Below are 72,089 nucleotides of genomic sequence, written 5' to 3'. Positions count from 1 at the left end.
CAATTCATGCTTGAGTCAAAAGTCAAAGCTAGTGATCTAATTTTGGTCCTTTTTGGGTATGAAGGACAATAACCATATGTTATATCTAATTCAGCAGGTCTTCGCTGATCACTCTCTCTGTGCAGAGGAGATGAAAGAAGTAAGGGAAAACTATGGATAGCCTCACTCTTAGGTACAATAAACACTTGTGAATTCAGAGACTGAAAGAAAAAACCTTCCCTCACCTGGAAAAAAATAAACAAACATCTCCTATACACATTCGTGCAATCGTTGGCTTCCACTGAAAACAATTTCATTTCAAAAGGAGAGATCAAATGAAGTTGACTATCCCCTTGGAAATGAAACATGGTGAATGAATTTCAGTTATATTAGTCCAAAAAGCCATTAAACAAATGAGTGCAGGCAAGGCACCTGGTAAAGACGGGATCCCAACTGAGGTGTACAAGGCCTTAAATGGAAAGGCGCTCCAGGCATTCCACATAGTACTGACCAGCATATGGGAAGAGGAAAACATGCCCCCAGAACTCAGAGATGCCTCTATCGTAGCCCTATACAAGAACAAAGGCTCACGAGCAGCCTGTGACAACTACAGAGGCATCTCACTACTCTCCACTGCTGGAAAGATCCTCGCCCATGTTATACTCAACAGACTCCTGTCAACTGTTTCAGAGAAGAACCTGCCTGAATTACAATGTGGCTTCTGACCAGATTGTAGCACCATCGACATGGTCTTCACGGTGAGGCAAATGCAGGAAAAATGCCTTGAGAAGAACCTGAGCCTCTACATTGTCTTCATAGACCTGACAGAGGCGTTTGACACAGTGAACAGGGATGCATTGTGGGTGATCCTCAGCAAGCTCAGTTGCCCAGCAAAATTCGTCAAACTGATCCAGCTGTCATGTTGACATGACAGGGGAAGTCCTATCTGGTGGAGAGACTTCCAATCGCTTCAACATCTCCAATGGCGTGAAACAAGGCTGTGTCCTCGCTCCGGTACTATTCAACCTATCCTTCACCCAAGTATTACGACATGCTGTGATGGATCTAGACCTGGGCGTCTACATCAAATACTGACTGGATGGCTCACTATTTGACCTTCGCCGCCTGACTGCAAAAACAAAGACAACAGAGAGACTCATCCTGGAAGCTCTCTTCACAGATGACTGTGCTCTCATGGCCCACCAAGAAAATCATCTTCAAACCATTGTGGACAGGTTCTCCACCACAACAAAACTTTTTGGCCTGACTATCAGCCTCAGCAAAACAGAGGTGCTGTTCCAACCTGCACCAGGGAGGCCAACGAACCAGCCATGCATTACAATCGACAGCACGCAGCTTTCTAACGTCAACACCTTCAAGTACCTGGGCAGCACCATCGCCAACGACGGGTCCCTAGACCATGAGATTAATGTCAGGATCCAAAAGGCCAGCCAGGCACTCCAGTGGCTACGCTCCAAAGTCCTCCAACACAGCGGTGTAAGCACTGCGACAAAGCTCAAAGTGTATAACGCAGTGGTCCTCAGCTCGCTCCTGTACGGTTGTGAAACATGGACACTGTACCGGAAGCACATGAAACAGCTGGAGCAATTCCACCAACGCTCCCTCCAGTCAATCATGAGGATCCGATGGCAGGACCGAATCACCAACCAGGAAGTCCTCGACAGAGCCAACTCCAGCAGCATCGAAGTCATGGTCCTCAAAACCCAGCTACGATGGTTTGGACACGTCATCCGCATGGACCCACAGCGAATACCAAGACAGGTATTCTATGGTGAACTGTCAGCTGGACTCAGGAAACAAGGCCGACCAAAGAAAAGATTCAAGGATCAGCTAAAGTCCAACTTGAAGTGGGATGGCATTACACCAAAGCAACTAGAACTCGCTGCCTCTGACAGAAGAAGCTGGCGAACCCACATTAACCACGCCGCCACCACTTTGAAGATGAGCAATGTCGACATCTTGCCGCTGCGCGAGAACGCCGACACCAGGCCACAACCGCACCTCCCGTAACAACTGACATCCCAGGCCCCGTGTGCCACAAACTGTGCTCCTCAGCCTTTGGACTCCAAAGCCACATGAGGGTACATCAATAGATGATAATGCACAAAGACAATAGTCATTCTCGGTCACCGAGAGACTACTATATATATATATATATATATATATTAGTCACTCAGGTACCTTTGATTGAGAGCAGGTTTTGATAGGGGAGAGAAAAGAAATGGGAGGCAAAGAAGAGGGTGTGGGTCCTAAAGGGGAGACTGTATATAATCCCAAATAAGCTTACTTAAAACAAAGATGGAGGGAGTGGGACTCTCAGAACTGTCCTTTCAGACAAGATTCTGCTTAGTTAGTTCTTATTGATGACTACCATCCCTAGCAATCTGACTGCCTTGAATCTTAAGGCAATTCCATGGATCGTGCTTACCACTTACAGATCTTCTCAGACTAATTGGGTCCTTGCTTTACTTCCCTGCTCTCCTAAGAAGAAAAAACCCAGAATATTTATCCTAAGGAAATTCCTTGTTAATTGACCCTACAAGAGACACTGTTGGGGAGAGTGATCTCAGGTATTGAAAAAATTTCCAAGTTCACAGTGAATAGCTGTGAAGAGAAGAGTTCCCACACTTATAGAAGCCTCTCCGATATGAAAGGCAGCCAGAGACAGCTTATCAGTATCAGAGAAGTCACTGATCCTGCTCCTTGTTAGGACCAATTAGCAATTTCCAATAGACCCAGCTGCTTCTGAGACTCCAGTCTGGACTCCTCCTCTCTCTCTCTCTCTTTCAGACATAAATCATACCTAAACCCTTGGGCTTTGGTCAGTCTCTCCATGTTGACATCAGGCTTTGCTAGCTTTGATAACATGGCAGAAATGACTCTCTTCAGCAACACTTGGATCTAATTACTTCCTATAGGGTAGTTATTATCACCCAGAAGCTAAATATTCTCTTGGAGTTCACCCTGACGAGTCATGAGTGGGAAGTTCCAAGAAGAGAAGAAAATGACACCAAAATAAAAGGCTGAAATCATCAACGAGAAACTTATCTGACCCTAATAATTTTGCAATGAGGGACCCTGGACCACAGAAGGTTTCCCCTCTTCCAAGAGCAAATTTTGGATAGAGGAGAACTCATCATTTAGCTTATGATACTTAGATAATAGAAATAAAGCTGCCAGGAAACTCAGAGGCCAGTTAGTTTAACCCACATCCATTTTAAGTTGAGGAAACTGAGGCATTCAAGAAAGAGTAAGTAACTTGATCTAGGTCACACATAAAATTAATGGTGAGACAGGATTTGAATCCAGGACCACTGACAACTATACTTATAATTTTTCTTCTGTACCACACTATACTAATTAAAGAAACTTTTATTTAGCATCTGGAAAATACTATTCTAGGTACTAGGGACACTTTTTTTTTTTTAAGATAAAATTGCTTATCTCAAAGAGCTTACATTTAACTGGATGAGTGTGATGGGTAAAGAAAGATAGTGTAATAGATATGCAAGTAAGTATAGAACCATAGAAGGGGCCTAAGAGATCAGCTAGTCGAACTCCTTCATTTTACAGATTTGGAAACTGAGGTCCAAAGAAGGGTATAATTAGGTCAAAGTCTATACAGACATTAGGAAGTTAAACTGAGAGATAAGCCCAAGTATTTAGACACCAAGCTCTATTCTCTTTTAATTAAACCACATATGATACAGAGTAGAATGACATTGGGGCATCTAGGTGGTACAGTGGATAGACTACCAGGCCTGAAGTCAAGAAGACATCTTCCTGAGTTCAAATCTAGCCTCAGACTCTTACTAGCTATGTGACCCTAGGCAAGTCCCTTTACCCTGTTTACCTCAATTTCCTTACCTGTAAAATGAGCAGGAGAAGGAAATGGCAAACCATTTTAGTCTCTCTGCCAAGAAAAGTCCAAATGAGGTCACAGAGAATCAGAGATAACTGAAATGACTAAACAACAACAGACAAATAAAACAAGGATAATGGAGAGTTGAATGACCAAGGAAATAATGGAGTGTTCCAAACATGGAGTTCTAGGAATGGAGACCAATTTAAGCCAAAGAGTACTTCATGGAGGCATTGGTATCTGACATGGGTCTTGGAGGAAGAATAAGATTTCAAAAGGTAAAGATGAGGCTTCTGAATATGAAGGATGGCAATGAAAAATGGGAGAAGACAGAATGAGATGAGCTACAGTTTTGGATAGAAAATAGGCTGCTTCAAAGAAGTCTAACATTGGTACAACAGGGCATTTAGACATTTGTCCTAATATATCCAGGTGGGGGAGGAGGACATGCTTTTTTCAACCATTTCTGTCCTTCTGTCTTCTACTTGGAGGAAGAGGGGAAAGGGAGAAGAGAGAGATTCCAGCTCTTTGGTAGATCAATTCTGGCATAAGGAGCTTTTGCAAGTATGGAGTCTGCTGGAGAGATGCTTCTCTTCCAGATCAGAAATGACACTTGTGTTGATTGTTAGAATAGTTCCAGGATGGAGGTGAGAAGCAGATCCTCTAAACTAGGCTGCTTTCAGATAGGAGATTCACTCCTCTAGATCATTTTCAGCACTGGGAAACTGCACAAATATTGGACAGTTCCAGGGCAGTCAATGGCCTGGGGTTCTCATCTTCCCCATTCCCTTAAATGAATTTACTTTGGGTACCTAATTCCTAGTTATGGCTTTGGATGAAAGGGAGCAGGGGCAAAAGAGGGTTTGGAAAGCTAGATTATAACTAGTTGTTGGCGAGGAGGAGAAGATATTGGCTTAACTGCCAAACTTGGGAGTTTCTATTTTATCCAATGGGCTATGGGAATCTCTGGAGCTTTTTGGTCATTTTTTTTAAGTCTACCTTAAACTTGGTTCCCAAGCTAGGCTTCCCAACATTCAGAGTCAGCACATTTGCGACTGAAGAAGCACTATGTTTCACCTTTAAATTCCTTTAAACTTAAAAGCCCGAGCCAGCCATTTCCCTTGAATCATTTGGACAGATGCACTAATAATGATGATTAAAGTGAGACTTTGATGTCAGTGCCACATTCACACTTCAAAAATATGTATTCAGGGCTGCACAAAAAGGGGGTAATTACCATTTTAGAAAAATATGTTAATTTGATGCAGTACATTTCGGTGCTGACAGCTCTCAGCTCTTGCACCAAATGGTTGTAAAATGGATATTACGGGAAAAATATACTTTTTTTTTTGTCCCTGCTTGGAAAAAAAAAAAAGTAGAAGTCAAGCAAAAAGCAAAGAGCTGAAATGGAACACGGACACACTATTCAGGGAAGTGGGGCCAGGAATGTTGACGATTTTTGTCATCTCGCCACTCAGGGCTGATAAGTTACTGATAACATTGCTGGCAATGAGAGAGATGTGGCAACTCAGACGCTGGGAGCATTAAAAGTCCAAACTGAATTGAGAGATAGGCCAGTGTGTGATTAGGATGGTTCTGCATTTGGTGAATAAACCCATTCAACCATACAGCTGCCTGTCAGAGAATCCCACCAGCCTGTCAGTCTATTTTCCCCACCTAAAATACAGCCCTCCTCAGTTTGGAACCATAGCTAAAGTATGGATATCTTGAAACCAGATTTTTCAGGCCCCCTCTAGGCCTCAGTTTCCCCAGTTGTAAAATGCCTGGATAGCCTTTAAAGTCTCTTCCATAGATTCATGAGCCTCTAAGTTGGTCTCTCTGCCTTTCAGGATTCTCATCTATAAAATGAGGGGATTCAACTAGACTTCTTCCAGTTCAAAATTTTACCAAAGAGAAGGAGAAACCAAACAAGTACAGCTAGGGTCCCCTCTCCCCTCCCCTATTAATCATCTAGCCCTTTGATGTATCTCTGAGAGCTATCTTGATACAGAGAATGAGGATGAATCCAGGAGTCCTGAACCCGATGAGTGCAAGAAGAATGGAATTTTGTCAAGTTCATGGAACAGCCTCTCCCAGGACCATCGTGGACCAGGACCACTTCCTTCTTGAATGCAAGGCTGTGGAGACAACCCTGCTTATGTCCCCTTTTACCTGACCTTGACCATCTCATTTTGGAGGTGGTAGATGCTTTTTAAATACCTTTAGTGACAGGCAACTCACTACCTTACAATGAGGTCCTTTGGTGGATAACTGGAAAATAATGCTAGATTATGTGAAAGAGACTGATATGAATTATCTGGAGAGGTAGATGAAGCCATATTGTAGAGGTCCTTAAACTCCATGCTGGGTAGGGTAAACTTTATCTTGGAGGCAATGGGAAGTTAACGAAGCTTTCTAAGAAAGAGACTTTGTTATACAATTCAAAACCATTTCTTTGGAGGATCATTTTGGCTCTCATATTAACAAAGGATTGGGGAAGTAAGAGGCAATGAAATTAAGTAGTTATCTATCATGAGTTAGAAGAAAACTTGGAGATCATGAAGTTTCCCATCTTCATTTTTACAGATGAATAAAATGAGGATTAGAGATGGGGAAGTTAGCAGAGTCAGGATTTGAACTCAGGTTTTTCTTTTTTCAATTCTAAATTCTCCCCCTCATGCCATATGAACTTTTAGACCTTTGAAGTACTGCCCATGTTTTGCCTTCTATAACTCTAACACATAGCTACCACTTATTCCTCTTCCCCAGGCTGTCAGTAATCTGTTCCTTTAATCTTGTCACAAACACTCATCTTACCTCCTCCAGTCTGTCAATCACACTACTTATTCAGCTTTGGTTCCTCTCTATTTTCTTGGCAACTCTCTGGAGACATAGAAACAAAAAACAAACTGTCTCCTGGTTTTTTCCATTTTCTTTTTTCTGGATTTACTCACCATCACACCCTGAACCCTACAGAAGAAGTCCATCTCTCTGCATTTACTAAACCTTCACTAATCATGTAGATTAAGATCCCAGAATCCAAGAACTTTCTTTGTGTTAATTCTAGGAGATAGCCATTGATAACTCTGCATCCTTGCGAAGAATTATGGTACAACATTCCATTCTCACAACACACCTGTGAGTTTGGTGTTATTATCCCCATTTTATAGATCTGTAATCTCAGACTTAGAAAGGCTAAATGATTTACCTAATGTCACACAGCCAGTATGTATCTGAGGCAGAATCTGAACCCAAGTCTCTCTAATTCTGGGGCTTTATCCAATATGCAATGAAGAATTATTCATCCCGATTTTACAAATAAGAATATTGAAGATCAGAGAAACCAACTTGTGCCTGGTCATATGACTTCTAAGTAACTAAACAAGGCTCAAATCAAGGCTATTTGAATTCAAATTCTAGGTTCTTCCCATTATACAATGCCCTTTCTTCTTAGTCTAAGTCCTTACTTGATCAATGCTTTCTCTGTCATCAATCCAAGGATGCCATTTTCCAAAAGACCAACCTTTGACTTAATGCTGCTGCTAAGTGGTATAGTGGATAGTGCTCTGACCTAGAGTCAGGTAGGCTCATCTTTATAAAGTTCAAACCTAGCCTCAAATGCTTACTTAGCTGTGTGCCTTGGGCAAGTCATCTGACCTATTTGCCTCAGTTTCCTCATCTGTAAAATAAACTGGAGAAATAAATGGCATACCACATCAGTATCTTTGCAAAGACAACCCTAAAAGAAGTCACTAGGAGTCAGGCACAACTCAAGACAACAAAAACTGCTTTTGACACACAGAGGCATCTATCACACCTAGTTCAAATTGTTATCAACATTATTTTGTCAACCTTTGGTTAAATTGTGGTGTTTAAGAGCTTCCTTATCTCAGCTGTATCCTTATTCTTCTTTTTCTTTATTTCAGGTGATCTCTTATTCTCTAAGGGAGGAAACATGGAATGATGGAGAGAAAAGTAAATTTGGAGCTGGAAGACCTGAGTTTGAATTGTCCATTACATATTACCTATATGACTTTGAGAAAGTTATTGAATCTCCTTGGGCTTTTGTTTCCTCATCTGTAATGTTATGGGGATTAGAATAGCTCTCATTATCTTTAAAGTCCCTTTAGAGGGATGTCCCTCAGTTGGGGAATGGTTGAATGAATTGTGGTATATGACAATGATGGAATACTATTGTGCTACAAAGAATGGCAAACAATGATTTCAGAAAGAGCTGGAAAGACCTCCATGAACTGATGCAGAGTGAAATAAGCAGAACCAGAAAAATATTGTACACAATAACAGCAATATTGTGGAATGATCAAATGTGATAGACTTTGCTACTAATGGCAATATAATGATCCAGGACAATTCTAAGGGACTTATGAAAAAGAGTGCTATCCACCTCCAGAAAAAGAACTGTTGGAGTAGAAATGCAGATGAAAACATGTGATTCACCACTGGTTTATTTGGGTACATGTTTTAGGGTTTTGGTTTTATGGATTATTCACTTATGAAAATGAACAATATGGAAACAAAATAAAGTCCCTGTAGAGATCCTCTCAAATCCTAAACTAGGTGAGTAGTTAGGTGACACAGTGGATAGAACACCATGAATGGAATTGGGAAGACTCATCTTCCTGAATTCAAATCTGACTTCACTTACTTGTGTGACCCTGGACAAGCAACTCAATCCTGTTTGCCTCAGTTTCCACATCTGTAAAATGAGCTGGAGAAGGAAATCACATATGACTAGTATCTTTGCCAAGAAAACACCAATATTGTGTCATGAAGACTCAGACACATGTGAAATGACTGAACAACATCAAAATGCCAAACCCTATGATGAAGTAATAGATCAGGGCATTGGATGAAGTAAAATTAAGAGATTAGAAGAGATGGGCTTTGAGGTTGATTCTAGCTCTGTATCTAAGAGGCTTCTCACTATAAACTTCTGATCTTTTGATCTTTGTCTTTACTTTGGGACTTTTCTCTTATTCCCTTAGAGAAAAAGGAACCAAGAACCAGTTCATCTTTATCTCTTTTCAAGACTCATCTTGAAAGCAAACTCTATAAAATAGAAATGTGCAGTTTCCTATACAATCTCCTTCTGTTTTATATATATATGTGTGTGTGTGTGTGTGTATGGATATATACATACACACATACACTGTATATATACACACATGAAAAATATACACAGAGATATATGCATATGTGAATACACATATATGGAAATGCTAATTTTCTTTAGTATTTGTTAAGCTCAGAATAGTTTAAGAAATGAAAATAGACTCATTTCTTATGGAAAGTCTATCCTGATTTCCCCTCATCTTCCTAGTTGCTTTCTCCTTCCTGAAATGATATCATATTTACTTTTTTAAAAAAACTCTTACCTTCTGTCTTAGAATCAATACCAAGAATCCATTCCAAGGCAGAAGAGCAACAAGGGCTGGGCAATCAGAGTTAAGTGACTTGCCCAAGATAACACAGCTAAGAAGTCTCTGAGGTGAGGTCAAATTTGAATCCAGGTCCTCCCAAACTCCAGCTTGGCAATCTATACACTGTGCTACCTAGCTATCCCTAGGGTATTTATTTTTAAGAGAGATCACTGGAACAGCCACGCTCCCCCCCCCACCCAAAAGCCAGAAATTGTTTCTACAGGTTTTTTGTTTGTTTCTCCAATAGCTTACATTTAGGCAACAAAAACATGCTTATGGGATTGAATGACACTAAATTGGAAAATTATCAACCCCTAAACTGGCAGTGGGGAATTGAATGGGCTGTTTAAGAATTTTGTATTTGTTTTTATTCATGGTATCCAGTGAGTCCCTCTTCTGTGGTGTGTGAAATAATGGTTGTTCTGGATTGCCAGGATATAACAGTACAGGCAATTGCATCCAGTATAGTATGGATGTTGGAGTTTGGACTGAGAACTCCTGGGTTCAAATTCGATCTCTGCTACTTGCTCCCTAGATTACTCTAGGTAAGTGACTTTACTTGTCTTGGGCCTCAGCTTTCTATTTTCTGCTCCATAAAATGAAGGGGTTAAATTCGATGACCTCTGTGGGTTTTAAAATTCATATTCAATAACTATTCTATTTTTTAAAATTTTATTAATAATAACTAAAGTAAAAGAACTATCTAAACTCAGCCTTGTTGTGAGGAAAGAGAGCAAGGGCATGACTTACACCAAACTATATACAAAGGTGGCCAAACAAATGTGGAGGAGAGAGGAGAGGAATTCTGGGAAATACTGAAGGACTTCTGGGGGATGAAGTCTAAGGGTTCAAGATTCTAATTAATACACCTTTAAAGTCCTTGGGGGGGGGGGTAAGTATCATGGTGGTTAGAGTGCCGGACTTGTATTGTGAAGGATCTGGGTTCAAATCCCAACTCAGATGCTTTCTAGCTGTGTGACCTCAGACAAGTCACTTAATCCTGATTGCTTAGCCCTATGGCACTCCTCTGTTGTGGAATGGATATTAAAATAGAAAGGAAGAATCTTCAATAAACAAATGAATGAATGAATGAATGAAATAGTTCTAAGACTTTGACTTATTTAAACATGTTCATAGGACATGTAAACCAAAGCCAGAAGCTGGAGGTTGGGGCATTCCTTCACCTTGGGAGGAAGCACCAGAGAGTATACACTCCCTATTGCCCACTGGGTAGATAGGAAAAAGCAAGCCAGATGGCAGAAGCACAGCATGTGTTTATATCCCATAACTACAACATGGATAAAGGGGCCAGTCAACCTTCTGTGGTCAGGATCCATAGCTATACTTTATTCTAGGGGGCACACTTTGCCCCAGGCGTATCCTATTTGTGTCAATAAATCCATTAATAAATAAACATTTATGAAGTACCTCCTATGTGCCAGGCACTGTACTAAGCACTCTTGGATCAAGCCAGTCTGTACAGGCAAAGGACTTGAATGGAAATCCTGTCGGTGCCACTCATTGTCTGTGTTGCCTTGAATAATGCCAGAGTTCCATTTTTCAACATCTGTAAGCCTCTCTGGGTGACTATTGCTCTTCAGTCATCTGCTGCACAGAATTTATCCTGAGGACAAAGGTTTTTTTAAACCCCACACCTACTGTCTTAGAATCCATACTGTGTATTGGTTCCAAGGCAGACGGGCAGTAAGTAAGGGCTAGGCAATGGGGGTTAAATGACTTGTCCAGAGTCACACACCTAGGAAATATCTGAGGCTGGATTTGAACCCAGGACCTTCTGCCTCTAGGCTTGGCTCTCAATCTATTGAGCCACCCCCATCCCTCAAGAAAACCCCAAAACCTGAATTATTTTTTCTTTGGGAAGTAACACATTTTATCTAAGTAATGACAAGCTTATTAACCAAGAAGGAGCAAAGTGTAATGAATACATGACTTGGGCTCTGCTTTTGCCATGATTTGCTTACGTAAGGGAGAGAGACCGGATTGCCCTCCTCTGCCAGCTCAGTTGATGTAGTCACAGAATGTAATCACACATGATGAGTCTTTAATGGGTAAACAAGATGTATCTATGCCCTGATCCCTTTATTAAGCCTGGACCCCTCTCTGATTAAGTCAAGAAGGGAGCAAATCGATTGAATGAGAAAACAAATTAGCCACACTTCTGGGGGCTTTAAATAGCTAAGCCCCAGGGAGTTTGAGATAGGCAAACAGTTTTGGAGTGATATTTCTGAAGGAGGGAGAGTGAAATTTATCTTTTTTTTTTCTGCTCTGACCCACACATAAGTCATGGCATCTTGCAGCAGCTTTTCTAGAATTACTGGAGACGCAATTTGAGTTTAGTATAGCTTGCAAGAGAGGAGATCTCTAATGAAGAGTTCATAGCAAGGGGATGTAGGAGAGAGAAGAGCTTTATATCTTTCCTTCCCTTCCCCCCTTCCTCACCATTGCCCATGTAACTTTTAATTATGGCTATCTAACAAGCAGAGAGATATTGCATCTAGCAGGGAGCAGAAATGTACATTCTAGGTAGACACAGACATAGAAAAAAAGTCACATGATGGATAAAGCAGTTCATGAAGGAAACCTTAGCTATCAAATGCTAAGCTATGGAGAGGAACATAGTCTGAGACCCTGTCATGAAGACTATACATACATATATGTATATATGGAGGAAGAAATTCCAGACTTTGTAATACCAAGAGATGTTTTTGCCACAGGCATACCCATATGTGTGAAATTACTATTGCACTTCAGATTTTTGCTCTCTGTGTGTTTTTGTGGGAGAGCAGTCCTAAACTTAATGGGATTAATGTTTATAGTAACTGTTTTCACTATGTCTCTTAATAAATGCCTTTGCAAAAAGCTATATGTATCTACTGGCTGATTGTTATTGCTAAGCATACCACTTGGGGCTCGTGACTGTTAGTAACCACCAGAAGTGTTACTACTAAAGTAGCATGCTCCTGAGGGAACAACCCGTGGTTGTAAAGTGAGATTTTCCCAGAAGAAGGGCTTTATGAGGATGCCAGAAATCTAAGTTGAATGGGGAGCAATTTCTCAGTAGTACACCACTGTATCTTTACCTTGAGGCCACTGGGGAATCGAATGGGGTATTTAAGAATTTTGTATTTCTGTTTATTCTCGGGCTCCTGTGAGTTCCTTTTCTATGGTGTGTGAAATAATGGCTGTCCTAAATTGTTACTTATAATGTACATTGAGCACTTAAGCAAGGATAGGGACCCTGGTCTGAGCTTTGAAGAAAACTTAATGTGAACCTTTACCTTCCATCTTAGAATCAATTCTGTGTTTCAAGACAGAAGAAAAAAAAATAAAGTATACATTCTTTGCTTAAAAAAAAAAAGACAGAAGAGCAGTAAGGACAATGAGGGTTAAGTGACTTGTCCAGGGTCATGGAGCTAAGAAGTATCTGAGGCCAGGTTTGAACCCAGAAACTCTTTTCACTAGATCTGGCTCTCAATCCACTGTGCCACCCCCACACTCTACTAAAGGGATTTTTCTTCAAAGTCACATATCATAATGGAGACAAAACTACATATAGGATCAGATCATTCTATGTAAGAAAAAGGTCCTGAAGTCAAATTCTTTCTTTGCCACTCACAGCCTCTGTGACTTTGAAAAAGTAAAAGTTACTTAATCTGGCTAGACCTCGGTTTCTTTCCTCACTCATAAAATAACAGGCTTAGATGACCTTTCCAGCCCCAAATCGATGATCCTTTGAGAGGACCTTAAGGGCTCTAGGATTGAGTAATACATATTTGTAAATGTAATAATCTACATACTATATTATAAAACCCTTGTAAATTTTTTTTTAATTTTAATTTTTTTTTTAATTCTTCTAGTAGGGCAGCCGTGACACAATGGATTGAGCACTGAACCTGGAGTCAAGAAGACTTGAGTTCAAATTTGACCTCAGACACTTAATAGCTGTGTAATAGGACAAGTCACTTGGCCCTGTTTGCCTCAGTTTCTTCATCTGTAAAATGATCTGAATAAGGAAGCAAGTGGTAAACCAGTACAGTATCTTTGCCAGGAAAACTCCAAATGGGGTCATGAAGTCAGACATAACTGAAAAGTTGACTAACAGCATCAAAAGTAGAATGTAAGTTCCTTTGAGGATAGAGATTTTTCACTTTTCTCTTTATATCCCTAAGCATAGTGCCAAAAGACATGTAGTAAGTGTCTAAGAAAAGTTTGTTGATTGACTGATTATTGCCCTAGTGCCATCCTTTACTATTTGGGTGACCCTGAACAAATAGTCTTAACTCTCTGGGTCACAGTATCTACTTATTTATAGGACAGATAATAATCTTATCTGTAGCTTATTGAGTTCAACACAGAACTTTCCTCATAACAATGTGAAAAATATCATCCCCATTTTATAGATGAGAAAATTGATGTTTAGAAAGATTGAGTTGCCTTAAATTACACAATTATTAAATACCAGAGTCAAGATTTTTAACAGAGGTGTCCTGCCTGCAAATTCAGAACCACATCCTTTTCTCTTTCAATGGCTTATCCCTTAGGGACTTGAAAATAGGGGCTATTTTTGTAGACTTTTAATTTCTAGATCCTTGCACATAGTTGGTCCTGAAAATGTTTGTGTAATTGATAAAGATTAAATCAGAAAAATTTTGTAACTGTATTTTCTACTTGGTACTCTCCCATGACTCAATGGCTATCTTCATAAAAAAAAAAGACAATGTATACACAGAAAGTGCATTATAATTAAAAATTCTGAAAAGATTCAAATTATTATTAGGAAAAATGTTCACTAGCACTCAAGTTTTAAGAGTTGATCTGAAGACCTGAAGCCTATCTTGGTACCCAGAAAGCTATGCCCTTACACTTTCTTTACAATAGAAAAGAAATGTAACCTACCTGTGTCATACAGCAGAAAGGGTCTGTTACAGTTATAATTATCTGGAGAGACTGATTTTGGGGTAAGAATATAATTTTTCCTGATTATATCAGATTTATTGGCTTGGCCAGCATCATAACTAATGAAGTGCTATAGGTCTCCATGGCTCTCTCATGACCAGAGTTGACCTGAGCTGGGTTAGAAGGCTTAATAAATAGGTTTTTAGGAGCTCATTATTCAGCCTTTCCATTGATCATCTGGAGACATCTTTAACTGATGATAACTAATTAAGAGGTGGTCCATCAACTTATCCTTCCCTTCCTACCCCCACAGGTAGACAGGTCCTAGGAAGAGGATCCTTCTCTCCTTCAACTAGTAACCAAATTCTGTTAAAAAAGAAGGCATTCCTTGGGATTCCCAAGGACAAAGAATATACAAAAATACAGTAGACTAGATCTCTAATCCAGATCCCGGACACAGTCAGTCTCCTTAATGTAGTGGAATTAACTAATGTAGCATATGAAAAATAAATTCTCAAAGGTGTGAGGTGGAGTCTCTTCTAGGTTTTCATTCCCTGATGAGTCAAAACCTCTTTGAGCCTTGATTTCTTCATCTCTAAAATGAGGGAGTTGGCCTAGATGACAAACAAGCTTTAAAGGTCCTTTCCAGTATCAGTTTATGATATCAATGAAAAAGAGGTTTTTGGACTTCATCCAAAGATGTGAATTCACTGGATTTAGAGGTGAAAGGGAACTTAGTGACAATTAAGTAAAACTTTCTCATTTTATAGATGAGAAAAAAAAATTAGCATTTCTATAACACTGTAAGATTTACAAAAAGCTTTAATAGGTTACCTCATTCAGTCCTCATAATAACTCTGGGAGGTAAATGTTATTGTCCTCCCCAATTTACAGCTGAGGTAACTGAGACAGACAGAGGATGAAGTCCAAAAACCCCTTTCCATTGATATCACAAATTGATAGCTGGAAAGGATTTGCCCAGGAATATAGAGCTAATAAGTATCTGAGGCTAGATTTGAATTCAGGTCTTCCTGACTCCAGGGCCAATACAATGTCCACTGTGCCATCTTTCTACTTTCATGTAGCCACAGAAAAGTTAGAGTCATCTAGTCCAGCCCTTTCCTTTCATATAGGAGGAAAGAACTTGTCTAAGCTCTTAAATGCTTATTAATGAGCAGAAACAGTATTTGAACACAGATCCTCTTATTTAATCTTTCAAGGATATCATTCTGGGTAAGTGCTGACTTATTCTGACTTTGAGTAGCCTCTCTGGACTTCATTTCTTAACCTTTCTGAGGGTGTGGGGGAAAGGGATGTGTCTTTAAGTGCTCTTCTAGATGAATATGCCATTGATATGAGGTTCCCTCCTAAACACTCCAAACTCCAGAAGTGTTCTAGATCAAAACAGACCTAGGAAAATCCTTTCTGAGAGAATATTCCCCTCAGACTTTCCCCTAGAGCTTCCCCTAGATATATGCCTCCCAGTACCACTGAGATAAGCATTGGGTGGTACCTAATCTAATCATCCTTTGAATTCCACAGATCATCCCTTTGTGTTTTAGGGTGTTCAGGGAGGGGTAGTATCTCTGGTATGGAGGGCTTGTCTCTCCAGCCTCTGACCCCCACCTGACACCCAGCTCTCACTTGTGGCTCCCAGTAGCTACTAGCATGTGGCAGTGGCCACACCTCGGGCAACGGCTTCGACAGGCCGGCTAAACCTTGTGAGGGTAGCCATCGGGTCGTCGACCCCTGGTGAACCAGGGCTTTGCTCACCCAGCATGTGAAGACTGCTTTGGTGGAACAGGCAGAAGAAACCAACAAGAAGGTTCAACGGCTGAGATGGCGATGCAGCAAAGCACTGTGGAGTGCTTAGGGCGTGTTGGAGCACAAAGGACAACACGGCCATCCAATGCAGCTGAGGAAGTCTCCAGGTGTAACGACTTTTCGTGCCACTGGACCCAGGCTTCCAATGCCGAGAGAGTGGGACTGTCTCCATGCACTGACTTTTCCACTTAAATCTCCTTCACGCACAAGTGTCTTTGTGCACGCTCATCTATACACCATAGATGAAACCACACAAAGACAATCTTCATCCTCGGTTACCGAGAGATTACTACTACTACTATGTCATTATCCTTCTCAGGGGGGAGGATTATGTTATTATTACGAACTTTGATTTGAATTTGAGCCTAATTTAGGACGAGACTCCCAGAATTCAGAAGGCAAACTTTTTAGAGAAGGTGAAGATGCCTACAGAGACCACACACTGCACCAAAAAATCCAGAGTGGACTTGGGGATATGGTGATTTGAATTGTGGGAAGTTGAACACATTTGTTTTGAATATACACTCTTATGCCAAAGAGGACTGCCATCAAATTGGTTTTTGTCAATGTAGCAGTCATTGTTTTTTGTTCATTTCCTTTTCCATTTCCCTTTTATCCCCATAATCATTGTAATTTCCCTTTAGAAACTGCAACATTTTATATACCTTTAGTTAAAAATCTTTTAAGTTGTTTAGATGTACTGACCCATTGGAGCAACTAGTCTCCCAAAGGATCCATTCTATTTACACAGGGGGAATGTGTAAATAGAATTTTGTACTCTTGGATTTCATCTCCCAGAATTCATTTCCTTTTGTCCCCACATTACGTGCTTACATTGTATAGATAAAGTTGTGTGTAACTCTGCTCTCTCTCTCTCCCTCTCTCTCTCTCTCTCTCTAATGCATGGCTGAGATACTCCTCTTTACTAAGGCTATCACTTTCCTCTACTTAAAGTTATTATTATTAAATCTTATGAAAATATAATACCTGGAGTATTGGGTATTAATTTTTAATCTTAATTCCTTATACCCCCAACCCTATGAATTGCCTCTTTCCTAATTCACCCCTTCTCCCCCTTTCTTATCCTGTAGCCTCTGTTATCAAAGAGATATAAAAACCCCAGATCCTATCCCCTTAGGGAGTCAGTGTTCCCCTGCACACTATCTTCTGGCCATTCAACATTGCTTCCAAATTAATACATTTCTCTTTTTATTTTAAGATAAGTTTTGGAGTCTTATAATCTTGCAAAGAGCAGTTTGTCCTGAACCTAAGGTTTCACCTCAAAGCTCTCCTACAACATGGAAGAACATGATTCTGTCAAGGGGTACCCCATCTTGCCAGAGTAGAGTGAGATCAACTTTCACAATGGGACAGTGCAAGGAGATGCCCATTATCTCTGACTGGGCCATTGATCCCATCCTACTGCTTTTACAACCCTGAGCTTCTGAAAAAGATGTCTCAATTAGTCACCTGCTTTCAAAAAAGTCTTTTAGGTGATTCTGAAATCTTCTAGTCCTTTTATCTTTTTCAAAATCCCTAGTTGCTGTGAAAGTGTATGTTGGGTTTAAGAAATATATCTCAGTGATTGGACTGACAAGTTGGCATCAGCCTTGTCATAACATGTGCTCTGGGGGCTCTGATGGTGCTCTCTAGTCATAGAGGTTGGTACAACAATGAAAACGATCCTTTGTCAGCTTCATTTGTTGGGGGAATCCAATTGAGCTCACCCCCTATCCTTTGATGCAGAAGAGGCTGGTGAGGTCCCAGCAGGGGCAACTCTAGTCTCCTAGTGAGACTGTCAGAACAAATGGGTTTCTTTCCTATGTTGAATAAATATTACACCAGGAGATCAGAGAGAAGATGGAGAATGTCACTCTGGTAAAGGTCTCATTTAAAATCATATGAAAGGGGAAGTGGGGAAAAAACTGATAAAATGAATACTCAGATACAGACATACTGGAAGTTTTCCATTCCTGAAAGTTTCTCAGGGCAAGTTTGATTTGGGATATGACCAATCTGTGAAGGAGGAGAGAAGAGGAGGTATTCCAGCTACCAGGACTCAGTCTTCCCCACTATAAAATGGGATGGAGAAGTGAGTTGATGAAGATAAAACAAATAAACTCTTACATTCTAAAATCAGGCTGAAAGGGCCTTGATGAACAATTAGTCCAACCCACTTAATTTCAAGTAAGAAGACTAAGACCCACATCATCAAATCTGCATTTGTTTTGTATATTATATATATATATTTGCCTCCCCTATTAGACTATAAGCTCTTTGAGGGAAGGGGCTGTTTTTGCCTTTCTTAGTATAACAAGATCACAGATTTAGAGAAGAGAATGATGGTATACAAGTTAATATTTAACAAATAAAAAAAATACACCCTACATACTTTTAAGTGTAATCTGCATTATTAACATTTTTTCTATTGTTTTCCTAAATCTAGACATGAAAACAAACAGTGAATCAAGCTCTGATTTCCAAGGTGGAAATGTGAAAATGTAAAAATTCTAAGGTATAAAAATTTAACAACCAGCTCTCCAAAGCCTATGTGATCTATCTCTAGTATACTTTTGGCCAAAAAGGATCTTAGCAGCCATCTGTTGGAACACTCTTATTTTACCAATGTATAAGCTCCCTAGCATCTAGAACAGTGTCTGGTGCATAAGAGAAAAGTTTTGCTTTCCCTACAAGAAGAAATTGGCCTTTTCTGTCTACCCATAACTGAAATATCAGGGCCCACCAGCAGTTAGAGATTCTATTTGATAGAGTAGAGGGCTCATCTGGAGGAGAAATTTCTGGCAAAGGTTTGAAGTCAGGAAATGTCTCCAAAGTGATACTTGGTACCAATGGAAATAGCATTTTTATAAGACTGAGCCTGGTGGAGATGGATGGGAGGAGCTACCATCAATTAAGGAGGAGAGGTGAAGTTCTTTAAGTAGTGAAACAATTACCAAATGGGATTCCCATACTACAACCACGTGCATATAAAAGGGAAGAACCCATGGGACATTGGATATGGAATTATGAAGTCATGGGTTCAAATCCTGTTTTCAATATTTATTAGCTGAATGATTGGGTAGGCAAATCATCATTTAAGTCTTATTTTCCTTATCTGTAAAATGAGGAGAGGAGTTATGTGTGTTAGTCACCAAAAGAAAATTCTATGATTCTATAAACCAGCCTCAGAAATTCTCAAGTATTCAAACTATACACATTTAGATTCAACTGAGATAAGGCCAGTCTAAGTGAGTAAAAAGTTGGAATTGTGCAAAATTTTAAATGTAATTTTATTACTTAAGATGCGTAAAACCCTGGGAAGGGGGCTAACAAAGTGTCTCCCAGTAGCACTCTTTGAATTATAATTTATATAGTTTTGCTCTGTAATGCTCATATACATTATTCATATCTGTAAAGAAATGCTTCTGAAATACTTAGAAATGTTTTGTTTTCTTGGAGAGACTCAATATTCCCTTTGAAATCTTACACTCAGTTTGCTTAATATATTCTCTTAAAAACATATCCAGATATTTATTATAGAAGAGAGCTTCATCTCTGCTCCTTCTCATTCCAACTGTTACCAATGTTGAACTATTGTGATCACAATAAAATCTCATCAATAGGGAATGATTGAGAAGGCCAGTTGGAATTAGTTGGACTTAAAGTTACTTAATACAGTTTTTATTATTTTGAAATGTACACAGTAACCCAAACCTGGTTAATAAAGCTCATTCATCCATTTATTCATTCAAAATGACTTGGCAGGTCCTCAGATCTAATTTCATGAATAGATAGGAATGATTCATAATTAGCATATCAATTGTTTGAATGTAAATGGATGATTCTAAAGTACTTGTGTGGGCTTGCAAAACTGAGTTCTCAGAAGTATTCTAAACATTCCTCCCTCTGCTCCAGCTCAGAACATTAATCTGTTTAACAAATTGTTTCTTACAGCAATACTACAAAAGTAAATTTCTGCCTGGCTTTGGTTCATCTATCTCACAGTCAATCAACCAGCAAGACTTTATTAAGCACTTACTGTGTACCAGGCACTGTGCTAGGCACAGGGGCTACAAAGAAAATCTAAAAACAGTGTCTGCCCTCAAGGAAATTATACTCTATAAGTATATATCTAAAAAGTATAAGGGATAAGGGCTAGATTTAAGATTTTATTGGAATAGAATGCCTGGGAAAAGAATTTGTCCTATCCATATAGATCTATATCTTTTCTACAACTTACAGTCTTCAAGAGTTGCCTAGGGCAGAAGAGTCACATCAGCCAGCTGCCCCAACCTAGGAAAATGTAATTGGGAAATATTTAACAAAAATGAATACAAATGTAATTGTTGTTGTTATTGTTCAGTCAGGTTTGACTCTTCTTGACTCCATTTTGGGATTTTCTTGGCAAGGATACAGGAATGGTCTGCCATTTCCTTTTCCAGCTCATTAGACAGATGAGGAACTGAGGAAAACAGGGTTAAGTGACTTGCCCAGAGTCATACAGGAAGGAAGAGTCTGAAGTCAGATTTGGACACAGGAATATGATGCTTCCTGACTTCAGACCCAGCTCTATACCTCCTGAATCTCGAATGTACAAAATAATCTAAATATATGTAAAATATGGGTGTAAATACAAGATTCTGGGAGGTAGGAAAGTACTAGCAGCTATGGGTAAATCAAAAAAGATCTTTCTTAGTAGGTGGCCCTGAACTGGGCTTTGAAAATAACTAAGGATTCTTAGAAGCAAATATGAGGAGGGAGAGCATTCTAGGCAAGGTGAAAATGGGAGGCAATGGGTGAGTAGTGGGAGAAAAATGGAAGGCACAAAAGAGATGGAAATAATAGTCTTGGAGATGGTGAGAGAAAAGAGAATCAAGAGCACATATGACAGGGCTTGTATTGCAGCTTCTTATTGCTTCTGGCTTCTAGAATTTCATGACTTCTTGCACAGATACACAAAAGGGCTCAGAATATGACCCTAGAATGATGCCATTATTGTGACTTATTGTCATAATTGTCCTTGCAATTTCTGTGCCTTTAGGCATTTCAAGAAAAAAATTCACTTTTTATGTTTAGTTCCAAATTCTCTCCCTCCTTCCACTCCCTCCCCACCCAATGAGAAGGCAAGAAATACAATACCCATTATACCTATGAAATCATGCAAGACATTTCCCCATTAGCCACATGCCTTAAGATATCTAATAGCCTTTTCCCAGGGTATAAATATATATATATAATACAAGGGAAACCTTCTCAGTGACCATCTTCCTACTTTTAGACTCCTCTGCCATGAAGAGGTTTTCCTTGGTTCTCCTGATCCCCTTGTCAATTATGTGGTAGAAGGGATAGTTTAAAAACTTGAACCCTGCAGTCTGGGCTAGCTCTGCTTACATTCACTGCCTATAAAAAGCTTGAAGGAAGGGAGAGAGGTTGGAGACCTTATTTTCTTGGTAGAATCTACTGCTTTCCAGCTGGGTGACATCAATTGTACAGGCTTTCTGACTAGGGTAACCTCTGAAGACAGGAAGGCCATTTTATTGTTGCAGCTACAAGCAAAAAGGGGCAGGGTGAGTTCCAGACTAATTTTGAGATGGAGAGGAGGGAAATGGAGTAAGTTTATATTGTAGTACAGCAAAGTAGGAGATGAGGCCACTTCCTGATAGTAAGGCTATAGCTAATGTGGGAAATTTGATAGGACAGAAATTAGTGAATAGACAAACATAGATGGAGTGCTTATTAAATTTTTATATTGATCAAGCCGGGAACCATATTAAGTACTTGAAATATGAATAAGATTAAAAAGAAAAATGACAGTTCTTAATTCCAATTCCAAGGAGCTTACATTCTAAAGGGGAGCACAAAATATAAGTAGGAGGTAGGAAGTAGTTGAGGTGGTAGAGGAAAGATAGAAATGCTGAGTGAGTCAGTAACAGAAATGGGAGAGAACTGAGCATAGGTGATAGCCAGAGCACTTAAAAAAATTTTTTTTAATTTTATTTGATCATTTCCAAGCATTATTCATTAAAGACATAGATCATTTTCTTTTCCTCCCCCCCACCCCCCATAGCCGACACGTAAATCCACTGGGCATTACATGTTTTCTTGATTTGAATCCGTTGCTTTGTTGATAGTATTTGCATTAGAGTGTTCATTTAGAGTCTCTCCTCTGTCATGTCCCCTCAACCGCTGTATTCAGGCAGTTGCTTTTCTTCGGTGTTTCTACTCCCACAGTTTATCCTCTGCTTATGAATAGTGTTTTTTTCTCCTAGATCCCTGCAAATTGTTCAGGGACATTACACCGCCACTAATGGAGAAGTCCATTATGTTTGATTGTACCACAGTGTATCAGTCTCTGTGTACAATGTTCTCCTGGTTCTGCTCCTCTTGCTCTGCATCACTTCCTGGAGGTTGTTCCAGTCTCCATGGAACTCCTCCACTTTATTATTCCTTTTAGCACATTAGTATTCCATCACCAACATATACCACAATTTGCTCAGCCATTCCCCAATTGATGGGCATCCCCTCGTTTTCCAGTTTTTGGCCACCACAAAGAGCGCAGCTATGAATATTAGAGTACTTTTAAAAATGGTGGACTACATTCTAGAGGGCAATTTGGAATCATGCTTAAAGGGCTTTAAAAGAATGTATACCCTTTGATCTAGCAATACCACTACTTGGTGTATAATCCAAAGAGATAAAAAAAAAACTGGGCAAGGATCTGTTTATACAAAAATATTTATGGCTGTATTTTTTTATGGCAGCACAAAATTGGAAAATGAGGGGATGCCCTTCAATTAGGGAATGACTGAACAACTTGTGGTATTTGATGATGATGGAATATTATTGTACCCAAAGGAATAATGAACTGGAGGAATTCCATGTGAACTGGAATGACCTCCAGGAATTGAAACAGAGTGAAAGGAGCAGAACCAGGAGAACATTGTACACAGACTGATACACTGTGATACAGTCAAATGTAATGGACTTCTCTCCTAGCAGCAATGCGGTGATCCAGGACAATTCTGTGGGACTTATGAGAAAGAGCACTATCTACATCCAGAGAAAGAACTGTGGGAGTAGAAATTCATAAGAAAACATGTGACTTCATCTCCCAGAAGAGAAAATGCCAATAGACAAGTAACTTGTTCACAGAATGGCCAGGATTTCAGTGTCACTAAATCAAAGAGTTCTTACTTGGGAGTAATGTATAAAACTGGAAAGGTGGGCACCAGAGTGGAGGCATCTTCAGGATAAATATGAAAGGTTGAAAAATTCAGAGCCAAGAATTAAGCTAGAAGAGAAATTAACACAGATGGCCTAAATAAAAAGGATTTCTGATAGTGAGGATCCAGGTCCAATTAAATCACATGAATTTATTGTAGATAAAAGTAGCTGGGCTTCATGTGTTGCTCAAGTATTTGCACATTTATGTATATATAGTCAAAAATTGAAGATCTAGAGATTCTCCCTAAATAAGGAGAGAATAATAATTCTATAACAACTATAAATTCTTTCAGGAAATGCCTGGTAGAGTCATTCTATTTCACTTTGTCTTCTTTTTCTCTTAGACATGGGGAATTTTCATTTAAGATTTCTTGAAATATAGTGTCTAAGGTTTTAAAAAAATACTTTGTTTTTTGTTTTCAGGGAATGTATTAATGCTTAAATGACCATATATCAGCTATCTTACATTTCTTTCCATTCTTTCTGTTTTTTGATTTGGTTCTATTTCTGCCTCATGGAGTCATTGATTTCTGTAGTTTCTATGAATCCATATGTCAGGTAAGTTTACCACTTGCTTTTTAAAAGTATTTATTCTCCTTCTATTTCTGCATGTAGATGTGTGTGTACATATCTATATAGATATGTACACACACATACATATACACACATGTATAAATATAGAAATTAGTATTGGTGGGAGAGGCAAAATAGAAATGCTGGAAAAATCAATAGAAGAGATGGGAGAGAACTGAGCATTTTTGATCAAAAGAACAGAGGTATGTAGGAACTTTGAAAAACAAACACAATAGTCATAATAAATCTAGACAAGTTCATTAATTCAAGTAAGTCGAAGAGATACCTAATGATGTAGTACTACCATACTAATAAGGGAAGGAGAAACAAGTGTTCTTTCTGAATCCTATTATTTTCTAAAGCTATTGAATGAATTAAATAAGAAAAATTAAGGATCTGGGTGTGAAATAGATTAGTTCTATTCTGAGTGTTTTAAGAGGAGAAAAAGAAGGGAGGATAAAATAAATATATTAGTATACATTGAATTTGGCACCTTGGGTCAAAGACTTATTTGTGTCACTTTAATTATTTGTCCTCAAGCCTCTGTTTAATAATCCTGTATTATATGCCTGCCACATCTGACAGTCTTTGCTTGAACATCCCCAGTCCACCACTTCCTGATACAATCGATTTTGTTTTCAGATATGGTAATTGTCAGGAAGATGTCCTTTGATTCAAATTTAAAATTTGAGTCAGTGCATCTTCCACCAAATGAGCCTCATTTAGCTTTCTGGGGCCAAGCAGAATAGCTTTAGTCCTTCTTCCATGATAGCACTTTCAAACATTTGGAGATAGCTGCCATGATGATAGACCCTACTCCACCCCAAAGTCTACTCTACTCAAGATTCCTTTTGCTCATTTCTTTAACCAATCCTCACATGACATGACCTTGAGGATCTTCATCGTCCTGTTTGCTCTTCTCTGGAATTTTTTATTATATTCATTTGAATGCATAAAAATGGGAATGAAATCCTGCCTTTGGATTGGAAAGATGTATTGAGTTCTCTGTCCTGTAGGGCTGGAACATTCTTTCTCTAAATAACTGTGTTCTATGATGGAGCAGAATCATTTTTGTGGAACATTTATAGTCTGGAGTTGTAGGCAGGGACCCTTCCAAGGGCTTTTTAGCCAGAATCTCACACACTTCAGACCTACCATTTTATAGTCCTTAATCCCTAGTGCTAGGGTAATAAGAAATGGAAGGAGGGAGGAGAGCATTTCCCATGTGCTTCTCTCAAAGGAACACTTGAGGAAGGGAGAAAATCTGGCAGTTTTACTAAGATCAGAAGGATATTTTAGGTTTGGGGTCACATGCTGTCAGAGCAGCAGGAAGCCCAGACAAGGACTTAAGCATTTGAAGGGATTTCATGCCAGAATATCAGCTTTAGAAATTGGAGAGAGGATAAGGGTAGAGAGGAGCCCTAATTATTGGAAGTTCAAAGTTTGTAAACCTCTTTGCCAAGAAATATCACCCACAGATGTGAAAAAGAGGTACAAATGCTTCCCCCTGGTGATGCTTCGAGCTTCTGGGGAGTAATCGATAAGTAATTATAATGAGTCAGGAAATTGAATATACTGTGAGATTGATCAAGGGAAGCAGAATAATAAGAAAGGGCAATAAATCTTTTAACCCTTTCTAAGTTTTTCAAGGTGGCATCAGAGCAAGGAAGAGGAAGGATTTCCTATCACTCCTGGAATAATTTTACAAAGAGATTTGGGTTTAAAGCAATGTGGGACATAGGGGCAGAGATGGGGTAGAGCGGGTCTTTCTTGTGATGCTTATCTATACAATATCTTTAAGGTTTCTAGATCATTTAATCCCTACTTTTTCCTTTTGCAAAGCTAGTCATCATTGCCAAGGCTTCTTTGACCCCTGGTGGTAGATTCAGAGTAGTACAAAAATGCAATACTTGCCCCTTATCTTATAGTTGGGGACACTGAGGCCCAGAAAAGTAAAGTGACTTGTTCAAGTTCACACAAGTATGAAGAGGTAGTACAAGGTTTCACCCAGTCCCTTGGCTGAGGTGCAACTGTGTGTTCTTTCTAATGTACCACACTGCCTCCTTATAGATTAGAATTAGATATTCCAGCTCTAAATTTAGTCCTTCTGATAATCCCTAACCCCATCATTGCCTCTATCTCTCCTTTCTATTTTTCTATCTTTCTGATTCTCTCTATTTCTGTCTCTTTGTCTCTATTTCTCTCTCTCTCTCCCCTCTCTCTATCTCATTCTCTCACTCTCTTTCCATGGTTTTTCTTTCTGTTTCTTCTGTCTTGGACTCTCTCTCTAACTTATATATTTCCTTTATCTGTTTTTTTTATCAGCTACAAATATAGTTGTACCATGTATATAGATCACACATACATACATATATACATACACACATACATACACATACACATATACATACACATATGTATGATGTAAAAATATGTGACAGAAGAGACTTCCGTGGTTCAACCTGGTTCAACCTCCTAACTTTTCAGATGGGGAAACTGAAGCTGAAAGAATTGCAATGACTTTCCTTGAGTTATACAATTAAGAATGTCAGAAGTGGGGTTTGAACCCATGTTTTCTATCCTACAAATTTATCTCTCTGTCTCTAGATTTCTCAAAGCCTGTAACTCTAGTATTATGCATCAGTTAATAAGACCAAAATCTCTTGGCCTCTGAGATCAGATAAAACTGGATGAATTCAGAATGATTATGACATTAGACAATAGATTTGTGAATGCATTTGTTTAAGCATGCACAAAATAAACACACGCATAGCCATAAATAATAGGATTATTAAGGAAATATAGTACCCTGGGGGAGGGGGGAGCTGCATTTTTGGTTCGGAAGACCCATGTTCAAACCCTATGTATGACATTTATTACTTTCAGGACCTTGGACAAGTCACCTCACCTCTATGAAAGTTGGTTACATCTTCAGTAAGTGAAGTGATTGCCTTAGAGGACCTCTAAGCTCTCTTCAAGCTTTGTCTATGATACTAATGGCAATTAGGAAAGGGTAGAGGCAAACTACTTCATTGGATCCTGGGTGTAACAGTCGGAAAACCTGCCTTTGAACCCTCCTTTTCCTTGGTATCCGAGTTAGCTTGGGCAAGTCACAACTTTTCTGTGCCTCAGTACCCTTATCTTGAAAATGAATGGGTTGGATGGGATGACTAGCTCTAAATCTGTGACTATATTCATGAACTAGAATTCATTTGATCTCCTCCCCATAGACTAACCTCTCTAGAGGGAACAATTTGAATAGCGATGGGCTATTAGGAAGTTATGTAAAAATTACAAAATTATGGGCTGGAAGGTATCAGGATAGTAGTAGCCTCTCAAGGGAGTGAATAAGAAGAGTTTATGGGTTAGAGTTAGACAGTCTTAGAATAGCTTCCTGCTAGAGCTCCTCTCATCCTATGATCCAGCAGAAAGCACAGGCTTTCCCTAGGACTAGAGGCAGAAAGCCTGAGGCTGTTCCTTCACTCCATGAAGAGGTTCAACTAAAAAAACAGAAAGTCATCTTGCTTCCTCAAAGGAAAGTGGGGTATTGGAGGGGTCATCCTAGTGCTACAGACAGTGATAAAAGCTCAGCCTGCAAATAATTTCCATCCCTCTTATTTATTAAAAATCCCATGTCGATTAAGGAGACATCTGGAAAGGGAAATAGATTTCACATTGCTATTGGCCTTTATATTCTATGCTGCTGCAACCTGCCTTGCCTAGGTTACTTAAGGGTTAGGGAAGCCACCTGGGGCTCCCTCAAAGCCTCAGTTGGGACACAGACACACTCTTCTTTATGATACCCTGTGAGTAGACTAGGCTATTATTGCTCAGGCTGTGGATTCAGAGAGTAAATGGATTGAGAGTTCCAAGGAATGTTAGAATTTATCTAGACCAAGAGTCCTTAACTGGAGGTCCACGAACTCCAGAGGTATGTGAATAGATTTCAGGTTGTCCAAGAATAGGATTTAGAATGTATTAGGGCTTTATTTTCACTAACATCTAATGCTAGGATCAGATTTGCTTTATAGAGGCAAAGAGTGGTCCAATCCTAACCTCTCATTTTACAGACAAGGAAACTGAGTGGACAGGGCATTGAGTCTAGATTCAAGAAGACCTGAGTATGCTTCTTTACTAGCTGTGTGATCCTGACTAAGTTCTTCAACCTTTGTCTGCCTCAGTTTCCTCATCTCTAAAGTGGGGATGATAATGGCATCTCCCTCATATGAGGATAAAACAAGTTAATTAATAGTTTACATATCTTTTGAAAAATTAATTAATTAATTAAGACTTTTTTTCATGGTTACATGATTCATGTTCTTTCCCTCCCCTCTTTCACCCCCCCACCTGACAAGCAAGTCCACTAGGTTGTACATGTAGCATTGTTCAAAATCTATTTCCATATAAAATGAGTTAATATGACAAAATGCTTTGCAAGCCTTAAATTACTACCTAAACACTAGTTATTAATTATCTTAAAACATCATTCTGAGGCAAGTAGGTAATAGAGTAGATAGAAAGTCAGGCCTGGAGTCTGGAGGACCTTAGTTCAAATCTGACATCAGGTGCTTCCTAGTGGTGCAACCAGGACAAATACTTAAATCTATTTTCCTAACCCTTGCCCTTCTGTCTAAGACAGAAATTAAGGGTTAAAAACAAAGACAACAAGACTAGATAATAGCTATGACAACAACAACAACAACAACAACATTCTGAGAAGAGATTCATATTAAAAAAACAAGAAACAAAACAAAAGTTAAGAATTCTTAATCTAAACCAACCCTTTCATTTCACATGTGAGTGAGCTGAAGCCTAGAAAAGGGAAAAGACTTGTACAAGGTCACATTTCTAATGAACTGGGATCTGTTCTGTTTTACTGGTAGAATTATGCCAATATTCTGAAGTTGCAAGCTTTGAGACATTTTGTTTAGAGAAGTGAATCTTTTGCCAAGCAGCTCCTGCATCAGTGGGGAAGACTGGAACCATTAGGCAAAGGTCAGGCTTATTTTGCTTGTAGCTGAATAGAGGGTAGATCTTTTTAGAATTAACCATGAAGGAAAAAAGATAATTATTGAACTTCAGAAGAGCAGGCAAAATTGATTTTGAAATTATGGTGTTGTCATAAAGAAAGGTCAGTGACTTTGGATTCAAAAGGGGTGAGGCAGAGCCCTAGAACAGAGACTCGCTATGTGATCTTGGGGGAATCCAAGGCACTTCTCTATGTCTTAGTTTCTTCCCATCTGTAGAATTGCTGGGGGCTGTCAAACCCAACACTGTCTTACATAGTCACACATGGAGATCAACCCATGAATGATGAAATGTTCAACGATGAAATCAATGATGAAAAGCGACCCTCTGGAAAGATGGGGACACCCACTCAGTCCCCTTCTATGTGACTTCTCCCACTAACTTCCTTTACTAATGGAATTGGTTTGATTATTGTTCTCTCCCTAGTTTTAGGAAAAATAGTATAAGGATAAAATACTTATAGGATTAATACATATATTCCATGTTTAATCCCCCCAGAATACCACCCCAAAGATCCACCCCAAAGATCAAATCCACAGAATTTAAACCTAAAGAATTTTATGTACCCACTATCCCCCCTTTCTCTCTCTTAGTAGAATCACACTTACATTCCCAACACCCATTGCAAGCCAGGCATGTCAGGAACATTAATCACCTCTCAAGCCCAGCCCTATAGGACACACTTCACTGATTTGTTATGTTTACAATAGCCAGAGCAAGATCACTAAGTGCTTGAGTGAAACATAGAGAAATGAAAGTTGGAAATTAGAAAACACCAAAATCTGGCCTGTATTAAATTACCCTTTAACCCTGCACCTAGCAGCAAAAGTTTTTGTTACTTATCTCCTAAGTAATTCCGATTGATTATGAAAGCTGATTAAAAGCAACAATGATTCTCCTAGCTGGTCATCCCACAGGTCAGTGGGAACTGACCCCTAGTTACCCTACCTGTGTCATTTATCTCTAGCAAGCTTTGTTTTGTTTGTAGCAACTTGGTATGCAAGATGATCATAGAATGTTAATTAAATGATTTATTAGAAGTTAATGTGTGATACATCCAATTACCTGAAAGAAATCATGTATGTTGAAAATGACTGTGTGCCAGAGAAATATGTAACCACTAGGTATAAAAATAAAGATCTGTACCAAGGTCTGTACCAAGTGGAGCAGCTTCTTGTCATGCTGGGCAACAGGTCTGAACCACCCAAGCTGTCATCCACTCCTTATTCACCTTCACAGTTCTACCTAACCAGAAGGGAACCTGAGTTCGCAGACTGCTAGGCAGCTCTGGAAATAGATTGAAGATGAGGTAATCTCTAAAGCTCTTTCAAACTCTAATAATTATAGGAATAATGGCAGATCTCTTTGTGGTATCAAAGAACTGGAAATTGAAGGGATGCCCATCATCTGGGGAATGGCTAAACAAGTCATGGTATATGATTGTGATGGAACACTATCATGCCCTAAGAAGTGATGACCAAATTAATTTTGGAAAAAAGCAACAATATGGAAAGAAATGCATGAAATTATGAAGAGTGAAATGAGCAGAATCAAGAGACAATTATATATGGCAACAGAAATACTGTTTAAAGAATAACGTGTACATGTTCACCTCCAGAGAAAGAATTGATAGAAATAAAGAAGAAATAGTTTTACATATGCAGATATTCCTTCATATTGTGACTTTCCCCATCACAGGTCTGCAGAAGAAATTAAGTGGGAATTTTGGGGGAGTTTTTAGGAAGTTGCAGATGACATGATAAGGCCAGCAAATGACACAGAAAAGGTTAAAAACTCAGAAAAAATGCATAAAATATATGTATAGTATTATATAATTTCAACCCATTTTATTCTTTAATACCTTAAATATACATACTTTCTTTTTATTAATTAAAATAAGTAAAAAAGTTGACATTTGTGAAAAGAACACAAAAGCTAGCATATGACACACACAAATTCTAAAGAGAGATATCTTTAAAAAGTTTAGTAACTCATAAATGTGTATAAGGAAGCATAAATGTCTCCTAAAAAAAGGGGAAAATATCAGAATTCTCTGGAACTAAAGGAGGACCAGAAAAATTTAGTTGTATTTTCTGGATTGTTTGGGTGTTCCTAAATCCTGCAATGTGGTAGGGATACCTGTACACATATCTTTTCATCAAATTATACTTTCTCAAATGGGGGAAGAGAGAGAGGAAGAAAGTTAACAGGGTATTTTAAGGTAATAAATAAATGTTTTTAAAAAGAACCAAAGGACTCAGAGATGGAAGGATGGAAGGCTTCTCAATGGAGATAATCTCCTCATTTTATAAAGAAGAAAACTCAGATGTATAATAACAAAATTAAGGGACATGTCTCAAGTCACATAGGTAAAAAAGTGCTGGAGTCAGGAATGCAACCCAATTCTTTTGACACCCTGATCTAGGCCCTTTTCACTGCACTACACTACTACCTAAGATCATTAGGTCATAAGGCCAGAAGGAAGCTCAGAAGCTTTTTGGCCAAGCCACTACATCTCATTTTACAGACAAGGTAATCAAGGATCAGAGATTCTAAGAAACTTGTTCAAGACCTGTTTCTTTGATTTCAGATACTAATACTCATTCCATCATATTACAATGGTTTGATGCTTCTTGGAAAGATCATGGGGTCATAGATTAATATTTGCCTCAGAGACCCCAGGGTTAGGCAGATAGCAGAATTTAAACATATTTCCATCATACGGGGATCAATCAATAATAAAAAGTGCTTATTATATGTATGGCACTATGCTGAACTTTGGGGATTAAATAAATAGATAAACAAATAAATAAAACTAGCTTTGCCCTCAAAGAACTTACATTTTACTGGGATCATTTAGGGATAAATATGGAATTAGGGATCTTCTGGATGATTCCCTTCAGCCTTAGAGCTAAGAAGACATTGCTGGCATAAAGTCATTCTTCAATTGTGTCAGATTCTTTGTCACCCATTTGTTTGTGTGGATGTGTGGGTCTGGGGTGTTTGGCAAAGATACTAGAGTGGTTCACTATTTCCTTCTCCAGCTAATTTGACAGATGAATAAACTGATTTAAAAAGGGATAAGTGACCTGTCTAGGATCACAGAGTTAGAAAGTGTCTAAGGTCATATTTGAATTCAGGTCTTCCTAAACGCAGGCTCACTGTTCTATCATTGATGCTACCTGGCTGCCATGTGAAGACATCACAGTGCCATGAAAAGAGTTCTAGAATGGCAATCAGAGGACCTTGATTCAAATTGTGAAAGATAAACTGTCAGTGGAATACTGGGTAAGTTATCTAACCTTTCCGAGTCTTGGTTTCTGCACCTGTAAAAGAAGGGGAGTTCTATTACTTATTAGTTGGCTTCTGAAATCCTTTTCTTTTCTAAATTTACCATAATATTAATTAACAAGCACTTGCCTATTGGGCACTACACTAGGTTATGGGGAGAGAAAACCATGTGAGTGAATCTCTATCCTTAAGTAGTTTACCGTCTATTCAGGAAAGACAACATGGATATTTATAAGTAGTTATAAAAATGGATATGAAATAATTTGGTGGAGATTTAAGAGGTAGAGAGAAGGAAAGAATGTCCATCTAACTGTGTAGGATAGAAGATAGATAGATAGATAGATAGATAGATAGATAGATAGATAGATGGATGGATAGATAGATAGAAGATAGATTAGATAGATAGATGGATGGATAGGTAGATAGGTAGACAGACAGATAGACAGACAGACAGACAGACAGACAGATAGATAGATAGATAGATAGATAGATAGATAGATAGATAGATGGATGGATGGATAGATAGATAGAAGATAGATTAGATAGATAGATGGATGGATAGGTAGATAGATAGACAGACAGATAGACAGACAGACAGACAGACAGACAGACAGATAGATAGATAGATAGATAGATAGATAGAAGATATATTAGATAGATAGATAGATAGATAGATAGATAGATAGATAGATAGATAGATAGATAGATAGATGGATAGGCAGATAGACAGACAGACAGACAGACAGATAGATAGATAGATAGATAGATAGATAGATAGATAGATAGATAGATAGATGAATAGATATGTGAATATGTAGGTAGATAGATTGATGGATGGATAGACAGCAAGATGGATAGACTTATAGACAAAGCATGGATTAAATATCAATTATTAAGTGTTACTATGTGTCAGGCACTATACTAAGTGCTGGGGAACACAAATAATTAAAAAATACAATTTCTATTTACATTCTAATAGGTAAAGTCAACACCAAAAAATTGGGGGGAGGATGGAATTAGAAGGTAGAAGTGGGGAGGTAAGGTGAAAAAATCCAGAGTCAGGTATAGATCCAAGAGAGAAGTAAGTATGTAGGGTCTGAGCTCTTCAAGGAATAGTGAATTCAGGTGGGAATTCACTAACCAGATAAGGTGCCATAGAAGCAGAAGCATCTTCAGTGTGAGAAGGTTGTTTTCAGAGATGGAAGAGACAAGAGAGTAAGGAGAAGAGCTAGGAGAGAAATAAGTACAGATGGCCTGAGTTCTTCATTAAATTGCTGTTGTTCAGTTGATACACTCTAGTCTGACTTCTCATAATTCCATTTGGAGTTTCCTTGGCAAAGCTACTGGAATGATTTGTCATTTCCTTCTCCAGCTTATTTTACAGATGAGGAAACTGAAGCAAATGGATGAAGTGACTTGCCCAGGGTCACATGTCTTGGTGGATTTGGGCTCAGGTCTTCCTGACTCTAGGCTCAGCATTCTATCCAGTGTACTTCATAAAAGCATCTATGATTCCATAATTGCTACTTAGCAATGTCTGAATCAGAATCCATGTCTCCAAACTCCAAGTTCAGAGGTTTCATATAAGGTATTAAAATGAGCCTTGGAGTCTGTCAGATTCTGGGACCCAGGTATGATGATGATGATGATGATGATGATGATGATGATGATGATGATGATGATGTGTCTGTGTGTGCATGTGTGTATGTACACTCTAGTGGAGAGAATCATGGAGCTGAATTCAAGGAGACCTGGGTTCAAATATTACCTTAGATGTTGTTTAATCCTGAATAAGTCACTTAACTGAGTTCCAAGTTTGGGTCTTAGATCTCCCAGCTGTAAAAAGATAGTCCACCACCACACTAAATATGTTTCTGTAACCAGGACACTCCTGGAGGTCCTAGAAAAGGAGCACTTTGAAAATATAAAATGAAGGTCGAATTGACTGAATGATACTGTATGTGGAAAGGAATATTTAATAAGTCTAGAAAGGTAGATTGGGCCCAAAGAACAAAGGACTTTAATGCACAACAGAGGTGTTTCCCAGTTACACGATCATAGATTTATGGACCCTCATTTGACAGCTGAGAGAACCATGGCCCCGAGAGATAGTGACTTTTTCAGGGTCACACAGCATCTAAGGATTTAAACCAAGTTCTTCCTGAATCCAGTTCTAACAGTCTATACTCTTCCTACTGCAACACACACACACACACACACACACACACACACACACACACACACACACACACACACACACAGGTAGACTGAGTGTGAATGTCAAGGTCCCCAGACTAGCAGGATGCAAGTCTCTTTCCACTATTTCTTATGAAAAATTTGAACTGGGAGTCTGGAGTCATGGCCCCAATGTCTTCCTTGGCCATTTGCTATGTAACAATCATGGAGTCATAGATATACAGCAGAAGGTCCTCAAAGGCCATCTAATATTCCTCTTTCATTTTACACTCAAGGAAACTGAGACCTAGAAATGTTATATTATTTCCTCAATGTCACAGTTAGGGGGCAGCAAAGGTAGAATTTGAATTTAGCTCTTCTGATTCCAGAGCAAGTGTTCATTCTACTAACTGTGTACCACCGGTTCATTTTCCTTCTCTGGGGCCCAATTTTCTCCTCCTGGAAAATGAGGACCTCAGATTATGGGGTCTCTATTTTTCTTCTCAGTTCTGACACTTTATGACTTAATGGCTTGTGGTTCTGGTGGTATTTCCAGACAGTACTCTGCTACTGGGTAGGTACCTGTTTTTTCACATAGAGACACTGGCAGAACCTGCCGAGCCAAACCTATTCCTTTTCTCCCTTTGCTGCAAAGGGATCCAGCAATGATGCCCTCATCTTAAAGAACACAACTGGGGCCATAAAGATAAGGGGGTCATTGATGCTCCCAGTGATGGATAAACCCCCCAGGCCTCTGCTCCAGAGCCTGCTAGTATCTCTGCTCACTGCAAGGAAGAGTTATCTATTGCACATCCTAAAATGTGTTTTTGTTTGCTGTCTGCTGTTGATAATACTGACAATGATGGACAAGGCAATTTTCTCCTTCCGTCTCCAGACACAGTCTTCACAGGCCTGGCCCCAGGCACCTGGCCCAGCTTGGTACTTGCGGGTCATTGCTGCCTCCCTCTCTTCTGGAATTGCAAATTGATTCTCTTTCATTTCCAGACCCTCCCTAGCTGTGTGTGTGTTTGGGGCTAGGAGAGGGGAAGAAGAGATGGGGGCTGGGGACTGAATCCACCAAAGAGGACAGCTTGACATCTATATATTCATTCAATAAACATTTGTAAATGTGCCAAGCACTGAGCTCGGTACTATGGATACAAGACAAAAACAATCCGTTATGCACTACCATAATTGTTTAGAGGGGAGAGAGAGAGAAAGAGAGACAGAGACAGAGACAGAGAGAGAGAGAGAGACAGACAGAGAGAGAGACAGAGAGACAGACAGAGAGAGAGACAGAGAGAAAGAGAGAGAGAGACAGAGAGAGAGAGAGACAGAGAGACAGACAGAGAGAGAGACAGAGAGAAAGAGAGAGAAACAGAGAGAGAGAGAGAGAGAGAGAGAGAAAGAGAAACAGAGAGAGAAACAGAGAGAGAGAGAGAGAGAGAGAGAGAGAGAGAGAGAGAGAGAGAGAGAGAGAGGGAGAGGGAGAGACAGAGAGAGGGAGAGAGGAGAGAGAGAGAGACAGAGAGAGACAGAGACACAGAGAGAGACAGAGAGAGAGAGAGAGAGAGAGAGAGAGAGAGAGAGAGAGAGAGAGAGAGAGAGTGTCCTGAGAGTCCTGGACTCCAATAGACAAATGAATCAAAAAGATGAATTGAGCTGAGAAGAGATCATCAATTCCTGATCCAACATCTGTGGAGACTGGTTTGGGGAGAGCTGTGCCACGTGGCATATTGGGGATGGGAGGAGTCAGGTTGGTATTTCCACAGGCTTCTCTGATAGCTAAATTCTACCTTTAGGGCCTTCTTCCTTCCCCAAGGAAGACCAATCCCTCAAAACTACACTTAGATCTCCCTTTGGATTTCTTTATCTTCCCTTCTTCCTAAGACCATAATATATTTATATGATGTTTTATAGTCTACCTAGTGATTTGAACATAATATTTTCTTGCATTCTTATAACTATTCTGATGCTCTCAGATGCTCAGGAATCTAGATTTGAAGCTGAAATTGATGGTGTCACCTCTAGTTTATTTGACAGATGAATGATATCACTAAGGCAAATAAAGTTAAGTGACTTGCCCAGGGTCACATAACTACCAAGTATCTGAGGTCAGATTTGAACCAAGGAAGATGGATTCTTCTTGCCTGGTGCTCTATCTGCTGCAATTCTGGTACCTTTGCCAAGAAAACCCTAAACGGGGTCACGGAGTCAGACACAATTGAACAACAATAGATGTCATCTTGCCCAACTCTTGCTTTTAATTGAGATTTTTATATGATTGCATGACTTGTCCATGGTCACCAAATCCAAATGTTGGAGGGAGGATTCCAATTCAGGTCTTCCTGCCTCTAAGACCAAACAAAGCTCTATCTGTTAAGTTATGCTACTTCCACAAGATGCAAGGTCCCTGCCATCTTTCAAATCCCTCTTTTCTTGTCACTCATCTTGCCCCCTTATTAGCCCTTGGTAGTTGCTGGTGAAACCACTATTCTAGTGTGAACAATCTTATTATAACACAAGTATTCTTTCTATCCTCCTAAATTAACTAAAAACTGGATTTTAAGACTTTGTCTTCACTCATTCCCTTCTGACTTCAGATTCATTTATCATTCATTCATAAGTTTATTCATTCATGCATGTATTGAACAAAAAATGGGTTTTCCTAAGAACTAGAGGTTGAATAGCAAAAAGAAGACATTTGACCTTAACATGCTTCCATTATTTTGGGAGAAAACGATTACATAAATAAGGAAAATTGGAAATATACAAATACTGAGTAATTTGCTTGGGTAGGGTAAAGAGTACTGGGAGCCTGGGAAATTAAGTTAGGTTCCTTGTAGAATGTTCCAATTGAACTGAGTCATAAGGGAACTGAGGAATTCTAAAAGGCAGAGGTGAGCATGGAATGAATTTCTTTCTCTCTATTGAAAATTTTAGGTCATTTTCCCACTATCCTAATTCAATATCTCCTCTTTTGAAACTCAGGCTATTCATTTATTTAAATTATTCTCTAGTCTTCCTTGTCCCAATAATCCACCAGACTTAAAAAAAAAAAAAGTTTTACCTTCTGTCTTGGAGTTGGTTCCAAGGCAGAAGAGTACTAGGTGCTAGGAAATTGGGGTTAAGTGACTTGTCTAGGAAGTGTCAGAGGTTAGATTTGAACTACAACCTCTTATTTCTAGGTATGGCTCTTTATCCACTGAGTTGCCTTGCTGCCCCTATCCACTAGGCTTTTATTCTGCTCCAATCACTTCAGTTCCTACTCAGTTCTCTAACAGTTGATGACCCCTCATGTCCTTTATCAAGAAGCCCAATGTTGAGGGGGCAGCTGGTTAGCTCAGTGTATTGAGAACCAGACCTAGAGACAGGAGGTCCAAGGTTCAAATCTGGCCTCAGACACTTCCCAGCTGTGTGACCCTGGGCAAGTCACTTGACCCCCATTGCCTAGCCCTTACCACTCTTCTTCCTTGGAGCCAATACACAGTATTGACTCCAAGATGGAAGGTAAGGGTTTAAAAAAAAAGTCCAATGTTATCTAAAGGAACCCCTGCAACTCCCCTCTTTCCACTGGAAAATTCATCTGTACCTTTACCTTCCCTTCTCTCTCAGAGGAAGGAGTGTCTTTCTCCTTGATTCCATTTCTTCCTGTCTACTTCTGGAAATTACTCCATCAATCCTCCTCTCTCTTTCATCTCTGAATCTTCATCTCCACCTGCTCCTAATGCCTACAAACATACTCAAGTTAATCCATCTATAAAACAAATGAACAAACAGAAAAAGAAAAAAAAGAAAAAAACAATTTCTTTTTTGACCTTGCTAGCCCTCAATTTTCTGTCCTTCACCTTATTTCATTCAATGTCTACACCGATGTCTTACAAAGATATTTTCTTTCCTTTTCTCAATTGAACCCAAGATTTCAATGGTATAAGGATCTCCTGATGGTACTATTCCCTCTACTAATGCAGATTGATATCTGTTCTGCAGGTATCTGCCTTAGAAAGTTATTTGGGATACTTGGACATTTGTCTAGAATCAGGCATCAGAGGTGGGACTTGACCCCATGCCTTCTGAACTCTAAGACTGGAACTTTATCCATTATTTTTCTAAAACATTGCAAATAGTAGATGCTTATTAAATGCATTTCAAATTGGATTGGCTCTTATTTCTAGGGCTTTACTGAAATTATTCTTTTCCAAGTCACCAATAACTACTTAAAAATCAATATAGAATTTAATGCAAAAGAGAGATAAGGGCTAGGCAATTGGGGATAAGTGACTTCCCTAGGATCACAATGGCCAGGAAGTATCTGAGGTCATATTTGAACCCACATCCTCACTACTCCAGGCCTGACACTTTATCTACTCTGCTGCCTAGGTGACCCCAATAACTTCTTTTTTTTTTTTAAACCCGTACCTTCCACCTTGGAGTCAATACTGTTTATTGGCTCCAAGGCAGAAGAGTGGTAAGTGGTAAGGGCTAGGCAATGGGGGTTAGGTGACTTGCCCAGGGTCACGCAGCTGGGAAGTGTCTGAGGCCAGATTTGAACCTAGGACCTCCCATCTCTAGGCCTGGCTCTCAATCCACTGAGTCATCCACCTGCCCCCCCACCCCACCCCAATAACTTCTTAATGGCCAAATCTGATGGCCATGATTGACTTCCAAGATTGTATTTTCTTGTTTGTTTTTTTTTTCCTGCTACTTCATCTACTAATCATTCTTCATCAATGGATGCTATTTCTCCAGTCTATTCTTGACTCTCTCTTCTCTCATCCATTTCTTCCCAAATTTTTATCTCTAGTTTTGATTTTTCTCTTGAGCTTTGGATACATATTTCCTTGTTATCCAATGCAAGTCTCTATCTGTTATCTGAAATTTAATATGTCATAGGTTTCATCATTCTCTTCCACTCATACCAACAGTGAGCCAAATGGTTCCTCTCCTTTTTCATCTCCCTCTTTATTTTAAATGCACCATTATCACTAAGTCATTCAAGTTGGTAACCCTGAAATCATCTGTCAGAGTCACAGAGAGATATGCCTGGAAGGGATCTTGGACATCATTTGGTCCAATCCATCCTCTTTATAGAGGAGCAAATAAGAGGAAAGAGATTACCTATAAAAATATAGTTGCCAACACAGTTTCTTTATGTCTGTTTTATTTAAGTAGGTAAATGGGGTTAAGAGATTTGCTTAGGGTCATACATCTAGGAAGTGTCTGAGCCCAGATTTGAACCTGAATCCTCCTGACTCCAGGCCACGGAGCCACCTAGCTGCCCCTAACACTGAGTTTCAAACACAGATCTTCTGACACCAAATTCAATGTATTTTTTCCTCTGACTGTATCATGCTGTCTTACAACTTAAGTTCAGCCACTTCCATTTCTATGGCCTTGCTCATATTTATCATCCCTTATCCATTCATCCCATCAACTCTCCCACAGTCTCTGCCAAGAACCCCTAACTTGTCTCCTTTTCTCCAGGCTTTCAACTCCCCAATTCATCTGGCACATAACCATAACATCTGTTACCAGAATATCCTTTCTGTTGCCTCTCTATACAAATGTATTTATAGCAATGTTATTTGTCATAGCTAAAGTCTAGAAACAAAGTAAATGCCCAGCAATCAGGGAATGTAAATCAGGGCATGTGAACACCATGGAATATTATTTGCACTATAAGGAAAGATGAATATAAGGAATCCAAAGAAATAGGCGTGGAAGGGCTTGAATGATATAAAGCAGAGTAAAGAAAACAGAGCCTGCAGAACCATCCATCACTGACTGTGCCTACAGAAATGAAAATGGCATTGCCCAGCAACAGAAATCAACGTAAACACAACGGATTACACTAGGACTGCCTTGTTAAAGACAAAGCTTTCTGGTCACTTAAGAAGTGGCCAAATGCAAGAGTTGCATATGCTAACAGTATTAAACATTCTTTGATGCCATTTTTGATTGAGATTTCTATTTGATTCTATGCCTGCCAGCTGTTTATCAACAAAATTAAAATTCATTAGAACATACATAACCCAAGGTACCTCTTGGCCATGGAAAATTAGATACTCGAGGTGAAATCCTGTGGGGAGAAATGGAATTCTTTGGCCCCATTTGGTCTATGGAAGGAAGGGGAGCTTTGATTCTCAAAGGGATAATGTTGTTTTTCCTCCCCTTCTGCTGGAGATGAGATATTTTGAGAATGGAAAAAAGGGTGGCTTAAGAGGCTCAATTCAATAATTTGACCTGAGTACCAGAAATAGCTGCTAGGGGCAGTTTCATTCTCATTTTTACTTGTGGTTGGGGAAGGAAATCAAAAGAGACTTTTCATGAGAGAAACTGGGAAAAATGAAGGGGCTACTAACTCTTTCAGTCTGGTCTCCAACTGTTCTGAAGGCTTCTGGGGTAGAATGTAGCTAGAACAGACCTATATGTCTAGAACCTTTCTCTTTAGATCTACTGAAGGTCAGTGACAAGCTGTTTCCTCTCACCTTTTCTTGAGTCCTAAGCTTTTAAATTCTTATCCAAAGTTGTTTTTCTGTCATTGAATTTCTTTATAATTTCTGATTCAATTAGGACTTTGACCCAGCTTACTTTTGATCATATGTGATCAATAATAAATGCTTTTGATTGTGTTTTTCATTATTTGTAAACAAGTAGTTATAGGGAGAGAAATGGTTAGGTGGCATAGTGGATAGGGTGCTGGACCTGAAATCAGGAAGACCTGAGTTCAAATGGACCTCAGATACTTCCTAGCTGTCTGACCCTGGGCAGATTACTGAACCCTATTTGCCTCAGTTTCCTCATCTGAAAAATAAGCTGAAGAAGAAAATGGAAAACCACTACAATTTCTTTGCCAAGCAAACCCCAAAATAGGGTCAAGAAAAGTCAGACACAACTGCTAAATGACTCAACAACAACATTATATAGAGAAAGGAGCACTGACTGGCATTTAGATAGAAGCAAATCATTATTAGCAAATTTAAATGCTGATTGATGCCATGGTAATGATATGAGAGAGAACATTGATTTATTATTAATCATCAAAGGTCCTTAAGTAGATAAAGTTGGGTCTGAGGCATTTGCCTTAAGATGAAAGTCAATCACCATTACTATATGGGAAGAGAGTAGTCTGGCAGGCCATGTTGTCCTTCATCATTTTTCTTTCTTCCTTTTTGAATGCCCAGAGAAATCTATGGAGCTGATCAAATACCTAAAAACTGAATCATACGCAGAAGGAGGAGGGAGGGAGTATATAGACTGGACTAGAAATACCTACATTCCAAGCAAGCCAGAGGAGGGAGCAAATACTCTTCCCTTTCATTACCTTTATCCAAAAATAATTTCAAACCTAGGAATGACAAAAGCTGGAAAAGGAACATAGACCTAGATCTGTAAGGATCCATAGGGGCCATCTTATAGCCCTCTCATTTTACAGATTTGAAAACTGAGGTCCAATGAAAGAAGATGACATATGCAAGGTTAAGTAGGTAATATGCAAAGGGAAGATATTAAATGAAATATGAACTGATATGACTCTAGAGTGAGAATTCTTTTATAATATTACCTCCAAATTGTAGTCTTTAGATGCACAGTTCCGATTCTATCACTCTTTATCTCAAAACTTTGATCAACTTCCCATTGCCCAAATATGAGGTCCAATATCTGGCATTCAGAACCCTCAAGAACTTGGCAGAAACCTCTCTTTCCAGCTTTGCCTTAAATTTCTTTACTAGAGGAGATTAATTTTTCAGACAAACTGCTTGAAAACTTGCTATTTTCTCAAAAATACTCCACATTTTCTTATCTCTGAGTCTTTATGACAATTCTTTCACTTGAAATACTTTTTCCTTTATCACTGTTTGTAAAAATTCTGCCTATCATTCAAATAGTTTGAGTACCATTTCCTCCAAGAAACCTTCTCCAATCTATGCCCCAATGCCTATCCCCAGCCAGAAGTAAGCTTTTTGACCCCAAAGAACTTGGGCTTTATGCCATTATGAAAGTCTACCTTGCATTATAAACCTATGACTTATGGATTTATGGTATTATCAACCCTACACTGCTGAAACACTTGAAGGTCAGGGATTTGTATCAGGTTCTTTTTTTTTTTAATTTCTCACATCACTGAATTAATCAATAGATACCTATTCTGAGCCATTTTATTTGTGTTAAATTTTAGTTGTACAAAGACAATCAATCAAACAAAAAGTAACCAAGTAAGCACTGGAGGAAAAAAGGAAGGAAAAAAAGACATTGCCCACAAGAAGCTTACTACAGGGGTGATATATACAAATCGGTGCATACAAGGTAAATGCATAGTAGATGAAAGGGCACCTTGGAAAAAAACAAGGATCAAAAGTCTCTCTTGGACAAGGTAGCATTTGAGTTTGTGAAGATTGGATTTAGCTATCTCCTGATTATAACTAACAATGAAGATACTTAGCTCTTCCTTTATTGGGAAGATTGAATTGTAATCCACAATCTATTTTTAGATATGAATCCCCAAAAGGTCAGTATTTTAAATAGATCTGCCCATTTTAAGTACAAAAAGGTGTTAAGTAACTAAAAAGATGAACTAATCAAAAAAGGTATTAAGTAACTCAAAAGGTATAATCTAACCAAAGAAGGTGTGAACTAAAGAGTGGGCGGTCCTAGAGAAAAGTGTCTGCTGTGATTGGTAGAAGTGAGATTTAGGGGAGGTGACACAAGAGAAAAAGATCTTTAAAAAGAGGATCAGAGGCCAGAAGAAGATATTGGACTGGAGATTTGAGTTGGACGGAGGATTCTATGACTCGGAGTTGGACTGGAGGACCTAGACTACTGGAGGAACTTGTGCAGGAGACCCAGACTGCTTTTCCATTTTAGATGGTTATTGTTGGTGAGTGAAAGGCTGACTTAGTGACCCTGCCTTTTTTGGAGGAATAAACCTCCTAGAAAGGCTCATTTTCTTGAGACTCTTTTCCCTGATTAGGGCCTTAGTATTTCTACCTGGCTCAGAGGAAGCTAGAGTTTCTTCTCTCTCTCTCATTCCTTAATATCTTCCCTCTACTGTAAATAAACTACCATAAATTCCATTTACTTTAGTAATTCATTTTGGGATTTAGAAATTAAATCCCTGGTGACCACCAAATATAAATATAAAGAGTCCAACCACAAATAATTTTCACAAGTTAAAACTTAAAAAGGGGGGCAGCTGGGTAGCTCAGTGTATTGAGAGCCAGGCCTAGAGAAGGGAGGTCCTGGGTTCAAATTTGATCTCAGACACTTCCCAGCTGTGTGACCCTGGGAAAGTCACTTGAACCCCATTGCCTAGCCCTTACCACTCTTCTGCCTTGGTACCAATACACAATATTGATTCTAAGACAGGTGAGGATTTATTTTAAAAAAAGCTTAAAAAGTAGCCAGAGAATCTGAGAGTTGGATAATGAGAGGGAGAAGAGTACTATCATGGGGTCTGCCCTTACAAAGGCATAGCTATGGGAAACAGTGCCATATGCAAAGAGTGCAATTAGATTACTATGGATCATATAAACCATAGATTAGTTTGAACCATAGAATTCATTTTTAAGAGTAAATATAGTATAGATAAATTGGAAGGTTTCAGGTTGTAAAGAGTGTTAAATACCAAACAGAGAAGTTTAATAATATAGGGTAATAGGGATCCATTGACATTTATTGAGTAGAGGCATATAAGGGTCTTACCTGCAATTTAGAGGAATCAGTTTGGCAGCAGTAAGAGAGGATGGAATGGAGTGGAGAGACACACGTGGGAAGCAGATCAATCAGATTACTACATAGTTCAGAAATGAACTAGTCCCAATTCCTACGTAATTAGAAATTTTTGTATCCTCGAACTTCATCTCCCAGCATCCCTTTCTGTTCATCTTCATATTTGCATTTGTTATGTGTGTGTATATAATTTTGTGGCTCCTCCTTGCTCTCTTCTTTTTCCCTGCATGCATGGCTAGGTGAGCTCTCTCTGTTTCTCTAGCCTTTTATTTTTTTCCTTTCTACTTCAAGTCATTATTTAGTAAATCTTATTAAATATAATACTTGGAGTATTTTGGATATTAATTTTTAATCCACATATTCCCAAGAAACTTACATTCAATAGAAACATGGAGTGGATATTCTTTAAGTGACTGCAGAATGAATGTACATTGAATGAATGAGATCTGGAAGCAGGAGAAGAGAGAATCACTTACTTCTGCTAATGTTTTTTATTAGATCCTATGTGATAGTGAGAGGTTGGGACTGGGGCTAGAACACAGATGAAAGTCTCCAATGATGGTCGTCATAGGAATTTCCTTGTTCATTCCATGCAAAATATGAAGAAATTATACAGTTGTATCTTTTGGGTTCTTGAACTTTCCTTTCTCCTTTTCTGAGCTTTTTCCTTGTTCCACTTAAATTGCCTTTCTTTTATAGATTAGAACTGAGGCTTAGAGTTCTTAGGTCACTTTCCAAGGTCAATTAACTGAACACCCTCCTTTAGAAAATGAGGGATTTAGGGGGCAGCTAGGTGGCTCAGTGGATTGAGAGCCAGGCCTAAAGATGGGAGGTCTTAGGTTCAAGTCTGGCCTCAGACACTTCCCAGCTGTTTGACCCTGGGTAAGTCACTTAACCCCCATTGCCTAGCCCTTAATGCTCTTCTGCCTTGGAGCCAATAAACAGTATTGATTCTAAGATGGAAAGGAAGGGTTTAAAAGAAAAGAAAAGAAAATGAGGGTTTTGGTTCAGGTCAAGACTCCTTTGGGCTCTGAAATGATTGTAAGAGCTTCACGAATCTAAATGCAAATCAAGTATCTGTCATTTTGATCTAAAATTAAAGCTTCCATCCCTTGAAAGTCACTTTCCAATCCCTGAAAGCTGTAAAGGGAATAGCAGCTTCTATCCTATTAAATGACTTCATGTAATCAGTAAGCAAACGTAGCTTCTGGAGACTGAATCAATAGTAATGTCTTTTACCTTCTTTGTATTACTTTTTTCTGAATGTACATTGATGCTGTTGTGATTAATAATATATAACTTCACCTGCATGTGCTCCTGAATTCCTAGTACATATTTCTTATCCTGTATTTCCCCAATAACTTGATATGAAGAGCACAACAATATTACGCAGCTAGATGGTGTGTGTGGTGTGCAGATACTCTCTAGCTATGTAACTCTGAGTAATCCACTTAACCTCAATTTCTTCTTCTGTAAAATGGGAATAATAACAGTTGTCTCATAAGGTTGTTGTATCAAATGCAATATTTGTAAAGGACTTTACAATCCTTAAAGCTCCATAGAAATGCTAGTTATTATTATTCTTATTTGGGGAGAACTACAAAAAAATTTTTTTATATTAAAAAGAGGTCTCAGGAAGGTTTGAAATTATTGGACCAGGTGGGCCTAAAGGTCCTATCCAGCTCTTAGATCCTAGGTTCTTCTTGTTTAAGCAGTACTTGGCCTGCTAGAGACCTAACCAAAACAGGAACCTAAAAATGGTTGGTGAAGTCCTTGGGGGAAGAAGCATTGTCTGGGATGGGGGGAAGCTGCTATATCATCAGGTTGTTCCTGGAGAAGTTTGTGTTTTCATAGGTTCTAATAATAACTAAGGGTTATATAATCTCTTAACGTGTGCAAATGTTTTAAACTAACCTTGTGAAGGGTCCTAAGGGTATCACTATTCCCACTTTATAGAGGAAGGAACTGAGGTTCAGAGAGGATAGGGAATAGTGGGATGTATTTTGCAAGCATGCCATGTGCTTTCCCTGCAAATCACCATTATTGCTCCTGGCGTGGGGAGCAGGGAGGAATCCACCCTCCCTTGCCACTTCAATGTATTTCAGTCCAGAAGTTCAAGAAAAAGAAAATTGGGGGAAAGTGGGCTAAGATTAAGCTTTTATTTAAATGTCCTTCAGCAAAAGTTCTATGTTTAAGTCATCCAGGCATAAAAAGGTGACTCTAGCTTTTGAGACCCCATCAGTGAGGGCTAGAGTTCATGTGAGGTGTTCTTCAGATTTAAGAAGGAAGGAGGGAAGAAGAAAAGGAAGGAGAGAAGTTAGGAAAGAAAGGAGCATGTATCTATTAAATATCTATCTACCATCTGCCAATCACTGTGCTAACTTAACACATTTTATCTTATTTTATCCTCACAAGTCTCCTCCTCCTCTTCCTCCTCCTCCTTCTCCTTCTCTTTCTCCTTCTCCTTCTCCTTCTTCTTCTTCTCCTCCTTTTCCCTCTCCTTTTCTTCTTTCTCTCTCTCTCTCTCTCTCTCTCTCTCTCTCTTTCTCTCTCTCTGTTTCTTTCTTTCTTTCTTTCTTTCTTTCTTTCTTTCTTTCTTTCTTTCTTTCTTTCTTTCTTTCTTTCTTTCTTTCTTTCTTTCTTTCTTTCTTCCTTTCTTTCTTTCTTTCTTTCTTCCTTTCTTTCTTTCTTTCTTCCTTCCTTCCTTTCTTTCTTTCTTTCTTTCTTTCTTTCTTTCTTTCTTTCTTTCTTTCTTTCTTTCTTTCTTTCTTTCTTTCTTTCTTTCTTTCTTTCTTTCTTTCTTTCTTTCTTTCTTTCTTTCTTTCTTTCTTTCTTTCTTTCTTTCTTTCTTTCTTTCTTTCTTTCTTTCTTTCTTTCTTTCTTTCTTTCTTTCTTTCTTTCTTTCTTTCTTTCTTTCTTTCTTTCTTTCTTTCTTTCTTCCTAATGCTTGACACAGGAGGATCTAGATTTGACCTTTAGAAACAAAGAACTCTCAAACAAGAAAACTCCTTCTGCCAAGGCAGTGGCTCCTTCTCTGCAACATTTAGTCTTACAGAGTTGCCCAGAGCATTGAGGAGTTCCCTTTTCCAGGGTCCCACAAGAAGTGTGTTTCAGGCCTGACCTGGTACCTAGTTTTTTCTGACTCAGACAATGGCTCTTTATCTACTCTGCTATGCTGTGCTTTCATCAGGTAACTGGCAAGGAAGAGATGTTTAATAAATGCTTGTCATCTGATTGCTTGATTGAGGGGAGATGGAATGGTGTGGTTTCAGTAAGGCATCTCAATAGAACCACTTGTGAAATGAAGATTGAACTATGGAAGGAGAAGAGCGTCACACAGGGCCCTGGAGGATGCCGGTCCCTCCAACTGGAGCATCCTCCATCATAGTAAATTCTTGCCACTCTTGCCTGATTTGATAGCTGTGTTTCATTGGTCTATCTCTATATCAGGCATTAGGGAAACTTGGAGATGCAGCCCAAGTCTGAGAGTTTTGTAAGATGATCTCAATTAGTGAGAAATCTAGAAATGTCTAGAATAGATGATTCCAGATATGGAGAGAAGGTCCAAAAGAGGGGAGAATGTCAGGCAAGAGGAAGGGTTTGTTGAAATAAAAGCTAGATCCAAGAAATCTAGGAGGGTTTCTTAACAATTATACACCTTCATCTCAGTCCCAATTCCTTGCTCTGAGACCACAAGAGTTTTCATTTGTGCTAAGGCATCCAAGAACAAAATATCTGAGGGAGAGAATTTGTTCTCTGTACTGGGAAACATTGACATAATGTAAATGCAGAGCTAGTAGGTACCTTTGAGATCACTTAGTCTAGGGATTCTTAATCTGGAGTCTGTGAACTTAAAAAAAATGCTAGTAGTATTTCTATACACTTGGTTTCCTTTGTAGTGCCACACATTTTATTTGACATATTAAAAAAAAAAAACTTTTTGACTTCATTGGAATGACTGCCCAAGGGATTGGTGATACAAAAAAGTACCTTTGGTCTTGTCCAATTTTCATTTTAGAACGAAGGAAATGGAAGTTAGATGAGTTCAAGGGATGACCAAAGTAACACAGAGAGTAGCACCTCTGACCTTAAGTCCAGACACTATTCCACAAAGTCTCTCTAGCTGAGGAATTATTTTCCCAGATCACTCTCCTCTAAAGTTCTGCTTAGTGTATGGAGGTTCCCCTGAATCCCTCTCACTTTATCTGGTAGATAGTGAAATAAAGATGTAAGCTAAGAGGAAACTGTTACTTTTTTGCACTAGAGAGGATAAAGTGAGGGTGAACCTGTTTCATCACAATGGCTGTGGCTACAGAGGCTGCTACAGGAACCTGAAACTGCTGAGGAACCTGAGGCTGCTTATTTGTAATGGAGGACAGAGAAATGCTTCTGGGGGGATGCTACCACACACAGGGATACTGGTACACAAGGGACTGCTCTGAGGAATCTGCCTATCGATCCCTAATGATGGTTGATCTATTTCCTAACCTTCTTCCTCCTTCACTTCCCCCTCTCTGCTCCAACTGCCACCCTTCTCCTCCCAATTTTCCCTTCCCCCTGAGTGAATTATAAAATAAGTTTCTCAGGTAAGGGGTTTATTGGGATAACAGGATGGGAAACTGAGGTAAGGGGGATGAGGAAGTCCCTAATCTAAATGAGATAATTTAGAAAGTAGTCCAGTCACAAACTGTGGCTATTAGACATGAATATGGAGGACAATGACTTTTCAAGATCTTCTTTCTTCTTTAGCCAAGTTTCTCTTCTCAATGTCGACTTCAACTGCTCAGAGTCAGAGAACTTCAAGTAACCAAGTCAGTCCCACCAGAGTTCAAAAGCCAAGTCAGCTTCACAAAAATCTCTCAACTTCAAACTCCAGAGAGCAAATGTGTGTCCCCCAGTCAGAAACCCAGAGACCAAAAAGCCTCCTGGTCAACTCCCAACTGCTCAGAGCCAGAGAGCCAGAGACTAAGTTCAAAAGCCCAGTTTCTCTTCTTAGTATGGCCAGCCAAAAGCCTCCAGGGAAAAGAAGTGACTTCAGTCCCAGACATAGAGACACAAAAGCCCCCTCCCCTGCTCCAACTGCCAACAACATTCCACTGGAATCCTGGGTTTTGCATTTCAGAACTAGATCTCCAGTCCTGCAAAAACTTCTCTCTCTCATATCTCTATCAATCCTACCCCCCTTTTATTAGCCAAATAAAATGCAACCTGCATTTTATTTTAATGCTACTTACCTTATTAAAAAGAATTCTATCTTAACTCTTTGCTATCTGAAATATACTTACCCCCCTCCCCCCAAATAACAAACTCCTAAACTCATCTTAGCTGTTCTATCTATCTAAATACTAAGGTAAGAATGGGTCACAGGAAAATGGTTTAGGTAGGGGAATTACATGAGTATAGTTTTCCCATAACACAATAAGTAACATTTTCCAAATCATTACAATTTCAATAACATATTGAACATGCAAATGACTTATCCTAATGTCTATAATTTCACTAAGTAAAATCTCCTAACACTAACAAATGCTAACCTACAAATCAAAATACAATCTAACTTCTATACTACAGACTTCTATGTTTCTATTTCCCAAGTCTTAGACCAATTCACTAGGCTATTACTATCATTAATAGGTGAATTGTTAATAAACTTACTCTAAAAAGTTAGCTTGTTAGTAACTTACAATTACATGTGTACATATAATTTACATATGTACATCCTTGTGGATTTCTGTGCAAACTCATATAGAAAAACCAATCCGGGGACATTCCATTGGATTCCTGGCTTGACAGACATCTAGAGCTAGATGCATCTTGGTCCATAAGTCCTGCAAAATCTCTCTTTCTCATATCTCTATCACAATAGCAAGGAAAGATAGACCTTGGAGGTCCACCACTCTGGGCCTGGGACTAAAGACCTCAGGTGGGGTAGACAATAATATATTTACTACTGAGGTAAGCTACCTAGGGTAGAGCTGAAGAAATTGAGGATTAGGGAGAACTTCAAATCTATCTTGCCTCTCTATTAGAATCCAAGTCCTAGAATTCCACCTTTGCCTGCCTGGGATTTTGCTTATGTCTGTCTGGGCATCTCCTTCCAAACTTGCCACCTGTTCAAGGCTGAAGACCTCCTTTATTCTTCCCATCTAAGGGAGAGAAAAATCTATTCAATATTTGGAGGGAGCTATAGGACACAGTTGACCAGAGTGGGCATTGGAAGGTTAGTAGCTTAAATATTCTTCACTCTTTTAAAGAATTTATGCCACAGAACTTCCTCTTGACCATCAAGGAGAAATAGGGACTGAAGTCAGGTCCAGAGGTCTTCAGACTATATTCAGTATGCTTCCAAACCATAATACACTACTTTTCTATAATATAAAGTTAACTTCTAGTGTGCTCAGAAGAAATTACATCCATGATCCAGAAGCGGTTTGGGGGATATCTCTGAAATGCAAGAATCTGGCTAATACAAGAAGAAGCTGGACCATCTGGGAGAAGAAAGTATCCTTGCATGAAACCCAGATGTGGGTCCTTTGGTTTTACATTGCCTCATGAAAGGGGATTGGCAGGTGATATATAACCCTAGCTAGCTGCCACAATATTAGAAATTCTATCAATGAGAATTCATTCCTTTGAGTTGAGCATTGCTTTCTGTATACTAAATCTTCATAAAAGTACAGACCTCTAGCCCTTAATTTAAGCTTCTCTCACCTGACCTTGGACAATCTGAAAATACAGAAGAAGACAATCAAGGTCTGGGAAGAGAGAAAACTATGAAGAGGGGTGATATGCACTGGTTTAGAAACTAAGGAAGGAACATGGCCTAAAGATAGACTCATAAAATTGTAGAGTGGGTAAGCATCCCAGAATCCATGAACTCTAGCTATTCTTAACTCTTTTTGTGTCCTGGACCCCTTGGTCTTCAATCTGGTGAAGCCTATGGATTCTTTTTCAGAATAATGTTTTAAAATATTTTAAGTATAATATACAAGACTACTAAAGAAAACAACTAATTATACTGAAATAGTTATCAAAAGATATGTATTTTATATAAACACTTACACAGAGAGACAGCGATGGAGAGAGAGGGGGAGGGGGAGAGAGAGAGAGAGAGAGAGAGAGAGAGAGAGAGAGAGAGAGAGAGAGAGAGAGAGAGAGAAAGAGAGAGAGAGAGAGAGAGAGAGAGAGAGAGAGAGAGAGAGAGAGAAGAAAGAGAGAGAGAGAGAGAGAGAGAGAGAGAGAGAGAGAGAGAGAGAGAGAGAGAGAGAGAGAGAGAGAGAGAGAAAGAAAGAGAGAGAGAGAGAGAGAGAGAGAAAGGCAATTAGATAGATGGCTCAGTAGATAGAGTGTAGATAGTGTTGATCCTGGAGTTAGGAAAACCTGAGTTCAAATATAGCTTCAGACAGTTACTTGATGTGTGACTCTAGGAAAAGTCACTTAGCCCCATTTGCCTCAGTTTTACATGAGCTGGAGAAGGAAACCACTTCAGTGATTTCTTTGCCAAGAAAACCCCAAATGAGGTCAAGAAGAGTCAGACATAACTAAACAACTAGACAAATAAATCTCTATTTATTTCTCCATATGTTTTATATAGATACAGATCTTTCTAGAGATAGATTTAAATCTCTGATATCTGTTTTGTCTATCAAATGATCAATTTCTGTTTCTCTCTCTGTCTCTTGTCTGTCTCTCTGCCTATCTGTCTCTGTCTCTATCTCTATCTGCCAGTCTCCGTTTCTGTCTGTTTCTGTCTTTTTCTACCTGCCTGTCTGTGTCTCTGTCTCTCCATCTCTCTATCTGCCTTTCTCTGACCATCAGTCAGTCTGTCTGTCTGTCTTTCAGCTCACAGACTCCAGACCTCAGGTTAATACTGTAGCCCACCTCCCCAACAAGTTCAATGACAGAGAACTCTCCCTCCAGAGACCTTGTTGAAAGAGAAAATCAGGATGCCTGAACTGAGCAGATACAAAGGGACTGGAGCTTAAATAGGAATCCCACCCTCATCTGAGTCCCTGCAGATGGTACATTGAAGCATCCCAGGATAACCCACAGTCAGCTAGGTCCCAGGCTGTCCCTTTGCAAGCTGGAGTTAGGGTGGGCACTCACATGGAACCTAGAAAGCCCCCTTTGCTTTTCTAGGGAAGAGATTGGAGATATCCAATCTGGTGGCTGGAACTAGGAAACAACAATGTTATCTGTCTTCACAGATCCATTTAAATACAAATTGGGCTGTGGAGGAGATAAGAGGAGCCCCCCTTTGTTATGGAAATTAGGAGAGGGGCTGAGGAATCTTCCTTTTGATATGATAATGAGCTGGGGTGCCACCCTGGGGTGGGATGGCCCCAAAGAGAGGCTTGCCTCCCCGTTCTTATTTGTGCTCTTTTAATTTCAGCTGCAGGCTACATCAGACCCATTGGAGGGATTGTGTAAAGATAATTACAGCCCCATTATTAATCAGAAGGCAGTGGGGGGCCTGCTGACTCTCTTGCCTTCCCGGCTGCATACTGATCCGGCCCCCACTGGGCTCCACTCTTCCTAGTCTCTTTTCCCCATCTAGTGGTGACTGTGGGAAGTGTACAGCAACATGGACTGAAGAAGGAGGTAGTGGGGAGAGCAGGATGGAACAGAATGAGATTATAAATGATTTTCTATAGCTTCCAAAATGCTTTGCTAAGATACCAATGGTTATTGCCACCCTCCCTCCAACTCCTAGTCAAATAGACCTGGTTACTTGGTCCTTAAATAAATCCTTTTTGGGAAAAAAAGTGTGGTAGAGTGGACAATAATGATGAATTTGGAATTAGAGGACCTGGGTTCAAATCCATGACTTTTAACAAAATGATTTGACCTCTCAATGTCTGTTTCTTCAACTACAAGATGAGGAGGTTGGGCTAGATGGCCATTAAATTTCCTTCCAATTCTAAACCTCATATCACTAACTTAGAGGTGGAAGGGAGCTTAGAGGAGTTTTGAATCCCACTCAGAGATCATCTATTTTTTTACAATTGAGAAAACGAAGGACCCTAGAGATCAAGCATCTTGCTCAAGGCCACAAAAATGGCAAGGAACAGAGCCATACTTCTAAATGTTCTTCATCTAAACACCTTTCCACTCCTAGATCTGTTCTTTGCCTAGGGCAACTAATACCTATAATGGAGGAGGCAGAGTAGTTCCATGGAGAGAGAACTGGATTTCTCCTTTTTCCTTTTGCTTCTTCAATATGTTAAAGCTAGAAGGACCTCTAGTTCAAGCCCATCATTTTATAGCTAAATGGCTCAGTGCATTCAGTACTGGGGTGGAGTCAAGAAGACATGAGTTCATCTTGGTCTCAGACCTTTACCAGCTGTGTGACAATGGGCAAGTCATTTAACCTCTGTTTGCCTTAATCCAGGAAATGGCAAATTTGTCTAGTATCTTTCCCAAGAAAACCTCATGGATTGTACTGATGTACTATCATCCATGGGGTCTAGAAGAGTTAGTTACAACTGAACAATAAAATCGAACCCCATTATTTTCCAATTGAGGAAACTGAGACCCAGTGACTTGTCTAAGGTCATACCAGTAGCAGCGTTGGCAGAAACCATGTCCTCGGATTCTAGGGTCAAATTAGGTTTGAACTTGAGCTCTTACATGTCATCTTTCTTAGTTAGGTCACTTTTCAAGTCTTAGTCTCTCCATCTGGAAATGATGATAATTCTGATAATGTTAAAATTCATAAGATTTTAGTGAGGAAAATAAGACTTAAAACATTGCAAAAATATTTGCTTTACCTTTTGAATTTAAAAATGCAATAAAATAAGTTTAAAATAAAAAGGACATGATAATTTAAATTCATTAAAATTATCTATATGTATACATATGTTTCTCTGTCTCTCTCTGTCTCTCTGTCTCTGTCTCTCTCTGTCTCTCTGTCTCTGTCTCTGTCTCTGTCTCTGTCTCTCTCTTTCTCTTTCTCTCTCATATATGCTTCCAATATAGTCTCCTTTCCAATCCCTCCCAGGAAGTCCATAAGTTTATAGACAACTCTCTTTGCTTCTAAAGGTCCTTCTTGAAGCTACTTGGATGCTGCCTTTCTCTTTGTGCCAAGCTGAGAAACAGGTGTATCTGCTCCCTGTGAGATGCACTGGATCCTACTGGTAGACCATAGGTAGTATGGCTTTTGAATCCCAAACAATGAATCAAAAAGAAGATATCCTTTTCTGACTTTTTGACATGTGACCTCTTTGAGCCTCAGTTGCCTCATTTTAAAATGAGGGAATTGGACTTAGCAGTTTTGAGATTCTCATGAGGCTCTAAATCTAGGATCCTAGAAAAATAGAGAGGCATTTTTGAGTTTCCTTCTTACAGATGCACAATAGACTTTCAGCTTAGCCATCCATTCATTGACTGATATGGGAGGAAAATATCTTTTAGGAAAGGATGAAAGGACTATAGAATGGTAAAGCTTCAGGAAATCTTGGAAGTTCTTAACCTGAGATTTTCAGGGTTTTTTTTAACAGAAAACTATCTTAATCTAAATGATTTCTTTTGAACTCTATGTATTTTATTTTATGCATTTAAAAAAATTATTTTACAAAGGCATTTGTAGGCTTCACAAGGCTGCCAAAGGGGTCACTGATATATACAAAAAGCAGTAAGAACTCCTGTTCTAGGTCAATCCTTTCTCAAAGGGTTCAGACTTAGTTGGAAAGTTACTTGCCCAAGGTCACACAATTAATAAGGAGCAAAAATAAAATTTAAAACCAAGTGTTCTGATTCAAAATTTAGCCTCATTGATAATGCCAGGGAGTGATTCTGTCAGTTTTAGGCCTCCAAGGAACAACCCAGAATCCAGAACAGATGTGTTTGCTGAGGTATTTCAGAGAACAGCTTCAGGAGCTGTTATTCCATCAGACTACTAGGTGAAACAGAAGATACAGCAATAGCCCTGGCATCAGGAAGACCTGAGTTCAAATTCAGAATCAGACTATTACCAGTTATGAGATCCTGGACTCAATCTCTCTCACATTTTCCATATTTGTAAAATGGGGTCAAGAATAGCACCTCCCTCTCAGGGTTATTGTCAGGATAAAATTAGATAATCTTTGCCAAGTATTTCTATTTTTTGTTTGTTTTGGCAAACTTTCAAGATATATGAATAGAATACTAGCTATCATTGTCTTCATTAGTTGAGATAGGTTTGCATTGAGTCATTCACACCTTCCTTGTCTCCCTGGTCAATAATGTCATGCATCTGTGACAGCTGTCTGGGACTTGGCAAAGTAGATTTTTTCTTGGTGAGGATCTAACTAATTGGTCCTAAAGGAGCTGGAATTTTAAAACTTGGCATCATCAGTCCTATGCCCTGGCCAAGGAAATAACCCAAAAGTGTCTCTGCAGGTCCAGAAAATATCAATAGAGCCTCCAAAGATGCATCCTTCTGCATGGCAGTAGCAGTTTAGAGCTCAGAACCAGTTCATTTACAGCAGGAGGAATATTTTATCCCCAAGAAACCCAGTGGTATGTACTGGTCCCTTGAGTCATCATCCCTTGCTTCTTCCTTATGACTATAAGAGGTTTCTTAAAGCCCTTACAATTGTACTATCTCCAGCATAGATTTCTATATATACTTGGTCCAGTTTAGCTGCTTTCCCCATCTTTACTCTGTTTATCACCATTTCTAAGGCCTTTATAAGCAAATCTGGGACTTTGATGTAATGATGCAGTAGTACCTGGGTGCGAATCTGGCCTTAGCCACTATAAGAAATTAAATTTAGCTTTTATGTTAAATATGCGAATTCTATACCAATATAAAAATATTATAACAATTATAACAATATTATAACAAGTCAAAAATGACTTTTAGTAGCTTTATTTATGGATAAAGCTACTAAAAGTCATTTTTGACTTATATTATTTATTTTTAAAGAAGTAGAAAGAGTGAAAATGAAAAAGGTATCTAAAGAGAAAGGTTTTAATAAGCTTACTAGCCCTTCTCCAGTGAAGTGAGGCTCAGCCCCACAGGGGCTGTCCATTGATGTCTTCAGCTACAGTTCTACCAACACAGTCTCCTTCAAAGTCAAAGCAGGAATCTCCAGAAACAAACTCTCCAGAAGCCAGGAAAGGAAGGCTACTCACCCACCCAAAGAACTTCAAAGGAGAAGATTGAAAGCTAAGTCTTAAGGAAAATTCTTCCAAGATCGAAGTCCAGAAGAGAAGATCCAGAAGCAGTCCTCTAAGAAGTCTAAGAGCTAAAGTCCCAGTTTGAAGTGAAGCCAAAGATGCCTTGGACAGAAAGTTCAGGACTTTTTATAGTCCTTTTCCTACATCACTTCCTGTCCCTTCTTCCACTTTACAGGAACCAATTGCAGTCTTTTAATTTGCCTAGCACTGCCCAAGGGGGCTGGGCAGTGGCCTCTGGAGTTGTCACTCACTCTAGTAAGTGACTTGTGAACTCTCTTACTTAGTGTTAAATAGGAATGTTTAAGTTTTTGATTGATTAATTTAAAAAATTACTGACAGATGGGCAAAGAAAGTTTGATTCACTCTTCATAATCCCCCTGTGATTCTTTGGGAGACTAGTCTTCCCAATGAATCCTTTAACATGACCAACTTATACCTCTAAAGATCTTCTAGCTAAAGGTGCATATAATATAGAGATGAGAGGAAAATAGAAGAGAACAAAACCAATGTTTGCTAGGCACATTGATAAAAAGCCAATTAGGGGGAAGTACCCTTTGGCATAAGAGTTTACATTCAGAGTAAATGTGTTCAACCTCATTCAGTTCAATCAATTATATCCTAAAGGTCATTCAGGATCTTCAGATGCAGTGGAGGATTCTTTTAGGCACTTTCTCCAAACAGTTTATTTTCTTGATTCAAGGAGTTAGCAAGCTTCTTTTCCTGAAATTTTTCTCAAAAAATTTTAAGTTTTGGGTTTTATGAAAATCATACAATACTTACTAACTGTATGATCTTAGGCAAGTCACTTAATCACCATTGCCTAGCTTTTACAACTCTTCTGCCTTTGAACCAATACACAGTATTGATTCCAAGATGAAAGATAAAGATTCTTTTTTTTTAAATCATGCAATAATGGAGGTTCTATCATCCATGATGGCTTAAAAAAAGACCATTATTTATTGGCATTTCCTCCAATTTTTTATTCTTTTTTTGTTTTTTATTCTTAGGTGCTAAGAATATAGATATCAATGAAATTATGCTTTTGTAAAGAGTGGTCTCCTCATCTGTAGAAGAGAAAAAGTGGTCCTTAGGAAGGAAGAACTCAAGAGAAGAAAGGATAGGGAGGACACATGGCAACTTGAGGAAAGGGAAGTCTTGGGAGTGAATAAGGAAGTCTAAAAATGAAGGAAATCCCCAAGAGAGTATAAGGAAATTCCTAGACCAAATGCAAGGACATAAAGATTTCTAGTCTGGGAAGAAAGATTAGAAGAAAGACATTGTCTATAAGGCTGCATAATCTATTCTGGTTACTTGTGTTGCCTGTCTGGTGATTATAAGGTGGAGTCACTAAATACAATTCAATTTTCAGTTTTCATAGACATTATTTATCTACAATGAGCAGACAATCACATCCCCCTCAGTCCTGTGTCCGAATATCCACATGGCTCTCTTGGCCTCTGTTTTGTTCTTGTTTCCAAAATAAAGAATTGTAGCTCTATGCTCAGATTTAATTTATTATCTCCCCACATGGTCTGTGCTTACAGCATTCTTGCTCCCTATAGCAGCACATTTATGGAAGTCTTTTAAGAAGCCTGGCCTGGGGGGATGTTTCCAGAGGGACATTTCATGACCAAGGTTAGAAATTGAGGTAATTCAATTTAATGGCATTTATTGGATGTAGGGAGTGTTAGGATATTTTCCCCTTTCCCCTCCCTTTCCCATTTAAGTAACTGCGGGGAATAAATGGCTCTGCTTTTTTAAATCATTGTTAGATGGGATGGGTAAGGAAGATAGGGAGAGATATATTCAGAAGTAAAAGTTATAGAATCAATCTAGCAAGTAAGTATGTATTAACTACCCACCATGTGTTGGGCACTATATTAGGCATTGGGGATAAAAATACACTGAATGAAATAACACCAGCATAGCAAAAAACATAGATTTAAAAAGATTAAGGTACTGTGGGATGATCATTGTTTGGTTGTTCAATCATTTCAGTTTGTGTCCAACTCTTTGTGACCTCATTTGGGGTTTTCTTGACAAAGATATAGGAGTGTTTGCTATTTCTTTCTTTGTCTCATTTTAGATATGAGGAAACTGAGGCAAAACCGGTAAAGTGAAATCATTTGGGTCACACAGCAAAGAAGTGTCTGAGGCTAGATCTGAACCTATAAAAATGAGTCTTCCTGACTTCAGACATTATATTAGGCACTGGGGATACAAACCATGAATTAAATAACTCTTGAGATAGCAATAAATAATCAGATTAAAAGAGAATACATTGCATTGGAAAGAGGATTGGTTTAGAGTCAGAGGAACTGGGATCAAAACTGATTGCAGATACATGCTGTGACCTTGGGCAAGTTACTTGACCTCTCAGGCCTTCAATGTCCCCATCTGTAAAATAAGGATATTGAACCCAGTGGCCTCTGGCACTCCTAGTTTTGGATCAATAATCTTATGGTCTGCAAAAAAAGAAATATCTGCTCCCAAGGGAGATGCATAATGACAGGTTGGGATTGATAATTGAGAGATTCTAAAGAAGGCTGAGAGAAGAATATACCAGGATATTTCTGTATTTCCCTCTCTATCCCCCATTTCTTTCCCTCGCATTCTCTTTCTCTCTTCTCTCTCTCCTCTCATTCTCTGCTTCCCCAATCTCTTCCTCCATCTCTTTTTCTCTCCTTCTCCCCCTTCTTCTCTCCCTACTTCTTTCTCTATCCCTCTCTCTGTCTCTTTCTTTCTCTCCCTCTCCCTCCCTCTCTTCCCTCTGTTCTCTCTCTCCCTCACATTCTCTTTTTCTCTCTTTCCTCTCTCTCTTATTCTCCTTTTCACCACTCTCTTACCCCATCCTTCTCCCTCTCTCTTTCCTTCCCCCCCATTTTTCTCTTCCCAAGAAGTCTCAGTCTGCTTTTTGCAGTTCTGGGTTTTTTGTTTTTTGTTTTTTTTGGTCTAGGGGGAAGTGATGACAACAAGAGAAGAAAACTAAAACTCTATTTCCCTCCCCTACTTCATCTTACACTGGGAAATTGGTATTGAAATATTGGAAGACATTAGATAACTGTTACCAGCCTGAACTGAGAAAGTGATGAACTCATCTTCCAGTCAGTTTCAAAAAGGGGTCAGAACAATTGTGTATATGGCTGCAATAGAAAACCATGAAGATATCTAGGAAGTTGTAGTGGGAGAGAAAAATTCCCTGGATTTCTTCTTTCCACACCTACACATCCTCCAAATAGCTGAGAGTAGGCAGGGAACATTGGAACAAGATAGAGTTCCCATTGAAGGACCTCTTAAATTGATGAGGACCTCTTATACTAAGGACTCTTATACTATACTATACTTACACTTATGTGTGTCTGGGGATTGAAGCCCATCTGTTATTCTTTCAAGGGCATTCTGTTTTCTTTTATCCTTTCTTTTTAATATATCTTATTGTATAATACTATGAATAGTAAAAGTGCAAACAGCCTCATTGTACTGAAAATATGAACATGCCATTCTAGGTTTTCTGAATAGTAGATGCAGAAATAAGAATGTTCCTATAATTTGTACTCTTCTTCCCTTTGGCACCTGAGCCTCTGTCCATGGTAGACATGATTCCATTGGGTGAGTTCTGGCCTTACTTTGATTGGAATCAAGGATCCATACTATTTCCTAGTCATTTCCAAAACATTTTATAAGAGATCCCCTTAGCCCCTCTAACTTCCCCTTTATGTCTTTTCTGTCTTGATTAGGATTGTTGTGAATACAATTCTGGGAGAAAAAGTTTTGTACTTGATCAATTTATTAACAAGGCCAGCAATCAACAATAAACTGAAAAAGACTCTTTAAGAGTCTTTAAAATTCACATGTCTTCCATTCTTCTGATAGTACATTATTGAAATCTCTCCCGACAAGAGAAAGGTAACCTTGATGGGTGGACATTTATAATGAGGAGGTGGGCTAAGAATTCTCAATTCCTCCCTATTACTTCATCTTGTGGGGAAAAGAGTCATTTGGGGAATGTGACAATCTCTAGCCATATGGGATAGAAAAGCCACCCTAATTGGAATCTCCCTGGCTTGGCTTTCCCTTTGTAGATTAGGTCACCCCTCAATTTTGATTAGAAAACAAGATTCACTCATTGGTGGCATAGACAAGCTCAGGTTGACTTCTGTGCTCATAGGGAGGTCCAGCCAAGGTCTTGAGAATGACTGGAATGTGATCATATTCCTTATCAAGAATTAGAGATGTCTCTCTTTAAGTTAAATTAAGAGATGGGAGCTTCTGAACAGAGAAAAAATTATTATAAATTAATACTAATACGCAGATGATATAGCATAAAAATTAATTTTCCCTAGAGGTAAGTCCTCTGAGGTAAAGGATTGTCTTGTGTGTTTGCATTTATATCCCTAGCATTTATCACAGTGTCTAGCAAATAGTGGGCACTTCATAAAAGCTTTTTTATTTCTGTATTCATTCTTAGTTTTTCCTGTAAAATGTCTCTGACATAAAGTTTACAAACCACATTTTGTTATTACTCTGTCACCTCTTCTAATTTCTTAGAACCATAGTGGAAGCATTTTAGGGAGTGTCAGGGGGTGGTTTTGAATCCAGGCCATTTGAATAGGGGATAAGGCATTGTTAATTGCATTGATAATGCTGTGGTTGGGGACAGAGACAAAAAATGCCCAAGTCAAAGAAATCACCAGTCCAAATCTGGCTCATCTCCTATGTACTCTCTTCACCAAAATGAAGAAAGGAACAAATATTTATTAAATGCCTACTACGTTCAAGGAACTATGCAAAGCACTTTACAAATATTATTTTATTTGATCCTTACAACTATCCTGGAAGGTAGTCACTATTATTATACCATTATTTGAGTTGAGGAAACTAAGACAGACAGGTTAAATGACTTCCCAAATCACACAGTTAATAAGAATATTAGGCAGGATTTGAACTCGCATATTCCTAAATAAGACAAAAGTTCTTTCTATCCAGGGTATTAGAAACAGGAATAGAAAAGAATGAAGGAGAAGTTTTCTTATAATCTCTAATGCCAGTCATTTCTGAGTAGAACTATAGAAAAATCTTCACTCTCTCTCACATCCAGGCTCCTCATGAAATGTGAAATAAAACTTGTCTCTGTGGCAGAGCTGTGATTTTCTCTGTCATGTCACTCCCTGTCTTCCAGTTGTAATCTTCAGCATGTCAGACTGACTTTCCCTTGGTTTACTTATTCAGGAGGGTTTGGGGAGCCCCAGGGGGCCAGTCCTTGTATTTCTCTAAGCATTAACAACAGAGGGATTGGACTAAGTTCTCAGTCTGTCCCCAAGGGCTCTGCCTTTGTAGGAAATTGCCCAAGAGAAGTGGATGGATTAGGTCTGAAAGGGAGGAAGGATTGTGATTTTTTTTTCCTAAAAAGGCACAGGAATTGGGGAAATCAGGAAAAAAATAAAAAAAATCTTTGAGTAGGGTAAGGGTGGAGGTTGGAAAAGGAGGGAAGAGATTGAGAGGAATTCTAAAAAAATGAAGCCAGCCTTCACAGAGATATCACCAGATTTATGAGGTTCTTATGTTCCTAAAGGTGGTTGCTACTGCAGGCAGAGCAATGATGGTATTATCTGCAGACCTAGACTGGTCATCTGGCTCTGCTACTATTTTATTATGTAGCCCTGTGATTTCAAGAATGTACAGATCCACCCAAAGAACACTCCCTTTATCAAGGTAGTTCTGCAACTGCTCTGGAATATAGACTATTTTTTTTAGTTAACTTATTTTTTATTAATTTATTTTTTAGAAAAATTTTCCATGGTTACATGATTCATGTCCTCTCCCTTCCCTTTTCCCTCCTCCTTCCCTGTAATTTAGTGTATTAAAGAGGTGCCTGAAGGGGTAAATGGTTGACCAAAGATTCACAGTAAGCATTGTATCAGAAGTGGCATTTGAACACAGATCTCTCTGAATCTGAGGCTGACCATCTATCTTATCTGTAAAATAGGGATAATAATAGCACTCATCTCACAAGGATGTTGGGAGAATCACCAGAAAATATATTTGAAGCACATAGCAAAATAATGGGTTATATAAATACTAACTACTACTACCATGGCTGCTGTTGTTGCTGCTGCTGCTGCTGCTACTACTACTACTACTACTACTACTACTACTACTACTACTACTACTACTACTACTACTACTACTACTACTACTACTACTCCTACTACTACTATGTTCCATTGCCTCCCAACTCAGGTCTCCCTCTTCTATTCCCATGATGCTTCTCATGAACTAAACAAAGTTTAAAACTGACAAGAGTCCCTGTCTTCAGGGAATTTGCATTCTATTAGAAAATTGAGATACATCTGTTAAGATTAAGTTCCTCCTTCAGAAGGATTAGGGGTCTGTAGAGGAGAGTTTAAACAAAATCAGGATTAAGTGACTCCCCTATCAGTCAAGAATTGATTCAATCCAAGTGTGTAGCCTTACCTGGATGACTCATACTTGGAGCATTTAAAAAAGGTGTTTGCAGTTTGTTCACTCCAAATGTGGGCTCTTCATGGTGTGTGTGTGTGTGTGTGTGTGTGTGTGTGTGTGTGTGTGTGTGTGTTGGACCCCTCTGGCAATCTGGTAAAGCTCATGGATCCCATCTTAGAATAAAATTTCTAAATATTGCAAGGAAATTGTTCATTTCGTTAGAGGTTAGTGAAATTAGAGATGTATATTTTCCCCCTCATTCAAGTTCATTGATACTCTGAAATCTATCCATCTGAGGACTTCCCATTAAGTGTCTCCTCTCCTCCCCATATGCCTCATGGCACTGCTTTGCAAAAGGCACTGCTTCTTTCTACTTCCCTGAGTGTAAATCAGTGTGAATTCCAATGCTCTGAAGTTGTGTCAGGGTGCAATCATGGCAGAGCTGGACAGCTCCTAGCTGAATCAGGACAAAAGGGCCAGCCATTATGATCTTCAACACAGGCTGACCCATTACTTGATTCTTTGTATATTATATAGCAGTAGGGCAGATTATCCAGTTTAGCTGAAGTAGTAAGGCACTCCGAGGTAGAGATGGGAGGTAGCATGTGCCAGGCAAAGTCAAACCACTGCCACCAGCTTGACCAGAACATCTTCTGAGTCTCCAGCCTGAGACCTGAATCCAAGATCTTGGAATTGCCATGTTCTCTAGACTACTTGCCCTCCTTCCAGACAGACTCTATGATGATACACGTGAAGAAGGGAGAAACTTTTTATCATCACCAACACCAGCTGACCAACTGCTACAGACATACAGGTAAACCCAAGAGCCCTAGGAGTGGTGGTACCCTTCAGCCCATGATTCCTGCTTCTAGTATAGGTCTTGAAGTCACAGTCCCAATTGGCAACCAGGTAGAGATGTGTCCTGGCAGCTGTTTCTTCAAGTACAATCAACCTCACCTTCTCAGAAACCACAGCTAAGGAATTCAAACAAGATAAAATTCTCACTACTAAAGCCCTTAATGCAATCAAATAGTCCAACACCACAAACAGATATCATTTCATCCCTGGAAATAATATTCAAGATCTACCCAGATGATTTGTAGCTAAAACCTCCTCTATGTTTCTCCTCACTAATAATACTAATAAGTAATATACTTAATAATTTTAATGACAATAATAGCTAGTATTTATAAGGTGTTTAAGATTAGAAAAGTGATATAAAGCATTATATAATATCACATATGTATTATATCACTTTGCTATAGAAGTATACTATATATATGACTTTAACACATAAAAACCAAATCTCTATATATGAAAATATAAATTTCCTTATTATCTACTTCACAGGTTGTAGTAAAGATCAGATGAGATTCTATATATCTGTCTAAATGAGCTATTACAATGATACTTTATTATTTATCATCATAAATTTATTTATTAACTTATTTGTTATGTTACTGGCATATATTAATTCATATGCATACATATATGTGTACATGCACACCCACACGCATATATGCATGTGTATATCTACATCTATATCTATATCTAAAATTTGAACCTCACAACAACCCTGCGAGGTTAGTGTTATTATTATCCCTATTTTACGTATGGAGACATGGAAGCTGAGAATGGTTAAGTGAGTTGCATAAGGTCATATACATCTGGTAGTTTGCTGAGACAGAAACTAAATTCAGCTCTTCAAGAACCAAGTCCAGAACTCTATCTATCCACTGTGCCACCTAGCTGGCTCTCAAGTGAATGTGAGACGCTTGGGAGCTGATACTGTCACTTCTTTTCTCCTTATATTCCTACACTTAGCACACATCGGACTTTGAACATAGTAAATGCTTAATGAATGTGTTTTTTAAAAATTTTCATTCATTCATTCTGCAGAAAATTATAACTAGGTAAATTGCCCATGAGCATGATCTGTGTTTCTTTTCCCTAATTTTCAAATGGACTGCTCTAGAGGATGTTCTATGTAAAGAAGAATTATACAAAGTAGGATATAATGGAGGAGCACAAGAGATTGAGATGGAGAACTTTAAGAAAATTTGAGAAGGGCTTGGGAGAGCAAGAAAAAATCCTGGAAAAGATATCATTACTTGAAAAGGAATAAGACTTCAGTTTTAAATTTCTTTTCTTCCTCTCCTTATTTTCCCTTCACCCATATAATTCTTTCAAAAAAGTTCATAATCTATAAACAAAGATTTAAATTTACTAGGAGAGCTCACAATAAAAAAAAATCCTCCTGCAAAGTAGATACAAATCTAGTAGAGAATGGATAAACAAATGGTGGCAAATAGCTGAAATGGAATATTAATGTATCTTAAGAAATGATTAATGTAAGACCACACAGACATGTTGGAAGCCTTATATGAATTGATACAAAGTCAAGAAAGCAGAATCAAGGAAAAAAATGTGCACAGTGACTACAACATTGCAAGCAGAAAGGACTATTACAGAAAAATGGAAACTAAATGCTATGGAATTCATTGTCCAAGGTTGACTTTGAAAATGCTTTCTTTTCTTCCTTTACCTAAATGAGAGACTATGGCTATAGAAAATTGAATATACTATAATGAATGTATTGAATAGTTTTGCTGGATTTTTTTCTTTCTTTTTTATTCAGTGTTATAAGGATTGCCTTGCTGGGTGGAGGAGAGGAGTGAATAAGAAAAATAACAACAAACTACATGCATAACACTTTAAACAACTTATTAACAATTAAAATTTTAACAATAAACTGCACGCATATATATACATATATACACATAGATGTATTTGTAGAGGGATTCCCCCTTAACCACCAAAAAATGTCATTTTTAATTGAATGATTGCCCCCTTTACTTTGAGTTTCTATATATTATAGAGGCCACCTCTGAAGATGAAGAATGGGTGAGTGGCATCCTAGATAATTCTGTTTATAAATACTTGACTCTCCAAAGATTAATTTATGGAATCCATCCAAAAATCCTCTTAGTCTGGTTTCTGGGATATAATAGAAATAGACATAGTCCTTTCCCCACTCAATTTTCAATTTGCCCATCTGTAAAATGAGAGGGGTAGACTTAATCATCCCTAAGGTCTGTCTCTTGCTCTAAATTCTAGGGTACTATTAAAGATTATCTCATTGAATCATAAAAGCATAGAATCTCAGAGAATGTTTAGTTCAGCCTGTCCCTCAGGAACCCAGATTATAATAGCCTCTAAAAATCACCCTCTAGCATCTGTTAGAAACCTTAAAATGGTTAGAGAAAGCTCAAGTTCAGATCTCCGGAAAACCCTTCCCGACCGATCTCAAACTATAAGCTCCTAAGGCGCCGAAATTCAAAACGATCAACAGCACAGACCCTGGGAACCCTCCTCCTGGACCTGGACCCGGTTCAAAAGGTACGGCTCCCCTTAAAAGCCAGAACCCGAGATCCCTCGGACCTCAGGGGTAGGAGCGCAGAGTCCAAGGCTCCCGGAAGCCGCAGCCCCGCCAGGCTCAGAGAGCAGGGTCCTCGGAAACACAACCCTCAGGGCCTTCTATCCGAGTCCCAGTGAAAGTCATTGCCTGGAGCAAGACAGCCTCAGGGGCTGGATCCTGCTACCTAAGTCTCAGTGAAAGTCCTTGCCCGGAGCTTGGGTTAGCTGCAGCCCATCCGCAGGCCAACGAAACAGCCTCACGGCCAGCGATTCTGAAGGCAACTTCCGGAAAGCAGAAACAGCCTCCCGGCCAGTGGTTCTAAAGGCAACTTCCTGAAAGCAACATGGTCCGACCCTTCCATTCCAGTTCCAGTGAGGCATATTCAGTTTAACCCAGGGAAAGCTCATCTGCCCAGGACTAAAGCCTCTGAACACCAGTCAGAGACAAGAAAAGCCAATCCTCCACATTCAGAGATGGAAAACTCCACAGAAGCACAGAAGCCCCAAAATACCAAGAAAAATAAGAAGAAAGGGGCGACTTTGGACACATTCTATGGAGCCAAAATACAAAATACAGAGCAGATAGAAGATAATATAAAAGAAAATGCTCCAAAACCTTCCAAAGGAAATGGAAACTCTCCACAAACCTATGAAGAATTTGAATCAGAAATGACCAAAAAGATGGAAGCCTTCTGGGAGGAAAAGTTGGAAATAATGCAAAAGAAATTCACGCATCTACAAAACCGGTATGATGAAACTGAAAAGGAAAACCAGGCTTTAAAGGCCAGAATCAGGCAGCTGGAAGACAACGATCGTGTAAAAGAGCAAGAATTAATAAAGCAAAGCCAAAATACCAAGAAATTAGAAGAGAACATAAAATATCTCACCGACAAGGTGATAGATCTGGAAAATAGGGGGAGAAGGGATGATTTAAGAATAATTGGACTCCCAGAAAAGCCAGAAATAAACACCAAACTGGACATGGTGATACAAGATATAATCAAAGAAAATTGCCCAGAGATTCTAGAACAAGGGGGCAATACAGCCACTGACAGAGCTCACAGAACACCTTCTACACTAAACCCCCAAAAGACAACTCCCAGGAATGTAATTGCCAAATTCCAAAGCTATCAAACAAAAGAAAAAATCCTACAGGAAGCCAGAAAAAGACAATTTAGATATAAAGGAATGCCAATCAGGGTCACCCAAGACCTTGCAAGTTCTACTCTGAATGATCGTAAGGCATGGAACATGATCTTCAGAAAGGCAAGAGAGCTGGGTCTCCAACCAAGAATCAGCTACCCAGCAAAACTGACTATATACTTCCAAAGGAAAGTATGGGCATTCAACAAAATAGAAGACTTCCAACTTTTTGCAAAGAAAAGACCAGAGCTCTGTGGAAAGTTTGATACCGAAAATCAAAGAGCAAGGAATACCTGAAAAGGTAAATATTAAGGAAAGGGGAAAATGTTATCTTCTTCTTTTACTCAAACTCTCTTCTATAAGGACTACATTTATATCAACCTATGTATACTAATATGTGGGGAAAATGTAATGTATAAATAGGGGGTAAAGAAAGACCAAATAGAATAATCATTCTCACACAAAGATTCACATGGGAAGGGGAGGGGAAGAAAACTCCTATAAGAAGGAGAGGAAGAGAGGGGGGGGGTTACTTAAACCTCAATCTCAGGGAAATCAACTCTGAGAGGGAAAAACATCCAGATCCATTGGGATCTTGAATTCTATCTTACCCAACAAGGGTAAAGAGAAGGGAAAACCAAGGCGGGGAGGGGGAGAGGGAGAACAAAAAGGGAGGGAAAGAGAGGGGGGAGGGGGAGGGAACAAAAAGGGAGGGACTAAAAAGGGAAACATCAAGGGAGGGGACAAGGGGGACTGTTTCAAAGTAAATCACTGGACTAAAAGGTAGAGCCTAAGAAGAAAAGGTTAGAATTAGTGAAGGCAATCAAAATGCCAGGGAGTCCACAAATGACAATCATAACTTTGAACGTGAATGGGATGAACTCACCCATAAAACGTAGACGAATAGCAGAATGGATTAGAATCCAAAACCCTACCATATGTTGTCTTCAAGAAACACACATGAGGCGGGTTGACACCCACAAGGTCAGAATTAAAGGATGGAGTAAGACCTTCTGGGCTTCAACTGATAGAAAGAAGGCAGGAGTGGTAATCATGATATCTGATAAAGCCAATGCAAAAATAGACCTGATCAAAAGGGATAGGGAAGGTAATTATATTTTGTTAAAAGGGACTATAGACAATGAGGAAATATCATTAATCAATATGTATGCACCAAATAATATAGCACCCAAATTTCTAATGGAGAAACTAGGAGAATTGAAGGAAGAAATAGACAATAAAACCATACTAGTGGGAGACTTAAACCAACCATTATCAAATTTAGATAAATCAAATCAAAAAATAAATAAGAAAGAGGTAAAAGAAGTGAATGAAATCTTAGAAAAATTAGAATTAATAGACATATGGAGAAAAATAAATAGGGATAAAGAGGAATACACCTTCTTCTCAGCACCACATGGCACATTCACAAAAATTGACCATACATTAGGTCACAGAAACATAGCACACAAATGCAGAAAAGCAGAAATAATGAATGCAGCCTTCTCAGATCACAAGGCAATAAAAATAATGATTAGTAATGGTACATGGAAAACCAAATCTAAAACCAATTGGAAATTAAACAATATGATACTCCAAAACCGTTTAGTTAAAGAAGAAATCATAGAAACAATTAATAATTTCATCGAGGAAAATGACAATGGCGAAACATCCTTTCAAACCTTTTGGGATGCAGCCAAAGCGGTAATCAGAGGTAAATTCATATCCCTGAATGCTTATATTAACAAACAAGGGAGAGCAGAGATCAATCAATTGGAAATGCAAATGAAAAAACTGGAAAGCGATCAAATTAAAAACCCCCAGCAGAAAACCAAATTAGAAATCCTAAAAATTAAGGGAGAAATTAATAAAATCGAAAGTGATAGAACTATTGATTTAATAAATGAGACAAGAAGCTGGTACTTTGAAAAAACAAACAAAATAGACAAGGTACTGGTCAATCTAATTAAAAAAAGGAAGGAAGAAAAGCAAATTCACAGCATTAAAGATGAAAAGGGGGACAGCACCTCTGATGAAGAGGAAATTAAGGCAATCATTAGAAATTACTTTGCCCAATTATATAGCAATAAATACACCAATTTAGGAGAAATGGATGAATATATACAAAAATACAAACTGCCTAGACTAACAGAAGAGGAAATAGAATTCCTAAATAATCCCATATCAGAAATTGAAATCCAACAAGCCATCAAAGAACTTCCTAAGAAAAAATCCCCAGGGCCTGATGGATTCACCTGTGAATTCTATCAAACATTCAGAGAACAGTTAATCCCAATACTACACAAACTATTTGACATAATAAGCAAAGAGGGAGTTCTACCAAACTCCTTTTACGACACAAACATGGTACTGATTCCAAAACCAGGCAGGTCAAAAACAGAGAAAGAAAACTATAGGCCAATCTCCCTAATGAATATAGATGCAAAAATCTTAAATAGGATACTAGCAAAAAGACTCCAGCAAGTGATCAGAAGGATCATTCACCATGATCAAGTAGGATTCATACCAGGGATGCAGGGCTGGTTCAACATTAGGAAAACCATCCACATAATTGACCACATCAACAAGCAAACTAGCAAGAACCACATGATTATTTCAATAGATGCAGAAAAAGCCTTTGATAAAATACAACACCCATTCCTATTAAAAACACTAGAAAGCATAGGAATAGAAGGGTCATTCCTAAAAATAATAAACAGTATATATCTAAAACCAACAGCTAATATCATCTGCAATGGGGATAAACTAGATGCATTCCCAATAAGATCAGGAGTGAAACAAGGATGCCCATTATCACCTCTACTATTTGACATTGTACTAGAAACACTAGCAGTAGCAATTAGAGAAGATAAAGGAATTGAAGGCATCAAAATAGGCAAGGAGGAGACCAAGTTATCACTCTTTGCGGATGACATGATGGTCTACTTAAAGAATCCTAGAGATTCAACCAAAAAGCTAATTGAAATAATCAACAACTTTAGCAAAGTTGCAGGATACAAAATAAACCCACATAAATCATCAGCTTTTCTATATATCCCCAACACAGCTCAGCAGCAAGAACTAGAAAGAGAAATCCCATTCAAAATCACCTTAGACAAAATAAAATACCTAGGAATCTATCTCCCAAGACAAACACAGGAACTATATGAACACAACTACAAAACACTCGCCACACAACTAAAACTAGACTTGAACAAATGGAAAAACATTAACTGCTCATGGATAGGACGAGCCAATATAATAAAAATGACCATCCTACCCAAACTTATTTATCTATTTAGTGCCATACCCATTGAACTACCAAAATACTTCTTCACTGATTTAGAAAAAACCATAACAAAGTTCATTTGGAAGAACAAAAGATCAAGGATATCCAGGGAAATAATGAAAAAAAACACATATGATGGGGGCCTTGCAGTCCCTGACCTAAAACTATATTACAAAGCAGCAGTCATCAAAACAATTTGGTACTGGCTAAGAAACAGAAAGGAAGATCAGTGGAATAGACTGGGGGAAAGCGACCTCAGCAAGACAGTATACGATAAACCCAAAGATCCCAGCTTTTGGGACAAAAATCCACTATTCGATAAAAACTGCTGCGAAAATTGGAAGACAGTGTGGGAGAGACTAGGAATAGATCAACACCTCACACCCTACACCAAGATAAATTCAAAATGGGTGAGTGACTTAAACATAAAGAAGGAAACCATAAGTAAATTGGGTAAACATAGAATAGTATACATGTCAGACCTTTGGGAGGGGAAAGGCTTTAAAACCAAGCAAGATATAGAAAGAATCACAAAATGTAAAATAAATAATTTTGACTAAATCAAACTAAAAAGCTTTTGTACAAACAAAACCAATATAACTAAAATCAGAAGGGAAACAACAAATTGGGAAAAAATCTTCATAGAAACCTCTGACAAAGGTTTAATTACTCATATTTATAATGAGCTAAATCAATTGTACAAAAAATCAAGCCATTCTCCAATTGATAAATGGGCAAGGGAAATGGATAGGCAGTTCTCAGATAAAGAAATCAAAACTATCAACAAGCACATGAAGAAGTGTTCTACATCTCTTATAATCAGAGAGATGCAAATCAAAACAACTCTGAGGTATCACCTCACACCTAGCAGATTGGCTAACATAACAGCAAAGGAAAGTAATGAATGCTGGAGGGGATGTGGCAAAATAGGGACATTAACTCATTGCTGGTGGAGCTGTGAACTGATCCAACCATTCTGGAGGGCAATTTGGAACTATGCCCAAAGGGCGACAAAAGAATATCTACCCTTTGACCCAGCCATAGCACTGCTGGGTCTGTACCCCAAAGAGATAATGGACACAAAGACTTGTACAAAAATATTCATAGCTGCGCTCTTTGTGGTGGCCCAAAACTGGAAAACGAGGGGATGCCCATCAATTGGGGAATGGCTGAACAAACTGTGGTATATGTTGGTGATGGAATACTATTGTGCTAAAGGGAATAATAAAGTGGAGAAGTTCCATGGAGACTGGAACAACCTCCAGGAAGTGATGCAGAGCGAGAGGAGCAGAACCAGGAGAACATTGTACACAGAGACTAATACACTGTGGTATAACCGAACGTAATGGACTTCTCCATTAGTGGCGGTGTAATGTCCCTGAACAACTTGCAGGGATCCAGGAGAAAAAAACACCATTCATAAGCAAAGGATAAACTATGGGAGTGGAAACACCGAGAAAAAGCAACTGCCTGAATACAGAGGTTGAGGGGACATGACAGAGGATAGACTCTAAATGAACACTCTAATGCAAATACTATCAACAAAGCAATG

Source organism: Monodelphis domestica, chromosome 2 (genome assembly GCF_027887165.1).
Source record: "Monodelphis domestica isolate mMonDom1 chromosome 2, mMonDom1.pri, whole genome shotgun sequence".
NCBI classification, from domain to species: domain Eukaryota; kingdom Metazoa; phylum Chordata; class Mammalia; order Didelphimorphia; family Didelphidae; genus Monodelphis; species Monodelphis domestica.
The sequence above is the reverse complement of the archived record's forward strand: the minus strand, read 5'-3'. Positions refer to the sequence as shown.